Consider the following 71315-nt stretch of genomic DNA (forward strand, 5'->3'; position numbering starts at 1 on the left):
TCTTGTAGCAGATGCGAGCTTCAACTGGAAGCCAGTGGAGTGTGCGGAGGAGCGGGGTGACGTGAGAGAACTTGGGAAGGTTGAACACCAGACGGGCTGCGGCATTCTGGATGAGTTGTAAGGGTTTAATGGCACAGGCAGGGAGCCCAGCCAACAGCGAGTTGCAGTAATCCAGACGGGAGATGACAAGTGCCTGGATTAGGACCTGTGCCGAATTACCAGCACCTGATTCAGTATAAACAAGCACAAGCAGTAGTAAGGAGGATCATTAGGACAGCTAAGAGGGAGTATGTGTGTATGTATGTGTGTGTGTGTGTATATATATATATATACAGTGGGGAAAAACAGTATTTAGTCAGCCACCAATTGTGCAAGTTCTCCCACTTAAAAAGATGAGAGAGGCCTGTAATTTTCATCATAGGTACACGTCAACTATGACAGACAAATTGAGAAAAAGAAATCCAGAAAATCACATTGTAGGATTTTTAATGAATTTATTTGCACATTATGGTGGAAAATAAGTATTTGGTCACCTGCAAACAAGCAAGATTTCTGGCTCTCACAGACCTGTAACTTCTTCTTTAAGAGGCTCCTCTGTCCTCCACTCGTTACCTGTATTAATGGCAACTGTTTGAACTTGTTATCAGTATAAAAGACACCTGTCCACAACCTCAAACAGTCACACTCCAAACTCCACTATGGCCAAGACCAAAGAGCTGTCAAAGGACACCAGAAACAAAATTGTAGACCTGCACCAGGCTGGGAAGACTGAATCTGCAATAGGTAAGCAGCTTGGTTTGAAGAAATCAACTGTGGGAGCAATTATTAGGAAATGGAAGACATACAAGACCACTGATAATCTCCCTCGATCTGGGGCTCCACGCAAGATCTCACCCCGTGGGGTCAAAATGATCACAAGAACGGTGAGCAAAAATCCCAGAACCACACAGGGGGACCTAGTGAATGACCTGCAGAGAGCTGGGACCAAAGTAACAAAGCCTACCATCAGTAACAAACTACGTCGCCAGGGACTCAAATCCTGCAGTGCCAGACGTGTCCCCCTGCTTAAGCCAGTACATGTCCAGGCCCGTCTGAAGTTTGCTAGAGTGCATTTGGATGATCCAGAAGAGGATTGGAAGAATGTCATATGGTCAGATGAAACCAAAATATAACGTTTTGGTAAAAACTCAACTCGTCGTGTTTGGAGGACAAGGAATGCTGAGTTGCATCCAAAGAACACCATACCTACTGTGAAGCATGGGGGTGGAAACATCATGATTTGGGGCTGTTTTCCTGCAAAGGGACCAGGACGACTGATCTGTGTAAAGGAAAGAATGAATGGGGCCATGTATCGTGAGATTTTGAGTGAAAACCTCCTTCCATCAGCAAGGGCATTGAAGATGAAACGTGGCTGGGTCTTTCAGCATGACAATGATCCCAAACACACCACCCCTGCAACGAAGGAGTGGCTTCGTAAGAAGCATTTCAAGGACCTGGAGTGGCCTAGCCAGTCTCCAGATCTCATCCCCATAGAAAATATTTGGAGGGAGTTGAAAGTCTGTGTTGCCCAGCGACAGCCCCAAAACATCACTGCTCTAGAGGAGATCAGCATGGAGGAATGGGCCAAAATACCAGCAACAGTGTGTGAAAACCTTGTGAAGACTTACAGAAAACGTTTGACCTGTGTCATTTCCAACAAAGGGTATATAACAAAGTATTGAGAAACTTTTGTTATTGACCAAATACTTATTTTCCACCATAATTTGCAAATAAATTCATAAAAAATCCTACAATGTGATTTTCTGGATTTTTTTTCTTCTCATTTTGTCTGTATGATGAAAATTACAGGCCTCTCTCATCTTTTTAAGTGGGAGAACTTGCACAATTGGTGGCTGACTAAATACTTTTTCCCCCCACTGTATATATATATATATATATATATATATATATATATATATATATATATATATATATATATATATATATATATATATGTGAAATATACAGTGCCTTGCAAAAGTATTCATCCCCCTTGGCATTTTTCCTATTTTGTTGCATTACAACCTGTAATTTAAATGGATTTTATTTGGATTTCATGTAATGGACATACACAAAATAGTCCAAATTGGTGAAGTGAAATGAAAATAAAAACTTGTTTTAAAAAAAAAATAACGGGAGGATCACGTGACCCTTGAACGAGATGGCCGCATGAACTAGGAGCTCCGCACAAGTAGTTTCCAATTCCTAATCTTACCTCCACTTCAAGTTTAAACTCATTTAGCTTTAGTCAAAAAGTCATGGCGGCTTCAAAAGGCAACACTACAGGTGACATTTTTACCCGGACTCGAGTACTAGCGACGGAAAAAGCCTCCAAGAAGCAGCTAGCTTCAGAAAAAGCTAGCGCCATTAGCCAGGAGAAAGAGGACCCGTCCCCCCCCGAGGCCCAACGAATGCCAACCTCGCACTCTGTCGAAGACATCTTTTCTGAGCTGAGATCCCAACGTACAGAACTCAACACTAAACTAGATGCCATTAACGCTCAGCTCAGTGCGATAGGGGGCAAGGTGACAATCCTGGAAAATGCCTTGCCTGACATAAACAACAAGATAACCATAAACGCGGGGCGCCTGGACGAGGCAGAGGGGCGAATCCTATCCACGGAAAACTTATTGACAGACGCCATGGAAACAATAGCATATGCTAAAAAAAAAATAGAGCAGCTGGAAGAGAAAACAGAGGACCTGGAAAACAGGGGGCGAAGGAATAATTGTGTTCTATTAAATCTGGGCGAAAAAGAAGAGGGAAACATGCCACTGATCCGCTACCTGCAAGACAAACTTCCCGAGTGGCTCCACCTGTCCACCGACAGGCCCATAGAACTCGAGAGAGCTCACCGAGCACTGAGGCCCCCACCAGCAGCCAGACAACCACCGCGCCCAATCACCATACGTTTCCTGAGATTCACCGACAAGGAACGAGTCCTACAGGCGGCGAAAACCAACACCATTACAGTGGGAAACGCCAAACTCACCTTACTCCAGGACCTGTCAGCTGGAATACGCCGAAAGCGCCGAGAGTTTGACGAGGTGAAGAAATGCTCCATTGACCGAGGCATCTTTAGGGGATTCAAATACCCAAACGAGCTCAGGATTCTTCACCAAGGAGCCCTGCGACACTTCAAAACTCCCGAAGAGGCAAAACGTTTTTTGAAAGACAACCCCGGTCAATGAGAAATGGACCATTGACTAAATGCGATTAATGCGATTACTGTTATTACTAAAGGAGGTAAGACAACATATAGCCGATATCCAAAGACCCACCGCCCTGCTAAATTTCATTATAGCCGTCCAATCTATATTTATGTTCCTTTAGCTGAGAGGGATAGGCCCCATATTATAACTTAGGCCTACTGTATGTAGGCTGGGCTATTGATTTTATTTTCTCCCTTTCTTAATGTGGTCTGGACGGGGGCTACGTTGTCAGTTACTCAATGCGGGCGGAGAGGATGAGGCATTTCTTTGGTGGGGAGGGGGAGACGTTGTGCGTTGCTAACTGTTCCCGGTCTTTTTTTTTGTTGGAACACAGAATTGTGACTGAGCGGGGAGGTAATAGATCCAACGGGATATGTCGAGTTGTTTGGGAACTCGGCTGGGGTGTTCAGAGATTGTTATTTTATGTAAACCATTTATTTTCCTTTTATGTGAACGCAGCTGTAACTACGATCCACCTTTACCCAGAGATGACTTGCACTAAAGTTCGATTACTGTTCGATGACGATGACTAGTACCTTAAATCTATTGACATGGAACTGCCACGGTCTAGGCCATGCAATAAAACGGAAAAAGATACTATGTGCTCTAAAAAAGGAAAAAGCAGACATCGCGCTATTGCAAGAGACACACCTCTGTGATGCTGAACATGCCAAACTCCGCAGAGCTTGGGTGGGACAGGTGTATTTCTCATCTTTCAAATCCAACAGTAGAGGTACAGCAATACTTATCCATAAGAATGTTCCATTCATAATTGACAAAAACATATCTGATCCGGAGGGGAGATTTATCTTGATAACTGGGTCACTGTATGGGCAACCAATTACTATCTTAAACATATACGCCCCTAACACAGATACTCCTGCTTTTATGTCGAAAATGATAACTCTGTTCAATGAGCATTGTGTTTCCTTTGGAGTGTTGGCCGGAGATTTTAATTGTACCCTGAACCCAACCCTAGACAAATCATCTCAAATCACCACCACAAATCCTAGATCTGCAAAGATGTTGAACTCTCTTACTAAAGAGATGGGACTGATAGATATCTGGAGAGAGACTAATAGCTCAGCTATGGACTATACATACTACTCTAATGTCCATAACACCTACTCCCGTATAGATTACATTTTTATCCCAAAGAGTTTCATAAATTCAGCCACGTGTACAATCGGACCCATAGCGCTTTCGGATCACGCCTTTGTCCACCTCCGCTTTGACCTCTGCAAAAACATCCCGAGATCAAAGAGCTGGAAATTCAACACCTCCATGCTATCAAACGAAGCATTCCATACATTGGTAACTACATGGATAGACAACTACACACAAGACAACAAAGATTCTCCTGTTTCTCCGGCCACAATGTGGGACGCTGCTAAAGCCACACTAAGAGGTCATCTAATTGCATATGCTTCCTCTAAGAAAAAAGCAATGGAAGCACACAGGCTAGATCTGGAGAGGGAGCTGGAACGCTGTGAAAAAGTACATAAACAATCCCCAGACAGCACCTCCTGGAGTCAACTTAAAGCAGCCAAAGCCAAACTGAATTTGGACTATACTCGGGAGATTAAAAAAAAAGTTTTCTTTTCTAAACAGAAATACCATGAGTATAGCAATAGGCCTAGTAGATTGCTTGCTTATCAATTAAAAAAAGAGCAGTCAGAGCGTACAATTATGGCTATCCGAACAGCAGAGGATGAGGTCACATATGATCCAAAAAAGATCAATTTAACTTTTCATGATTTTTACTGCAAACTATATACCTCTGAGAGAAAACACACGGAGGCAGAACTCCACTCCTTCCTAGAGGGAATCTCGCTACCTAAACTATCAGAGACCGACCAAGAAGATCTCAACTCCCCCTTCACTCCTGAGGAGATCCTGGAGGCAATTACCTCCATGCCACCTAACAAGTCCCCAGGCCCAGATGGATTCCCCAGAGAGTTCTACAAAGCTTTTTGGCCCCAGCTTAGCCCTATTTTCATGCCAATGCTGGAGGATTTTTGCAAAAACGGAGTTCTCCCAGACTCAATGCACACGGCTCGCATTACAGTGTTGCTCAAAAAAGACAAGGATCCCCTATCCTGCTCCTCCTTCCGGCCCATAAGCTTGTTGGATTTCGACTACAAAATAATCACCAAATTGCTCGCCAAAAGACTAAACACTCTTCTTCCCAAAATAATAAAAGCGGACCAGACGGGATTTATTAGAGACAGATACTCTTCTGATAACATTCGCCGTCTTTTTGATATTATTGATCAAGTAAACGCACAGAAGACCCCTGTCCTGCTGGCTTCACTGGATGCTGAGAAGGCGTTCGACAGGATGGAGTGGAGCTTTCTGTTCTCAGTCTTAGAGAAGTTCAACATGGGCCCAAACTTTATTAAATGGATCAAATCACTATACTCTCATCCAAATGCCATGGTGACTACTAACGGACTGAACTCTGACAGATTCCCTTTGGGACGGGGCACAAGACAAGGGTGCTCGCTGTCCCCCCTGCTCTACTTGTTGGGGGCGGAGCCTCTGGCAGAGTTGATAAGGAGCAATCCAAGTATTATGGGTGTTCCTGCAGGCGGCCTGCAGCACAAGATTTCACTTTACGCGGATGATGTCTTGCTCTACATATCCAACCCTGAGAAATCCCTTCCTCCCATCTTAGATACAATTGCTCAGTATGGCACGTTTTCAGGTTATAAGATTAATTTTAACAAATCCACTGTCTGCCCTCTCAATATCATACTCATCAGTTCTATGAAGACACTATGCCCATTCCAATGGAAGACACAGGGGTTTCAATACCTTGGGATATTCATAACACCAGATCTGAATAGGCTTTTCAAAGAGAATTATCTTCCACTCCTGGATCAAATCAAGAACAACCTCCAAACCTGGATCTCCCTCCCAATTAGCTTAGTAGGAAGAATTAATGTAATCCGTATGAACATCCTCCCTAGACTGAACTATTTATTTCAGATGCTCCCATGCTATCTCCCAGCTTCCTTTTTCAAAACAATTAACCAAAGCATCACCAAATTTATATGGGGCAATAAAAAACCTAGGATCAAGCTTTCCACTCTATCGAAACCTGAATCTAAGGGTGGTCTTGCCCTTCCCTCCCTTCAATTGTACTACTGGTCTGCCCAAATCCGCAACATGCTAACATGGATCACAAACAGACAAGAGTCAACGTGGAGCCAGATAGAAGCCCAATCTTGTGGTTCATTGCCACTAAGCTCAACTATATTCATTGATAACTTTAGTGAAGTGGGCAACATAGCCAAAACATTTGTGATTTACAGTACCCTACGAGCGTGGAGGGACTGTAAGAAATACTTGGGCATCTCCTCCCAAATATGTTCTCACTCGCCTATAGTAGGCAACCCAGACTTGCCAAAAGCCCTGAGAGATGCCAACTTTAATCTTTGGCATACTCTAGGAATCAGGACCTTTTCAGACCTATTTCATCAGAAGACCACTACACTGAAATCCTTTCAAGAGCTCTGCAATGAATTCAATGTGCCAAGATCCCATTTTTTTAAATATCTACAAATTAGACATGTCATCTCCTCATTTACTTCCAAGAGGAGGTTTAGAACTCAGTTGAATGAAGTTGAAACCCTTCTTGTCACAGCACCATCCATTAAAGGCAAAATATCCTATATCTATAGACTCCTTTCTGAGAAAGGAGGATCCTCCTTTACTCCCTTGAAAATAATATGGGAAAAGGACCTTGGTCTGACTATCAGTGATGAGTTATGGGCGGAGGTTTGCGACAGGGTATACTGCTCCTCTACTAATGTAAAAATGAAAGAATCTAATTACAAATTTTTGTACAAATTTTATTACACTCCCCTGAGACTCCATAAAACGAAAACAGACATTTCTCCTAATTGTAATAGATGTACCTGTCACGATCGTCTACCAATGAGGAAGCGGACCAAAGCGCAGCGTTGCGAGTGAACATGATTTATTAATTAACGTACTCACGAAAACAAAACAAACAAAGACGATGCGTGAAGTCCAATAAACAGAGACACTGGAACATGGAACAATAACCCACAACTAACACAAGAAAACCTACATCTTAAATATGGCTCCCAATCAGAGATAACGAGCCGACAGCTGACACTCGTTACCTCCGATTGGGAGTCAATGAATACAAACAAGGAAACACAACCACAACCTAGAAATAGACACAACAGAACTCCTCACCTAGAAATAAACGTGACAGACATGCAAACATAAAATTACACCCAAAACCCAACAAACAACATACACCCTGGCTCAAATACACAAGTCCTGGAGCCAGAGTGTGACAGTACCCCCCCCTAAAGGTGCGAACTCCGGGCGCACCAGCATACAGTCTAGGGGAGGGTCTGGGTGGGCGTCTGTCCACGGTGGCGGTTCTGCTTCTGGTCGTGGTCCCCATCCCACCTTAGTCACTCTCCGCTTCCGTCCTCCCTTCCTCATGACCACCCCCCAACTCAACCCCACTGGATTAAGGGGCGGCACCGGACTCAGGGGCGGCACCTGACTACGGGACAGTACCGGACTAAGGGGCAGCACCGGACTAAGGGGCAGCACCGGGATAAGGGGCAGCACCGGGACAAGGGGCAGCACCGGACTACGGGGCAGTACCGGACTAAAGGGCAGTACAGGACTGAGGGGCAGCACCGGGCTAAGGGGCAGTACCGGACTACGGGGCAGCACCGGACTAAAGGGCAGCACCGGGCTAAGAGGCAGTACCGGACTACGGGTCAGCACCAGGCTAAGGGGCGGCACCGGACTCAGGGGCAGCACCGGACTAAGGGGCAGCACCGGGCTGAAGGGCAGTACAGGACTAAGGGGCAGCACCGGGCTAGATGGCGGATCCTGGCTGGCTGGCTCTGGCGGATCCTGGCGGGACGGCTCTGGCGGATCCTGGCGGGACGGCTCTGGCGGATCCTGGCGGGACGGCTCTGGCGGATCCTGGCGGGACGGCTCTGGCGGATCCAGGCTGGACGGCTCTGGCGGATCCTGGCGGGACGGCTCTGGCGGATCCGGGCTGACCGGCTCTGGCGGATCCTGGCTGGACGGCTCTGGCGGATCCTGGCGGGACGGCTCTGGCGGATCCGGGCTGACCGGCTCTGGCGGATCCTGGCTGGCCGGCTCTGGCTGATCCTGGCTGGACGGCTCTGGCGGATCCAGGCTGGACGGCTCTGGCGGATCCTGGCGGGACGGCTCTGGCGGATCCGGGCGGGACGGCTCTGGCGGATCCGGGCTGACCGGCTCTGGCGGATCCTGGCTGGCCGGCTCTGGCTGATCCTGGCTGGCCGGCTCTGGCTGATCCGGCTGCTCATGGCTGGCTGACGGGTCTGGCTGCTCATGGCTGGCTGACGGATCTGGCTGCTCATGGCTGACTGACGGATCTGGCTGCTCATGGCTGGCTGATGGTGCTGGCTGGGAGGCTGGCGGTGGAGGCGGACCCCAGCCTCGGATAGCAGTCATCACCTCCAGCAGGGCGGCTCCCATCTGCAGGATCTGCTCTTTCTGGTTCCGAACCTGAGCTTCCAGTCTAGTATGGGCTGCGTCGGCTCCTGCTGATTCCATAGCAGGTGTCTGATTCTGTCTGGCGGACGGCTCTGCAGGCTCATGGCAGACGGACGGCTTTGCAGGCTCAGTACAGACGGGCGGCTTATGCAGCGCTTGGCAGACGGGCAGTTCAGACGCCCTAGGACAGACGGCAGACTCTGGCCGGCTGGCGACGCACATCGTGGACCTGGTGCGTGGAGTAGGAACAGACCGGCCCGTACCGGGAACACCCACCACTGGCCTTAACTGGGGATCAAGAACGGACCGGACCAGACTGGGAACACACTTCAGTCTCTCATGCCGTGCCACAACAACTTCCCTCCTTCCACTCGCCAATGGCTCCCGTAATCCGAATGCCTTCTCTCCAGCTCTACCTGTGGCAGCCTCCTGCTGCCCAGGCGCCCAAGCCATGTGCCCCCCCCCAAAAAAATTTTGGGGAGTAACCACGGGCTTCCAGCCTCGACTCCGCGCTGCCTCCTCGTACCACCTCCTCTCGGCTGCAGCCGCCTCCAGCTCTTCACGAGGGCGGTGATATTCCTCCATTTGTGGCCAAGGACCCTTTCCAGCCCGTATCTCCTCCCATGTCCATGAATCCGTTGGAGGTAGGTCCTGTTGCCGCTTGTTACGCTGCTTGGTCCTCTTTTGGTGGGTTATTCTGTCACGATCGTCTACCAATGAGGAAGCGGACCAAAGCGCAGCGTTGCGAGTGAACATGATTTATTAATTAACGTACTCACGAAAACAAAACAAACAAAGACGATGCGTGAAGTCCAATAAACAGAGACACTGGAACATGGAACAATAACCCACAACTAACACAAGAAAACCTACATCTTAAATATGGCTCCCAATCAGAGATAACGAGCCGACAGCTGACACTCGTTACCTCCGATTGGGAGTCAATTAATACAAACAAGGAAACACAACCACAACCTAGAAATAGACACAACAGAACTCCTCACCTAGAAATAAACGTGACAGACATGCAAACATAAAATTACACCCAAAACCCAACAAACAACATACACCCTGGCTCAAATACACAAGTCCTGGAGCCAGAGTGTGACAGTACCTCTGAAAGTGGAACCTATATGCATGTATTTTGGAGCTGCAGAGAGATTGCCAGATTTTGGCAATCTATACATACTGCTGCACAGAAAATACTAGATGTACAGTTTGATATGACCCCGTGTCTCTATCTTCTTAATGCCCAGCAGGACTTTGTTCTTGATCCTGACAGAGAAAATTTGCTCATGACCATTACATACTTTGCTAAGAAATGTATTCTTCTATTGTGGGCCTCTAATACTTCTCCTACATTTAAAATGTGGATTGACCAGATTGTTGACTTTCTCCCTCTTGAAAAGCTCACTTATGACCTCCACAAGAGACAGCCCAAGTTTGATAGACTCTGGTGCTGTAAAACCTAAAAACTAATTATTGGCTCGTCATCTCAGCTAAGGCTGGAAATAGCTAATAAGAACCTTGATAGTGCTGCTGCAAGTTCTATAATTTAAATTTTGTTATAATTATTATTTGTGTGTGTATGTATGTATGTATGTATGTATGTATATATATGTATGTATATATATATACATATATAAAACAATTTTTTATTATTATTATTTTTTTTTTTTTAAATTTAATTCACGTCTGTGAATGTGGAATGTGTTTGGTTGGTTGATTGAAAACTTAATAAAACTTTAAATTGAAAAAAAAAAAAAAAAAAACGGAAAAGTGGTGCGTGCATATGTATTCACCCCCTTTGCTATGAAGCCCCTAAATAAGATATGGTGCAAACAATTACCTTCAGAAGTCACATAATTAGTTAAATAAAGTCCACCTGTGTGCAATCTGTGTCACATGATCTGTCACATGATCTCAGTATATATATACACCTGTTCTGAAAGGCCCCAGAGTCAGCAACACCACAAAGCAAGCGGCACCATGAAGACCAAGGAGCTCTCCAAACAGGTCAGGGACAAAGTTGTGGGGAGGTACAGATCAGGGTTGGGTTATAAAACAATATCAGAAACTTTGAACATCCCACGGAGCACCATTAAATCCATTATTAAAAAATTTAAGAATATGGCACCACAACAAACCTGCCAAGAGAGGGCCACCCACCAAAACTCACGGACCAGACAAGGAGGGCATTAATCAGAGAGGCAACAAAGAGACTAAAGATAACCCTGAAGGAGCTGCAAATCTCCACAGCGCAGATTGGAGTATCTGTCCATAGGACCACTTTAAGCCGTACACTCCACAGAGCTGGGCTTTACGGAAGAGTGGCAAGAAAAAAGGCATTGCTTACAGAAAACAATAAGCAAACACGTTTGGTGTTCGCCAAAAGGCATGTGGGAGACTCCCCAAACATATGGAAGAAGGTACTCTGGTCAGATGAGACTAAAATATAGCATTTTGGCCATCAAGGAAAACGCTATGTCTGGCGCAAACCCAACACCTCTCATCACCCCGAGAACACCATCCCCACAGTGAACCATGGTGGTGGCAGCATCATGCTGTGGGAATGTTTTTCATCGGCAGGGACTGGGAAACTGTTCAGAATTGAAGGAATGATGGATGGCGCTAAATACAGGGAAATTCTTGAGGGAAACCTGTTTCAGTCTTCCAGAGATTTGAGACTGGGATGGAGGTTCACCTTCCAGCAGGACAATGATCCAAAGCATACTGCTAAAGCAACACTCGAGTGGTTTAAGGGGAAACATTTTAATGTCTTGGAATGGCCTAGTCAAAGCCCAGACCTCAATCCAATTGAGAATCTGTACACCAGCGGAACCCATCCAACTTGAAGGAGCTGCACGCTCAAGTTAATTTTTTTGTCTTATTTCTTTGTTTCACAAAAAAAAATATTTTGCATCTTCAAAGTGGTAGGCATGTTGTGTAAATCAAATGATACAAACCCCCCAAAAATCCATTAATTCCAGGTTGTAAGGCAACAAAATATGAAAAATGCCAAGGGGGGTGAATACTTTTGCAAGCCACTGTATGGGGGATTGGAAGTGATGCAGACAATTACATTGATGGAAGTTACAATCTATCCGCAATATTAAAGCTGATCTACCCCCTAAGAAAAAAAAAAAAAAAGGGAGTATTGGCACCGGTTCTGTGGAAACATAGGCAGGACCACTCCTGTGGGAGAGGTATGGGGGATGATTAAGAGGATAAGTGGGGTCAGAAGAGATTGGGATCTCCCTGTGCTGAAAGTGGGGAGATTGTTGCAGTGAGAGATATGGAGAAGGCAGAGATGTTAGCCCAGGCATTTGTGAAGGTGCACAGCTCAAATAATCTGACAGAAGAGGGGCAGCGTGGGAGAGAGAGGGTCAGAGGAGAACATCCTGGGGTCCTGGATCAGAGAGAGATGGTGGGGGATACATTGAATGGCCCTTTTATGTTGGCTGAGATGAAGAGAGCATTAGCTAAAGCTGGGGTAACATCTCCTGGGAAGGATGAGATGTGTTACATCATGATGGCTCATCTCAGTGACACTGCAATGGGGAAAGGATTGGGCCATTACAATAAGGTGTGGCAGGAAGGGAAATGTCCTGGAAGTTGGAAGCAGGCTGTAGTGGTGCCAATACGGAAACCTGGGAAAGACCCTACTAGTCCTTCAAGCTATAGGCCGATAGTGTTGACATCTCACGTATGTAAACTTATGGAAAGGATGATAACGCAAAGACTGACTTACTTTCTGGAGAGTAGAGGACTAATGTCACCAGATCAAAATGGGTTCAGGAAAGACTGACTTACTTTCTGGAGAGTAGAGGACTAATGTCACCAGATCAAAATGGGTTCAGGAAAGACTGACTTACTTTCTGGAGAGTAGAGGACTGATGTCACCAGATCAAAGTGGGTTCAGGAAAGGCAGGGGAACGATGGATCCTGTACTGTCCCGTGAGTCAGTCATACAAAAGGTTGGGGAGGAAATATACTTGAAGTATATGGAAGGAATCTATAGAGGGTGGGAGAGTTTAGGTTCCTGGGGGTCTGGTTTGACACTCGAATGACATGGGCGGAACATATTAACAGAGTAGTTGTCAAAGGAAATAAAATATTGAATGTGATGCGTGGCTTGTTAGGAATGGAGTGGGGGGCAGATAGAATGGCGTTGAAAATGATAAATATAGCACTGTTAAATTCATCAATGGATTATAGAAGTATAGCATATGAATCAGCCGCTCAGATATCTTTAAAAAAGCTAGATGTTATCCAGGCCCAAGCCCTAAGAATATGTTGTGGAGCACTCAGGACCTCCCCAGTGGCAGCGATGCAGGGAGAGTTGGGAGAGATGCAGTTAAAACTAAGAAGACAACAGCTAGCCATGACATATTGGGTAAATCTACAAGGACACAAGGGCACACATCCTACAAAAAAGGTGCTCCTAGAGTGCTGGGAACATGAACAAAATCTGAATACAAGCTTTGGGTGGATAGGCAATTGCATGGCGAGAGAGATGGGGTTGTTTGGGAGGGAGTTTAGCCCCTCTGTGGTTCTTCCTGCTATCCCACCTTGGTTTCTCCCTCGACCAGTGATATATCTAGGGTTGCTTGAGAGGGTAAGAGATGTTGAGGAAGGAGTAGATACAATTGTAAGTGAGCATTTAAGAACACAATGCTTTCTTGGATATAATCACAGATGGATCTAAGGACCCTAAAACAGGGAGGACAGTAGCAGCTTTTAGTGTTCCTGAGTTTAAGGTGGCAGTGACGAAACAAGCAATGGATAATTTATCTGTTTACACAATGGAGTTGTTGGCCATTCTATTGGCTGCAGAGTGGGTGGAGGAGGTGTGGCCAGACAGGGTAGTCATCTGCTCTGACTCCTGTGCAGCACTGATGAGCTTAAATTAATGTGTGTCTCAGAGCAGACAGGATGTATTGTATGAGGTTTTGCTGTGCTTGTATAGGGTGAAACAGATGGGGGTATTTGTTATGTGGGAGTAGAGGGGAATGAGGAAGTGGATATTATTGCCAAACAGGCTCCTAAACATCCTAATGTAGAGATGGAATTGTCAATCAGTAAAGCAGAAGCCAAGGGATTAATAAGAACAGTGGTTAAAAATAAGTGTCAAGAGATGTGGAAGAGGGAGAGTAACGGAAGATCCAGGAAAAGGTGGGGGCAGGGAGGTCCTCAGGCCAAGAGAGAAGGGAGGAAAGTGTAGTCACAAGGCTGAGACTGGGACACACAAAGCTAAATAGTACATTGAAATTGGTGGGGAAACATCTGACTGGGAGGTGTGATCATTGTCAGGAGGAGATGGAGACAGTGGAACATGTTCTATTTCAGTGCCAGAAATATGTGAGAGAAGGGAGCGATTGTTATTAGATTTGAGGAGTAATGGGGTTGAAGAGCCAGGATTAAGTGAACTGCTGGGGAAATCTTCAGGGGATGTAGTATTTAATTATGTATTTCGTTTCCTTAAGGAGACGAGATTATTGGGTAGGATTTAGACCAGGGGTGTCAAACGTCCGGCCCGCGGGCCGGATCAGGCCCGCAAACGGGTTTAATCCGGCCCGCGAGATGATTTTGTAAAGTATAAAAATGAGCTGCAATTTTTCAATAAAATAAACTGCTGTTCCAATTGTGTCCACTCGATGGCGCAATAGCAATTGTGTTAAGCAAGCAAACTGTTCATACCGGGGCAGAGCAAATAGGTCAAGCAAGTGCAGCCAGTCCGGATGAGCTACTTTGTTTTGCCCGCGATATTTATTACGGCTTCTACTTTTAACATTATGTGCTTTGGCACCCTCATTGCCCCTATATGTCTCTGTCAAAAAATAGAAAAGTGGACGCAGAGTGCAGAGTGTTCCAAGAAAAATTGTCATCCTTCTATTTATTCACGGAATTGAATGGGAAAGCTGTATGTTTGGTGTGTTCACAGCATGTTGCAGTGCTGAAAGAATATAACCTTCGTCGCCACTATGTGAGTCTTCATGCCGACAAATATGACAACTTTCAAGGACAGCGGAGAAGAGAGAAGGTGAATGAACTGTTGGTGGGTCTGAAGAAACAGCAGTCTGTGTTTACTCACAGCCGAGACATCAGTGACGCTGCAGTGAAAGCTAGCTACCTCATTGCTAATGAAATCGCAGTGGCTTCAAAACCATTTAGTGAGGGTAAATTTGTAAAAACATGCATGATGAAGGCAGCAGAGATTGTGTGCCCTGAAAAGCACCAGGCTTTTGCAAATATCAGCCTGACAAGAAACACAGTTGCAGACAGGATTTCCGATCTTTCAGTGGATTTGGACAGCCAGTTGAAGCAAAAAGTAAAGTCATTTATTGCGTTTTCGGTTGCAATTGATGAAAGCACAGACATTACAGATGTTGCACAACTGGCCATTTTCATCCGCGGAGTTGATGACACATTGACCGTCACCGAGGAGTTCGTGGAGTTGGTGCCGATGACAGATACAACGACAGCAGCTGATATTTTCACTGCACTCGTCGGCGCGCTGGACAGGGTCGGAGTGGACTGGTCCCGCGCTGTCAGCCTGGCTACAGATGGTGCGCCCTCAATTATCGGGAAAAAAGCAGGCGTTGTGACAAAGTTCAGAGAGAAAGTGCAATATGCAAATGGAGGACGTGATTTTTGGACTTTTCACTGTATTTTGCACCAGGAGGCTTTGTGTTGCAAGTCATTAAAGATGGATAACGTCATGAAGGTGGTCATCCAAACTGTTAATTTCATCCGATCCAGAAGCCTGAATCACCGTCAGTTTGACAGCCTTCTCAGAGAGAAAGACCACATCTATGGCCTGCCATACCACACTGAGGTAAGATGGTTAAGCCGAGGTGCTGTGCTGAGGCGTTTCTTTGATTTACGAGAAGAAATTGAACAGTTCATGGAAGAAAAGGGCAAACCAGTGTTAGAATTTCATTCCGCAGAATGGATGCAGGACCTTGCATTTATCGTGGATGTTACAGAGCACCTGAATAACTTGAACAAACAGCTGCAAGGGCGCAACAAAGTTGCCACGCAGTATTATGACAGCATACATTCTTTCAAGTTGAAGCTGTCATTGTGGGAGACGCAACTCGCCGGTGGTGATGCAGCTCACTTCCCCTGTCTGAAAAATGTGTGCGCGACCCAACATGTGGCAGACATGAAGCGGTTCAAAGATAAAATAACGGGACTGTTAAGGGAGTTTGAGCAACGCTTTCAGATTTTTGGTGAACTGGAGAAAGACTTCAACGTTTTTTGTTCGCCATTCACCGTGAATCCCTCTGATCTGCCCGTCAGCATCCAACTTGAAATAATAGACTTGCAGTGTGACTCGGATTTGAAGGGCAAATTTGCCGCAGCTGGCTTGGACACATTTTATCAGAATCTCTTGCCAGGTTACCCCAACTTGACAGCCCTGCAAAACTGTTGTGCATGTTTGGAACCACATATCTTTGTGAGCAAGTTCTCTGTAATGAGCATAAATAAAACAAAGCTGCGCTCAAGGCTCACGCACAAGCACTTGAATCACATCCTGAAGTTGGCTGCCACTCAGGATGTGACGCCTGATATTGATGCGCTGGTGAAAGCTAAAAGATGCCAGGTATCAGGAGTCAAATAAACTATGCAACCCCACTTAAAGTGCTGCATGAGACACCCTGATATAGTTCTGTGATCTGTGATATACTTCTGTGAATCACTGAGGCATTGTGTGTTTGTGTGTTGTTTGTCCTCAGAATTTCAAATAACTTGAGGTGTTTTATGATTAATAGTGATGTTGTGCTTTTGGACACACTGTCCTCAGGCTCCAGCTTTATGTTTATATGTTTTTATGTTGATGTGCTATTGTTTTTAATTGATTTTATTTTATTTGTATATTTAACCTATTCTTGACTCTGTGGTTCTTGCACTTGTTTGGGGAACAGGATTTCATTATTTGTATCTACATTTCTGCCTGAGAAATGACACCCTGATATAGTTCTGTGATCTGTGAAACAGTTATGTGAATCACTGAGGCATTGTGTGTTTGTGTGTTCTTTAGAATTTTCAAATAAACTTCAGGTGTTTTATGATTAATAGTGATGTTGTGCTTGTACTATTTTGGACACACTGTCCTCAGGCTCCAGCTTGATGTTTTATGTTGATAGTATTAAAACAAAGAAAGCAATCTGAAGTTGTTGTTTTTAAGTTATATATACCATGATTTTACCGGTCCGGCCCACTTGGGAATAGATTTTCCTCCATGTGGCCCCTGAGCTAAAATGAGTTTGACACCCCTGATTTAGACTTTCCCTGTCTCTGGTGCACACTCCAGTCCAGTTGGTGGCGGTAATGCACCTTAAAGTTGGTTGCCAACCGCCATATAAAATCCACAGAAGAAGAAGAAGATGACTACCAAAGAAGAAGAAGAAGAAGAAGAAGAAGAAGAAGAAGAAGAAGAAGAAGAAGAAGAAGAAGAAGAAGAAGAAGAAGAAGAAGAAGAAGAAGAAGAAGAAGAAGAAGAAGAAGAAGAAGAAGAAGAAGAAATTGACGTCAACGCCAAGGCTGGACGAACATGGCGGCTGTCATGAGATTTGTCAACAGAAACCGTTTTGGTTCTAGAATGGGTCATCAATGTTTATCCTTGAGTTGTCCAGCAGCAGTGGCAAAATCGGTAAGTCCATGTGTTTTTCTTTTTCAATGTATCCTCAATGCAGTGGCTTGCTTTTTTGACTAGCTACATTTGATTGCGAATGAGTGCACTTTAAACAGAAGTGCCTGTTAGCTTACGTTTGCTATCTAGCTACTACAGTACCAGTATCTTTGATACTAAGTTAGCTAGCTATTTTTGTTAGAATTGATCCTAAAAGCCGCTTATAAAATGTGTGTGATACTATATTTTGGTATAACGAGCAAAGACATAGCCATAATGCGATATGGTTTGCCTTAATCTGAGCGTGTGTGGTTCTTGTAGTTACGTGCACTGTCTCAACGCTCTGTTGACAGTTTCAGGTTGGTGCATCTGCAGGGAAACCTCTCCCAGAGAGGGTAAAGATAGTGGAGGTGGGACCCAGGGATGGCCTGCAAAATGAGAAGGTAATATTCCACTTTATTAGGATTTGATACTTTTAATCAGTCCACCAGTGAATTACATATTTTTGGTGGTCCATTGCATTGAGCGGGTGGGCGTGTCACTCAAACTCATGAGGAAAAAGTTAGTCCTTCCAGTTATGGGGAACTGGGTCAAAAGCCACCGGTTGCAGATGTTATTGTCATAACTCATGTCTCTCTCCTGTTGGCCCTGTCAGACTGTCGTCCCTTCTGAAGTTAAGATTCACCTGATTGACATGCTCTCAGAGGCGGGTCTTTCTGTCATCGAAGCCACAAGCTTTGTCTCCCCAAAATGGGTTCCACAGGTGAGCTTACTAGAGTGATTTGGGACCATGATTTGGGGAATTTTTATGAAATTGAATGCCATAGAAGGGTCCTTTGGAAGGATTGTTGACATATATTTGACATTCGTATCTTAATTGAGAAATAATTAATTGAAGCCTCCTTTAAGACTCCATAATGTTTCATCTGTATGTGCTACAAAGGAAAAAGGTGTATCATATGAAGCTTTACCACTTGCTCTGTAATATGAGTAGTATTTTGATTTCAATAACAAATTTCTTACATTCATATATGAATATTGAAAAAGATAAACATAATTATAGAAAATATAAAAATGTATATTGTTATATATCGATATATTGTTGAACTAGTTCCAGAGTGGGATCTCGTCTAGTTTTAGAGTTATGGCCCATTTTTATACAGAGAAATTGGCATAGTAGGCAATCACAGCCCTCCTTTTACTTTTATTATTTATTTTGAATTACCCTTATTTTACCAGGTAAATTGACTGATAACTCATTCTCATTTACAGCAATGACCTGGGGAATAGTTACAGGGGAGAGGAGGGGGGATGAATAAGCCAATTGGAAGCTGGTGGTGATTAGGTGGCCATGGTATGAATGCCAGATTGGGAATTTAGCCAGGACACCAGGGTTAACACCCCTACTCTTACGATAAGTGCAATGGGATCTTTCGTGACCACATAGTCAGGACACCCGTTTTAATGTCCCATCTGAAAGACTGCACCCTACCCAATCACTGCCCTGGGGCATTGGGATATTTTTTGGGGGACCAGAGGAAAGAGTGCCTCCTACTGGCTCTCCAACACCACCACTTCCAGGAGCTTCTGGTCTAAGCAGGACCAACCCAGTTTAGCTTCAGAGGCAAGCCAGCAGTGGGATGCAGGGTGGTATACTACTGGATTGTATCATTGCACATCCTGCAAATCACCAGCAGAGGGTGACCAATTTTAATCCAGTTTCACATTCACTCTGTTGGTAACGCTTACAAATTGGATCATAACTCAAACTAGCAGAGATCCTACTTTGGAGCTTTGATATGCCCGTACAGTAAATTATGTTCAACAATTTATTGAAAAATTAGACAAATCAAATGTTTGATATTTTCAATATTCATGTTTATGTTTTTCAATATTGATACATTGTAAGAAAATTATTGAAATCAAATACTGCTCATATTACAGAGCAAGCGGTAAAGCTTCATTTGACACCCATTTTTCCTTTATAGCATATACAGATTAAACATTATTAAACTCTTGCTGTTCAGGAGACTCTCAGGTATGTTGTGGTGGACTGTCATTACAATTGCTTCACAGGAATCTGGTAAAATGAAGTTTGAAGTGTGCCTAACCACTGGATCGGTCTAAATGCACTGTCGGCACGCAGTGAAAGCTACTAACCACTTTTCGAGCTACAGTGCCTTCAGAAAGTGTTCATACCCCTTGACACAACATTTTGTTGTGTTACAGCTTGAATTCAAAATTAATTAAATGTATTTTTTCTCTTACACATCTACACACAATACCCCATAATGACAAAGTGAAAACATGTTTTCAAATTTATTGAAAATGAAATATCAAATTTACGTTGTGAAGGAAAGTTTTATGTTTGTGCTTTTCTAATAACCAATTTGACAGGGTTCATGCAAGTGACTGATTGATCGTGCCTGGGAGGAATCAGTATAAACAATTTGGCAGTACGCCCAGAACATTGTTTTGAGAACGGAAAGGGATATCTCAGTTTCAAGGTCTCAGCTTGAAGAAGAAGCCTCATGAGGTATTGGTCGGTCACATGCATGAACCAAAAGTTAATGATGAATTAATAATGAATAATGTAAATCATGCATATATAACTTGTCTGTGTAAGCAGTATTTAAGATAACTAACGGTACTGCCCCGAGGGAGCTCCTGACAGACGTGTACTACTTGGTGCGTTGAATTTGTTGGAACCTCTCCAGCTTGCTGATAATAAAGAATGATTCATTTAATATTGAATTCAGGTGTTCCTGGTGTTAATTTCCACGACAATGTATTCACACCCCTTTTACTATGACACTCCAAATTGAGTTCAGGTGCATCCAATTTCCTTTGATCGTCCTTGAGAGGTCACTACAACTTGGAGTCCACCTGTGGCCATTTCAATTGTTAGGACATGATTTAGAAAGAAACACCTGTCTATATAAGATCCCGCTGTTGACAGTGCATGTCAGAGCAGAAACTATACCATGAAGTCTGTAGATCTCCAAGATAGAATTTTGATGAGGCATATATCTGGGGAAGTTTATAGTGTTGAAGGTTTCCAAGAGCACAGTGGTCTCCATCATTAGGAAATTGAAAAAATATAGAACTACTCCGACTGCCTAGAGCTTGCCATCCGAACAAACTGAGCAACCGGGCAAGAAGGACCTTGGTCAGGGAGGTGACCAAGAACCCAATGACCACTCTGACAAAACTACAGAGTTCTTTGGCTGAGATGGGAGAACCTGCCAGAAGGACAAGTCTCTACAGCACTTCAACAATCTGGGCTTTATGGGAGAGTGGCCAGATGGAAGCCACTCCTGAGATAAAAGCACATGACAGCATGCCTGGAGTTTGCAAAAAGGCATGTGAAAGACTGTGAGAATAATGTGAAATATTCTGTGGTCTGATGAGACAAAAGTTTTACTCTTTGGCCTGAATGCAAAGCGCTATGTCTGGAGAAAACCAGGCACAGCTCATCACCTGTCTAACACCATCCCTGCCATGAAGCATGGTGGTGGCAGCATCATGCTATGGGAATGCTTTTCAGTGGCAGGGACTGGGAGGCTTGCAAGGATAGACGGAACAATGAATGGAGCCAAATACAGGCAAATCCTTGATGAGAACCTGCTTTAGAGTGCAAACGACGTTAGAATGGGGTGAAGATTTACGTTTCAACAGGACAATGACCCCAAGCATACAGCCAAAGCAATGCTGGAATGGCTTCAGAACAACAATGTGAGTCCTTGAGTGGCCCAGCCAAAGCCCAGACTTGAATCCCATGGAAAGACTTGAAGATTGTTGTTCACCGGTGCTTCCCATCTAACTTAACAGAGCTTGAGAAAATCTGCAAGGAAGAATGGGAGAAAATCCCTAAATCCAGATGTGCAAAGCTAATACAGACATAGCCAAAATGACTCAAATCTGTAATCGCCGCCAAAGGTGCTTCTACAATGTATTGACTCGGGTGTGAATACTTATGTAAATTAGATATTTCATTTTCAGTAAATTTGCAAACATTTTGAAAAACATGTTTTCACTTTGTCATTATGGAGTATTGTGTGTAGAAATCGATTTGATCAATTTTGAATTCAGGCTGTAACACAACAAAATGTGGAATAAGTCAAGGGGTATGAATACATTCTGAAGGCACTGTAACTAGTGCACACCAATCATATCCTGGTGTCGACAGCAGATAAGTTAGCAATATTATGCAAATAACTTAGCTAGCTAACATGAGCCAAGCTCACGTTTAAATTGCATGAAAGCCAGTGAGGGCCATGGCAAAAACCTGAGATTCTTCTCTAAAAAATGATTGTGTAAATGGTTAATTAATTGAACAGTGCACAGCCTGTTGATGGAGTATTTTTCTAATACTAAATTATACTTTTGTTACATTGTTCGCTAACTCAGCTGGTTAGCTAGCGCTGTCTCATTGACCACCATATGTTGCTAACGCTAGCTAGCCACTTAATATAACTTGTTTTCTCAAAATTTATGTTTAGCCAAGTTAGCAATGTTATGAATACAACTCCCATCTGCTGTTAGTTCCAAAAGTGGTTATAGCTTTGATTACATGCTTACAGTGAATTCAGAGCCATTCAGTGGTTCGCTATACTACAAACATAATGTTACCAGGTTCCCGTGAAGCAATTGTAATGACAGTCCACTACAACATACCCTAAGAGTTTCCTGATTAGCAAGGGGTAGTCTGATTAGCAAGTGGCCTGAGGGAACACACTAAATGTATTGGGTAAAGTGTTATGAAATGTAATGTCATGTAATATTTAACATTGTAAATAACTGCCTTAATGTTGCTGGACCCCAGGAAGAGCTAATGGGGATCCTTAATAAATACAAAATAGTCTGTTTTAATTTCATTGTGTATTAGAAACACAGTTTGAGAGGGGATTTTGCAAGTGGATGAATTGGGCTTCCTGGGAAAATGTTGTCCAAAATTGCAACAATAACCAAGGGTGGCAGGGGCTTAACGAAGGCTCAATTGCATAGTTTGTGATGTGTCCTCAGAGACGGGAGAGGAAGCGAGACATCACTCCCTCATTTCTTCGAGTTCATATACAGTCAGTGAACTAAGCAGACCAGTCGCAGCTGCTAATGCATCGGTGTCTATGGGAGAGCTACCCCATTAAGCAGACCGGAACTTACAATTTTTAAAAATGGTAAACGGATTGAATGGTACATCTTCATTTATCCATCATCTTTGGTGTCTTTTCCCCCCTGATGGGCAGATGGCAGACCAGGTGGAGGTAATGATGGGGATCCACAGAAGGCCAGGTGTGTCCTACCCTGTTCTGACCCCCAACCTCAAGGGATTCCTGGCAGCTGTAAGTTCCTACCTGGGCTCCATGCCACTCTGCTTATGTCACCTCAATATCATATCTATACACAAATAACTTAAAAACCAAGAAGTTGGAGTAACTCATGTTTTGTGAATTCCATCAAGCCTCATCATACACTGTTGTAGAAGCAGTGTCCTATTTTTATACTGTAGGTATCGAGCAAGTATTTTGCTGTTTATTTTCCCAGGTGAAGGCAGGAGCAGCAGAGGTGGCCATATTTGGTGCCGCCTCGGAGCTGTTCAGTAAGAAGAACATAAACTGCTCTGTGGATGAGAGCCTGCAGCGCTTTGAGGAGGTTACCAAAGCAGCCAAAGAGGCCGGCGTGCCAGTCAGAGGGTAAGACGTACTGACTGACGGATGGACAAAGAAGCTGAGGTAGAATATGAGGAGCAATGATTGTTGATGGAGACAATCTGTGAAATGCTGTAGGGTTGTTCACATTTCTCTTAAGACGTCAGGTTGTTTCACTCCAGGGTATGTCTCACCTCCTTGCTCTGTTCCCTCAGGTATGTGTCATGTGTGCTGGGATGCCCATATGAGGGCAAGGTGTCACCAGACAAAGTGGCTCAGGTGAGTTCCTCTGACTCAGACCATGCCCAGTATTCTTTCACTGAGAACTGTCTTATCTTCCCTTATAAATGTCATTATACTGCAAATAGATTTTATTGAACATTGTCATAGAGCTATAAACCTGCTTGAGAATTTCACTTGTGACTCTTTAATGCAGGTAGCCAAGCGTCTGTACTCCATGGGTTGCTATGAGATATCTCTGGGCGACACCATAGGCGTGGGCACACCGGGTGGCATGACTGAGATGCTGGAGGCGGTGAGCAGGGAGGTGCCCGTCAACGCTCTGGCAGTCCACTGCCATGACACCTACGGTCAGGCCCTGGCCAACATCCTCATCGCCCTGCAGGTACTGTTTAGACCCAGTTGGCATTAGATAGAACATCGTAGCCCGCTCGCCTCGGGGGAAAACAACCCGTTGTTACCCCATTGGCTCACAGCAAAAACGTGACATTTTTCAAACGCAATTTTCTTGTTGTCTGCTTGTTTTCGTCAATTACAAAACTACATTTAAGAAAGGTACAACATGTCTATGAAGATTACATTTCAACATTGCCTGCTTTAGAGTGTTCTCACTTCTTCGAAAAATGTGACGGCGCCAGTAGCCACGCGAGCGAGCTTGCTACCGACAAGAACATTAAGCTAGCCAAGACCAACAACACAAACAAACGGACTATACAGCTACAAGAGTGAGTGGAGTTATAAAGGACTATACTAAACAAGTTAAATGACTTAACTGTGATTAAAAGTTTTCTACACACATAGCTACGCGTAGCCTACTTGGACACCGGGTCCCCACATTTCCCACTCTCCCACCCCGAATAGCCTGAAGCCACAGGGCTCTTCTCGCAGGCTCTATTTCCCTACGTGGGAGCACTGCAAACCGTAGGTTGGGATACCTGGTTACATGTACTGTACATTAAACAACATACAACAAAAAATAGGGGTATGTTTTCCCCAATTTGCAGGCGTTGTCGAGAGGAATTCCTTCTTATGACGTGAATATCGACTCGGAGCATAGACCTGAAGCTGAGTGCAATATAGAGGACTCCTCTGATTGCTGTATGAATAGTAGTGGAATTCTACTGGCCTGCATTTGATGAAGATGCTGTTTGATTTTGCAGATGGGCATCAGTGTTGTGGACTCGTCAGTGGCCGGCCTGGGCGGGTGTCCATATGCACAGGGGGCCTCTGGGAATGTGGCCACAGAAGATGTGGTGTACATGCTGCATGGACTTGGCATTCAGACGGTGACCGCTTACCTCTCTTTTTACCAGTCTCCCACTTTCACTTCCTCCCTCAGTTCAATGGAATCTGGCAAACTGTTACGAGATAGTGTCCTACTTCCTCTGTATTGAAAGCATAATTGTCATCAGTGTTTACTAGAAACAGTGTTTGATCTGTAGGAGTCCCAGTTATCTTTTTAAACTGGTCAGTGCACATGTGAGAGTTCCCTGTTTGTGTGTGACTGTCCTCCCTCTCCCTCTGTCTCAGGGAGTGGACCTGCCAAAGCTGATGGATGCTGGAGCTTTTATCTGTCGTTCCCTGAACAGAAAGACCAGCTCTAAAGTGGCCCAGGCCACCTGCAAACTCTGAACCTGACTCCACAAAGGCCTAGAAGAGGGATGTCATGAGTGATGCCTACAGATAAGGCTAAAAGGCATTACTAAGGCAACACACACAACTGTGCCACCAAGGTGTAATATACTTTGATTAAGCTGTAGATAAAAACAGTTGTAAGAACTGTGTGTGTGTTCCGTTATTTGATATAAGTCAAGTACCTCTCTTATAAATGAAGAAATCGAAATCGTTGGAAAGCCTTGCTCAAGTGGTGCCTTATCATTCTGATCATGTCCTCCATAAACCCGGTGCCTTGTCCGCTACCTTTGTGTGTTACATGATTATTGCAAATACACTAGTCATGAATGGAAATGTTATTCAAAATAAAGTATGCTGTTTTAATATAATTTAAATCAACAAAGTTAAATGAAGGGATTGCCTGACTTGTACTTCCATTGGTTGGTGTACAAACAGCCTTGTCCTTATTTGTCAATCCTTATGTTTAGCCAGTGTATTGCAGTAGGTATCCTAAACAGATCTTGATGTTTGCAGAGTGGAATAGAAAATACATCTATTGATAAGACTCAACAAATTGACCATCTTGTTTTCTATTATGGGACAGGGATTAGTCATTCTGTTGTCATGTTTCTTTCCATTTAACAAAACTTCCAACTATCCTTACTTGAAAACCACTTGGGATTTGCAAACCTACCATATTAGGACAATAAAGTCTGCCATTCCTGCAGTTTGAGTGGAATTTTAATGTTTTTCTTTTTCTGTTTAATTCTTGGTTTTGGTGTGTCTCATTTTGAATGTAAATATTTATTGTAAAAGGTTGCACTTCTGAATTGAAGCCATTAGAAAAGTTTGTCTAAAATCTAAGGAAGCACATTTTTTTTGTTGCTGTATTTTCAAAAAAGTAATACTAACCCTTTAATGAATGTGTTATGCATATTTAATCAAACAGGTTATATAACCTAGTGCATTTACACAGCCAATGTCTGTGACACAGCTACATAAGTGTAGCCAAAATGTCTACCAGCACAATACTACCCATCCCACTAGGACAAAGAAATGAATCACCTAGGGATCTGGTGATTATATAACAGTAGACTAGTTGAGGAATCGACATTCATTCATAGGCACTACAAAACCAATCAAAGGTGGTACCATTGAGATATTTGTAAACCATTGGATTTGTGTATGTCCCTAATGGTTGAGTGATATAGTCAGAGGTTGTGATTTCGCAATTCTACTGGAAAACAAGTGATACAGAACAAACAGGCAATGTTTGTCTTCCACTCCTTGACCTAATGCAGAGAAACCTGAATGACAAGCTGGACCTGCTATGCAGAGATTCCTTTAGCTTGCTAACACAGTCCCAGAGAATTTCAACAAATGTTTCTGTGCCACAATTAGGAAATAGGCAGAGAGTAAAACAATAATCGTCTAGATCTGACTCGGTCATTTGTCATTTGAATGTTTGTTGTTCCATTTTTGTCATTGTTATCATTGATTGGGAGAATGCAGAACAGGAAACGGTAAAGTAGATGTTGTCTTTAGCTGGCAGGGATGGGCCAATGAGTTGATGACTTGAACGTAAACGTCAGAGAAATTCCAATTGAAAATTAACCCTAAAACAATATTTTGTGTTAGAAACATCCTTTCACTGACTGTACATGTGTAGGCCTACAGCAATACGACATCCTGTATTACATGGTTATAACAGGATGTCTTTGCGCTGGACTGCTGGCTGTGGTCCTGTATGTCACATGTGTCTGTTTTAATGTCCAGACTAGAGATGTTCTGATCTAGTCAGTCAGGGTCACCTGGGGCTAAGTCCCAGGAATGAGGCCAAAAGTCTAATAATACAGAATACTGAGTTACAAGTACTTGTCTAGAATCTAGATAAAATAAGTCAACAGAAATGACATAACTACTGTAACATGAATGAGACCAAAGTAAATTAGATGTAAACATTTTATTTATCAAAATAATGTAGAAAATGGAAGTTTGAAGCGTATTGTGAAGGTTCTGCTCCTGACAGTGTGAGACTATCAGGTATCCACACCACTGTTCCATGAGGAACACTAAGGCTGAGATTTTATCCAACCCTGTTCTTCTTTGCTTTCGTGTGCTCCAGCTTTCCAAGATGCCAGGGTTTACTTGCATATGTGGACTTGATCAATGAAACAGCGGCATTCCTTGTCCCTCATTTAAATCAACATAGACCTTGGATGAGGAAAGTTTGTTTACAAGCATGTAAAAACACAGGCAATCTGTTGTAGCTTTGCAACATAAACCTGAGTGGAACCATGCTAATGTAGTCTTGCAATAGAGTAAGTAAAAAATAAAAATAAAAAGCCATAATAATGATAGAGGAGCTTCTATTAGAATAAATGCTGTAAATAAAACAAAATACATTATTAATTATGTTGGTGCGCCAAGTAGTGGTAAGCCATTGTCCATTTTAGACTAATCTTGCATCAACACTGTAAAGTCCAAAGCAAAGAGATTTGTTATCATTCTGTTGTCCTCATATTGAAGTCATAAATCAGAGTAAACAAATTTATTTGAGGCTAGTGACAACAAAGCGCAGTAATTAGTAATTTAGTAGTCAGTTTCTAGAGAGTGTTGTGGGTGAATACCTCAGCTAGTTGTGTTTTGAATACCTGCTTGTCACTCTGACAGAATAGTTCCCTATGAGCATTTCACTCCTCGCCCTCCCACATCTTAAGCCTTTCGCATGCTTCCCAGTCACAACAGTTTGCGCATGTATTATGATGACATTTTGTGACATTTTTTTTCCGCTTTGGTGTTCGGCAGATAATGTTTTGGGCTGTTCGCTCACACACAATTTTTTCTTGAGGCAAGTCGGCGATTGGTCAACAGTAGGGGTGGGAACTATGGACGGGATTCTTCAATTAAGTATTTGCTGTCATTCAACGAGAGAGACGAGAGAACACAGTAGCAGCTAGGCCCTACTGTCTGCAGTGCACTAGTAGTTTTCATGCACATTTTTTCACTTGAGAAGCACTGCACCAAAAGTCTTAGCTAGATATAAAATTGCGTGACAGACATCCTCAGCAAAAATTTAAAAATTTATTACAGATTTCTTGATTTATCTTAGATTAATTCTGACTATTTTGAGGATGTGTTACTGGCTATGTTGTGGCTACGGTGGCTCAACAGGGACAAACAACAGTAATGTTGCCACTTTTTTATTGGTTTTCAAGCGAAGGTCTTTAGGGAGTATGCAAACACAGGCGCTCGCTTCGCCTAGCCGAGTTCTGCTATGAACAAACCGAATCTAGTATGCGGGCGAAAACAAAGTGTGCGACGAACTGGAAAAGCATTGTCACATGTTACAGGAGACAATTATAGATGTAAAAAAAATATTCAGTCTGGCAGTGGGAGTTGAATTGTATAAAATGGGGTGTGGCTCACGACAGGGTTGTCTAGCCCCAGGGTCATGGAATATCAGTACAAAGCGTTGCTCCATGGCAGTATAGGGCAGTAAGTGGCGCAGTGGTCTAAGGCACTGCATCGCAGTGCTAGCTGTGCCACTAGAGATCCTGGTTCGAATCCAGGCTCTGTCGTACCCTCCCCTACCCATGGTCGTCCAGGGTAGGGGAGGGAATGGCCGGCAGGGATGTAGCTCAGTTGGTAGAGCAAGTTTGCAACGCCAGGGTTGTGGGTTCGATTCCCACGGGGGGCCAGTATGAAAAATTTAATAAAAATAATGTATGCACTCACTACCTATAAGTCGCTCTGGATAAGAGCGTCTGCTAAATGACTAAAATGTAATAGGGCAGTAAAAACGTGTCTCTCATACAGTCTTAAAGGAAGACAAGCATGAGCAGGCTTGATCAATAAGGTGAGTCCTGGCTTCATAGGCATACATGTTGTGGTTGAATCTTGGGATAGTTCGGGCATCCTATGCTGCAGAGGACAGGTTAGGGGCAGACGCACGCATGTGAGCTGGTAATGGGGCATGAAGGTGGCCTGGAAACTGGGACTTTAAGGGTTGTTTCTCCAGCTGAGAAAAGTGCAGAGTGCAGTCGCTGCCGGAATTCTCCTTGCTGTACCGTTCATGCAGGGCCATGGTGCGCTTTTTTCTCTTCCTATTTTTGGCTATGTGAGCGACGCGCTTGGAGACAAGGTAGATGATCTCACAGATGTTGAGCACGATGCAGAGGGCCGAGGCGCCCACCATGAAGTAGGTGAAAACTTTCTTCTCTGTGGGGTGGCCGATGTAGCAGTCCACCTGATTGGGGCAGGGGCTGACCTCACACTTGACCAGCCGGGGCAGGTAGAAGCTGTCATAGATTTTGTGGAGGATGTAGAGGAAGGAGATCTCGATGCCCGTCTTGACGAAGAGGCTGAGCATGTAGGTCCACCAGAGGCCGCCGAGCCTTTTCCCTGTGTTCTCGTACAGCTTGTCCTTGTTGCCGTGCTTGGCGTACTTCCGCTCGCGTTCATTGCGATACGCCACATGCATCATCACCATGAAGGAGGGGCAAGTGACAAAGATGAGCTGCAGGGCCCACAGGCGGATGTGGGAGATGGGGAAGTAGTGGTCGTAGCAGACGTTGGCACAGCCAGGCTGCTTGGTGTTGCAGTCAAAGTCCTTCTGCTCATCGCCCCACACACGCTCCGCCGCCACCACGTACACCATCACCCTGAACACAAACACCACAGAGAGCCAGATACGACCAAATGCCGTGGAGTACTTATTCACCCCACTCAGGAGGGCTTGGAAGGTCTTCCAATCCATGGTTGGGGCTGGATGTTGACAGTCTCTTTTTCAGAACTTGCCTTCTTTTGTTAAATGACTATGGATCACTGGAGCAACCTGAGTAGATAAAGGAGAAGATGGGTGAGGGAAGGCATCAATGTAACCTGGATCATGGTGTGAATTAATTGCACAATGCCCTTTCTTGGAAGTGTTCAAAATTGTATGATGCAATCCACACAAACAAGAGGAGCTTTTCAGCTTGTTGGGTGTAGGCCTACGTTTATGTGTAGGCCTCGATCTACTGCATTTTATAGCAACCAGAAGTACAATATCTCTTATTTGAGAAATTAGGTTTTCTACATTGACTGCCATTTTGTTTCCCTTTTTCAATAGATTTTTCATCAGTTTACTTCCACATTTCCCACATATTCATTTTCATAGTCAACTTTGTCAACAAAGGTCGCTTTAGAATAGTTTTTTTCTCCTTGTAATATTCACCTCTTAATATCTAAGGTTTACACAACCTTAATATAAGGTAAATGAAGCAATTAATACATTTAAACTGATGACAGTAGATGAGAATTGGGCCAGTTGGGCATGCAAATTAAGGCATATGCTACTATAGTAGGCCTTGAAATGACTCACTTTACCACACACTGACTAGGCTATAACAGTTGGGTTGTCTGTGATATATTGAATAAGCATAATTTCCCAAATAAATCAGTTTTACTGTGTGGCTGTACAGGGAAGGACATCAATGCTCATCATGTTTATTTGTTATTTTTTCCCCTCATTGTTTATGTCTGCTTATGCATTTTGGTATAAAGCCAATGTGAACTGTTCAAAGATTATCCCTAAGAAAATACTTTTTACGCATAGGCCTACCTGCTCTTCTTATTGCGCATATTCAGGTAACCTATAAACTTTATGATATGTCGGAACAGAGTAAATCTCAGACTGTTTTCATAACAGAGTAAATGGAATAGGCTATCAGGTTACGCCAAAACTTTAGGCTACAATTCAACATCAGCAGAGTAAGACAATAAAAATACATTTTTACACCACGCTCACTTCAACTCATCCACACACTAAAAGTAAGGAACAGATACATTCATAAAAATAGATCGCCAACTTTTCACTTACTTAACAAATGTCAATCCATTGTTTGTGCTTCACTTCATAATCAGTTTGCTTCTGTTTTCTGTAGTTTTCTTTTGGGTTAATTCGTTTTACACATACATTAGCCCCGCTCAACAGGTAGAATGCTGTTGTCATGATTGATGCGTCTTTGGCGTTTGTCTGTGGGTGGGGTTTAAAAACGAAACTTGTAACCTACCAATTGAGGCCCAGATGTTTTTTTTTCCTGGATTAGGCCTACACCACACTGTAAAACATTTCCTGTAAAATGTACAGTAATTGACTGGTAGCAATTGACCAGTAAGTAACTGTAATTGATTTTACAGTACAGCTACTGTAATATTTTTTACATTTTACATTTTAGTCATTTAGCAGACGCTCTTATCCAGAGCGACTTACAGGAGCAATTAGGGTTAAGTGCCTTGCTCAAGGGCACATTTACGTCATTTAGCAGACGCTCTTATCCAGAGTGACTTACAAATTGGTGCATTCACCCTATAGCCAGTGGGATAACCACTTTACACTTTTTTTTTCTTTTTTTTTTAATACATTTTAATACATTTTATGGTACCAAAAATTGTAATGTCATCTAATTTACAGTACCAAGTATGTTACTGTAATCTAATTTACAGTACCAATTACAATTACAGCATATTACTGTAATTACCCACTGACATGTTACCAAATGTTTTTTGCAAGTTATCATTTTTATATTTTAATTTACATTTTGGTCATTTAACGGGCACTCTTGTCCTTAGCAACTTACAGTTGGTGCATTCAACCAAGATTTATAGAATAAAAAAATATCATAGTCATAGCAAGTAAAACATTTCTGTAACTGTTACTGAAAATGTTGTTGTAGTCAAGGATATACTGGTCTCCAAAATAATCTCTGGATAGTGCCAATACATTACTGAGATATTCATGGTAACTGGATGCCAGCTTCCTGTAAATTACTATAATGTCAAAGCAATGAAAGATAGTACAATACTGTAAAAGTGACTAGTAAATGGTAAGAAAGTTATTTTTTACCGGACTTTACTGTAATTACAAGGGATTGGCGCAAGCAGGTTGGCTGATAGGCATTTGTATATTACAGCATATTAATAAATACTTAAAATACTGGGCGGCAGGTGGCTTGGTGGGTTGCGCCAGTAACCGAAAGGTCGCTGGTTCTAATCCCCGAGCCGACTAGGTTGAAAAAATCTGTGGCTTGGTGGGTAAGAGCGTTGTGCCAGTAACCGAAAGGTCGCTGGTTCTAATCCCCGAGCCGACTAGGTTGAAAAAATCTGTCGATGTGCCCTTAAGCAAGGCACTTAACCCTAATTGCTCATGTAAGTCGCTCTGGATAAGAGCGTCTGCTAAATGACAAAAAAAAATATATATATATATATAATGTACAAAATCTCACTTGCAGTTCTAGAGACCTAAACATAGGCTTCCAAACTGGCTGTGATTGCAGGGCAAAACAGATATGGTTAAATAGTAAACCATTAAAGGTTTAACAACCGCTACCACTTTGATCTGTCCGCTATATACATCTACTTGGTAGTAGTACCACATATCACTTAAATCAGTACAGGACTAACGGGTGCAACAACTATAGCCTCTTCGAAGACACACCTCAAAATATGTTAATGAGCCAGCAATTCTTTCCCCTCCCAGAATATTTTTCCATAATTTACAGTAGTATGCATTAAATATACTGCAACAACTATTCAGCAATTGCTAATAGTGAATATGTAAACTGAACAAAAATATAAACGCAACATGTAAAGTGTTGGTCCCATGTTTCATGAGCTGAAATAAAATATCCTAGAAGTTTTCCACATGCACAAAAAGCTTATTTCTCTCAAATTTTGTGCACAAATTTGTTTACATCCCTATTGGTGAGCATTTCTCCTTTGCCAAGATAATCCATTCACCTGACAGGTGTGGCATATCAAGAAGCTAATTAAACAGCATGATCATTACACAGGTGCACCTTGTGCTGGGGACAATAAAATGTGCAGTTGTCACACAACACAATGCCACAAATGTTTCAAGTTGAGGGAGCGTGCAATTGGCATGCTGACTGCAGGAATGTACACCAGAGCAGTTACCAGATAATTGAATGTTCATTTGTTCATTTCTCTACCATAAGCCGCCTCCAATTAAGTTTTAGAGAATTTGGCAGTACATCCAACCGGCCTCACAACTGCAGACCACGTGTAACCACGCCAGCCCAGGACCTCCACATCCAGTTTCTTCACCTGCAGGATCATCTTATACCAGCCACCCGGACAGCTGATGAAACTATGGCTTTGCACAACCGAATAATTTCTGCACGAACTGTCAGAAACCATCTCAGGGAAGCTCATCTGTGTGCTCATCATCCTCACCAGGGTCTTGACCTAACTGCAGTTCAGCGTCATAACCGACTTCAGTGGCAAAATGCTCACCTTCGATGGCCACTGGCACGCTGGAGAAGTATGCTCTTCACGGATGAATCCCGGTTTCAACTATACCGTGCAGATGGCAGACAGCGTGTATGGGGGCGAGCGTCGTGTGGGCGAGCAGTTTGCTGATGTCAACGTTGTGAACAGAGTGCCCCATGGTGGCAGTGGGGTTATGGTATGGGCAGGCATAAGCTACGGACAACGAACACAATTGTATTTTATCGATGGCAATTTGAATGCACAGAGATACCGTGATGAGATCCTGAGGCCCATTGTCGTGCCATTCATCTGCCTCCATCACCTCATGTTTCAGCATGATAATGCACAGCCCCATGTAGCAAGGATCTGTACACAATTCCCGAAAACTGAAAATGTCCCAGTTCTTCCATGGCCTGCACACTCACAAGACATGTCCCTCATTAAGCATATTTGGGATGCTCTGGATCGACGTGTTCGACAGCGTGTTCCAATTCCTACCAATATCCAGCAACTTCGCACAGCCATTGAAGAGGAGTGGGACAACATTCCACAGGCCACAATCAACAGAGTGATCAACTCTATGCAAAGGAGATGTGTCGCGCTGCATGAGGCAAATGGTGGTCACACCAGATACTGACTGGTTTTCTGATCTAGGCCTCTACCTATTTTTTTAAAGGTGTCTGTGACCAGGATATGCATATCCGTATTTCCAGTCATGTGAAATCCATAGATTAGGACCTAATGAATTAATTTGAATTGACTGATTTCTTTATATGAACTGTAACTCATCAAAATTCTTTGAAATTGTTGCATAACCGGTGCCCCCGCACATTGACTCTGTGCCAGTACCCCCTGTATATTGCCTCGCTATTGTTATTTTACTATTTTTATTTTACTGCTGCTCTTTAACTATTTTTTATTTTGTTTATTTTTAGGTATTCTTTCTTAAAACGGCATTGTTGGTTAAGGGCTTGTAAGTAAGCATTTCACTGTAAGTTATTACCTGTTGTATTCAGCGCATGTGAAAAATAAGATTGTATTTTATTTTATGTTGCGTTTATATTTTTGTTCAGTGTAATTATATATACAGTGGGGAAAAAAAGTATTTAGTCAGCCACCAATTGTGCAAGTTCCCCCACTTAAAAAGATGAGAGAGGCCTGTAATTTTCATCATAGGTACACGTCAACTATGACAGACAAAATGAGAGAAAAAAAATCCTGAAAATCACATTGTAGGATTTTTTATGAATTTATTTGCAAATTATGATGGAAAATAAGTATTTGGTCAATAACAAAAGTTTCTCAATACTTTGTTATATACCCTTTGTTGGCAATGACACAGGTCAAACGTTTTCTGTAAGTCTTCACAAGGTTTTCACACACTGTTGCTGGTATTTTGGCCCATTCCTCCATGCAGATCTCCTCTAGAGCAGTGATGTTTTGGGGCTGTCACTGGGCAACACGGACTTTCAACTCCCTCCAAAGATTTTCTATGGGGTTGAGATCTGGAGACTGGCTAGGCCACTCCAGGACCTTGAAATGCTTCTTACGAAGCCACTCCTTCGTTGCCCGGGCGGTGTGTTTGGGATCATTGTCATGCTGAAAGACCCAGCCACGTTTCATCTTCAATGCCCTTGCTGATGGAAGGAGGTTTTCACTCAAAATCTCACGATACATGGCCCCATTCATTCTTTCCTTTACACAGATCAGTCGTCCTGGTCCCTTTGCAGAAAAACAGCCCCAAAGCATGATGTTTCCACCCCCATGCTTCACAGTAGGTATGGTGTTCTTTGGATGCAACTCAGCATTCTTTGTCCTCCAAACACGACGAGTTGAGTTTTTACCAAAAAGTTATATTTTGGTTTCATCTGACCATATGACATTCTCCCAATCCTCTTCTGGATCATCCAAATGCACTCTAGCAAACTTCAGACGGGCCTGGACATGTACTGGCTTAAGCAGGGGGACACGTCTGGCACTGCAGGATTTGAGTCCCTGGCGGCGTAGTCTGTTACTGATGGTAGGCTTTGTTACTTTGGTCCCAGCTCTCTGCAGGTCATTCACTAGGTCCCCCCGTGTGGTTCTGGGATTTTTGCTCACCGTTCTTGTGATCATTTTGACCCCACGGGGTGAGATCTTGCGTGGAGCCCCAGATCGAGGGAGATTATCAGTGGTCTTGTATGTCTTCCATTTCCTAATAATTGCTCCCACAGTTGATTTCTTCAAACCAAGCTGCTTACCTATTGCAGATTCAGTCTTCCCAGCCTGGTGCAGGTCTACAATTTTGTTTCTGGTGTCCTTTGACAGCTCTTTGGTCTTGGCCTCTTTTTGTCTGTCATAGTTGACGTGTACCTATGATGAAAATTACAGGCCTCTCTCATCTTTTTAAGTGGGAGAACTTGCACAATTGGTGGCTGACTAAATACTTTTTTCCCCCACTGTATATATATATATATATATTACAGCATACCAACTGATATTTGGTGTTTTATATCACTTGCACTTTAGGCCTTAACAAAGGCTTATAAACGGACAGTGACAAAACAGATCAAAAGGACATGGCTAGCCACTCAACCATTAAAGGTCATTTTATTAGGTTGTACATACTGTAACTCAATACAAACTCAAATATATATATATATAAAAAGGAATAATAAACAATTAAATCAATAAGTCAATAAATCAAAGCAAAACGAGGCAAATCAAATCAAAAGGCAAATCAAATGCCATCAAGATCAACATAAAAATAAATTTGGAAAAAGGGGGGTCCGTGTCTGTGGTTGATCATTTTGTTGTAGATGTGGATGAGGGCCTCTAGTGGGTCATTGGTGTTGTTGGGTTGTTCTTGGCTGTCAATGGGTCTTGACCTGCCTCCACACTGACCGCCTGGTGGCCCCTGTACTGGGTGATGGGATGAAGGGTGATAGAAGGGGTGAAGGTGGTTCAGAGGGTCCTGGGGGTCTGGACTGAGGCTGGCTGGTTGGCTGCTGTGTGGGATCAGGGTTGGTAAAGAGTGGAGGGGAGGTAGGGACTAGTATGGGGAAAGGTTTTGGAGGGGGAGACGGTTCCTCTGAGGGGGTGGGGGAGGGGGTGATGTTATCTGGTCTCTTGCTGGTGTGTTGTTTAGTCTTCCTTTTCTGTTTTTTTGTCTGTCGTTTGGATTTTGTGTGTTCTGGCCATTGTGGTTCTTCTTCTTGACTGTTAGAGGAGTACAGAAATTGTGAGGGGGGAGCTGGAACCGTCTCCCCTCTGGCCTGGGTTTTAAGGGGGGTAGAGGTGACCAGGAAGGGGGAGCTGGTGGAGGGACCGGCAGCGGTGGGGTTCGTTTCTGGGGCAACTTGGGTGGTGGTGGGGGACATTTCTGGAGCGTCTTGGGTGGGGGCAGGGGAGGGGGTCGTTTCTGGGACATCTTGGGTGGTAGGTTGGACGGTGCCTATGGAATGGTCTGGTTCTGGTTGTGGTTCTGGGTCTTTGTTGTTGTCTGGGGGTGGGGGGTTGTTGGGGTTGGTGTGGTTGGTAGGGGGTTGATGGAGTTGGTGTTGTCAGTGGGGTTGGTGGGGTTGGTGTTGTGGGCGTTGGCCCTTGCCCTGCCGGAGTAGGAATTGGGGAAGGTTTTAAAGAAGTGGCCCCCTTTCCCGCACAGGTTGCAGGGCCATTGACCCTTACCCTCCTAGCTGCTGACTTGAGGGCGGCAAAACGGTGTAACCAAACTTCTACAGTACATTAGGAAATTATTCAGACCCGTTGACTTTTTCTACATTTTGTTACGTTACAGCCTTATTCTAAAATGGATTAAAATAATTTCCCTCATTAATCTACACACAATACCCCATTATGACAAAGCGAAAACAGGTTTTTAGAAATGTTTGCACGTTTATTAAAAATAAAAAACAGAAAAATCGTATTTACATAAGTATTCAGACCGTTTGCTATGAGACTCGAAATTGAGCTCAGGTGCATCCTGTTTCCACTGACCATCCTTGAGATGTTTCTACAACTTGATTGGAGTCCACCTGTGGTAAATCCAAATTGATTGGACATGATTTGGAAAGCCACACACTTGTCTATATAAGGTCCCACAGTTGACAGTGCATATCAGAGCAAAAACCAAGCCATGAGGTAGAAGGACTTGTCGGTAGAGCTCCGAGACAAGATTGTGTCGAGGCACAGATCAGGGGAAGGGTACCAAAAAGTTTCTGCAGCATTGAAGGTCCCCAAGAACACAGTGGCCTCCATCATTCTTAAATGGAAGAAGTTTGGAACCACCAAGACTCTTCCTAGAGCTGGTCGCCCGGCCAAACTGAGCAATCGGGGGAGAAAGGCCTTGGTCAGGGAGGTGGCCAAGAACCCGATGGTCACTCTGACAGAGCTCCAGACTTCCTCTGTGGAGATGAGAGAACCTTCCAGAAGGACAACCATCTCTGCAGCACTCCACCGATCAGGCCTTTATGGCAGAGTGGCCAGGGATGTTTTTCAGCGGCAGGGACTGAGAGACTAGTCTCGGAGAGATCCTTGATGAAAACCTCCTCCAGAGCGCTCAGGACCTCAACAGGACAACGACCCTAAGCACACAGCCAAGACAACGCAGGAGTGGCTTCAGGACAAGTCTCTGAATGTCCTTGAGTGGCCCAGCCAAGCCCGGACTTGAACCCAAACGAACGTCTCTGAAGAGACCTGAAAATAGCTGTGCAGCGACGCTCCCCACCCATCCTGACAGAGCTTGAGAGGATCTGCAGAGAAGAATGGGAGAAACTCCCCAAATACAGTTGTGCCAAGCTTGTGGCATCATACCAAGTCCAAGACTTGAGGCTGTAATCACTGCCAAAGGTGCTTCAACAAAGTACTGAATAAAGGGTCTGAATACTTATGTAAATGTGATATTTCCGTTTTTTATTTTTAATACGTTTGCAAAAAAAGTATAAAAACCTGTTTTGCTTTGATTTGGAGAAGAAGGGTGTTGGTTCTGGTCTTGGTGTTGTCTGGTCTGGTCATTGGTCTGCTCCGGTCCTGCAGGGGGAGGAAGGATAAACCTCAGAATGAGCAGACACACCTGGAAGTCCTTGACCCCGTAGGTCAATGGAGGCACTCCCCTGTGGTCTGCTCGCTCCAGGCATAGGTTGGTGTCTTTGGTCCTTCCTCCGCGCCTCTGGTTCTGGTGGTGATGCTGTCTGGTCTCATCTCTCCTTCTGTTGGTCTGCTCCGGGTGGTTGGCGGTCTGCTGGTCCTGGTCTGGTCGGTGGTGGCCTGAGGACAGCAGATGGAGAAAAAAAAGGCAGGGGAGGAGGGCTGCAGGCCAAGGGTAGAGGGAGTAAGGCTTGCCTCGTTAGCACTCTACTCGCTTCAAGGCCTGGTGGGGTGGGGTTCGTGGAGTCAGGTCAGGTCAGGCCACAGTCAGCCTTCCCTCTTCCCCCGGTTCCGGCCTTATCCGCTGGACCAGAAAGGCAGTGCCAGCCGCAGTCAAGCCACTGTTACCGTTGCTGCCTCCTGGTCCATCTAATGAAAAGGATAGAAGAGAGCGGGTACAGAGAAGGACACAACCCCAGTAAATCATCACCACGCAGGGTTGTGCGTAACGAAGAAAAACCAGAGTCATATCTCAACTATTAAAAGGTTTGAGACTTGCTGCCACTCTGTTCTGTCTCCTATATACATGTAATTGTTAGGGAACCACTACCACATATTATTTACATTTGTACAGCATTCTCACTAACGGGTGCAACAAATAAAGCCTCTTACAAGACACACCTCAAAATATGTTAATGTCAGAAACAACAATACCATGCACCCACTAGTGGTCAAAAATGTGGTGCTGTATTCTGAATAATAGTAAATTACTGGCAGCAATTGGCCAGTAAGTTACTGTAAGTTTTCAGGACAAGGTTTTTAGAATTCCTAAAGTACAGTATATTACTGTATTCTGTGGGTGTAGAGCATTCTCACATGGATGCAACAAATATAGCCTATTACAAGGCACGCCTTCAAATATGTTAATGAGTCAGAGACTTTCCCTGCCCAACATTTTCCCACAATGCACCATAATTAATTCTGTATTTTAATGTGCATTCTACAGTGTTTTACTGTTGAAATTGCAGAAAAGTCTTACAGTGTGCTGTAAAACACATTTACAGTATTTTACAGTGCATTCTACAGTATTTTACTGTTGAAATTACAGAAACGTCTTACAGTGCACTCTTCACTCTTTTGTGATCGGTCAGATGCGTCCAGACTCACCAGTTCAATAGATGTCATGTCTGCTTCTTGACAGTGTAGTACGGGGACTAACGTGGTTTGGTAACTTTGGTTCAGCTTGGACTTTGATGCGGTGAAGTTGTCCTGTCCCCTTAGCAGAAAAACACCCCCAAAGCATAATGTTTCCACCTCCATGTTTGACGGTGGGGATGGTGTTCTTGGGGTCATAGGCAGCATTCCTCCTCCTCCAAACACGGCGAGTTGAGTTGATGCCAAAGAGCTCGATAAGTAATTAATTATCAACACTATCCAGTTTTTAATTCCAATGTAAAACACAAATAAATACACCTATATATACAGTTCCAGGCAAAAGTTTGGACACACCTACTAATTCAAGGGTTTTTCTTTATTTTTACTATTTTCTTCATTGTAGAATAATAGTGAAGACATCAAAACTATGAAATAACACATATGGAATCATGTAGTAACCAAAAAAGTGTTAAACAAATCAAAATATATTTTAGATTTTAGATTCTTCAAAGTAGCCACCCTTTGCCTTGATGACAGCTTTGCACACTCTTGGCATTCTGGTTAGTTTAACACTTTTTTGGTTACTACATGATTCCATGTGTTATTTTATGGTTTTGATGTCTTCACTATTATTCTACAATGTAGAAAATAGTCAAAATAAAGAAAAACCCTAGAATGAGTGGGTGTGTCCAAACTTTTGACTTGTACTGTATATACTACTTACACATGTTAAGTTCCATACACAATAAATAGGTATTACCATATTATTGAAAGGCCATCTCCTTTCCATTAACTAAACTCAGGACAAATGGAGATAAGGAAATAGCAGATTGTTTGAGAATGTTTTGTTTGTGTGTTGATGTTAATTTCCATCTCCTGTTGCTATGCACAGTTCTTTCTTCCAGTTGAAACTTGTTCCAGAATGCTTCCAGCCCTCCACTAACATAAGAGACCTTCACACCCAGAGGTGAATGCGAATTTTTGTTCAGCTGCTGTTCCTCACACCTGATTGGTGGAAAGCATCAAAGGCTTACCTAGTGCTAGGAAGTGGTGGAAAAAGTAACCAACTGTCATACTTGAGTAAAAGTAAAAACACCTGAATAGAAAATGACTCAAGTAAAAGTAAAAGTCACCCAGTAAAATACTACTTGAGTGAAAGTCTAAACGTATTTGGTTTAAAATATACTTAAGTATCAAAAGTAAAAGTAAAAGTATAAATCATTTCAAATTCCTTATATTAAACAAACCAGATGGCACCATTTTCTTGTTTTTTAAATGTATGGAAAGCCAGGGGCACACTCCAACATTCAGACATCATTTACAAACGAAGCATGTGTGTTTAGTGAGTCCGCCAGTTCAGAGGCAGTAGGGATAACCAGGGATGTTCTGTTGATAAGTACGTGAATTGGACTATTTTCCTGTCCTGCTAAGCATTCAAAATGTAACGAGTACTTTTGGGTGTCAAGGAAAATGTATGGAGTAAAAAGTACATTATTTCCTTTAGGAATGTAGTGAAGTAAAAGTAAAAGTAGTCAAAAATATAAATAGTAAAGTACAGATACCGCAAAAAACAACTTAAGTAGTACTTTAACATATTTTTACTTAAGTACTTTACACCACTGGTGCTAGGCAACTCTCTATTGTTGGATGAAGACGTGGGGCAGCGAAAGAGGTGAGGCAGTGGGTGAGAGGGAGGGGGCACTTTCAAATCAGCAAGATAATTAATCCTTTCAGCTTTTTCAATAAAGGCACAGCAATTCCTTATCATATTACCTGTTTTTTTAAGTTACCTGACTTTTCATTGTGTTTCTCTACCCTCTTTTCATTGAACACTTTTTATTTTTACTTCTGTTTGTTGCATTGACATGCAGAGACCTTCCTTTGCAACACAATATTAGGAATATGTTCCTAATGTTTGGTATTCTCAGTGTATGTGGATTTGGCTATTTCAGCCACACCCTTTGCTGACAGGTGTATAAAATCGAGCACACAGCCATGCAATATCCATAGACAAACATTGGCAGTAAATGGCCTTACTGAAGAGCTCAGTGACTTTCAACAAGGCCTCCTTTCCAACAAGTCAGTTTATCAAATTTCTGCCCTGCTAGAGCTGCCCCGGTCAACTGTAAGTGCTATTATTGTGAAGTGGAAACGTCTAGGAGCAACAACAGCTCAGCCGCAAAGTGGTAGGCCACACAAGTGCCACAGAAGCTCACAGAACGGGACCGCCGAGTGCTGAAGTGTGTAACAATCATCTGTCCTCGGTTGCAACACTCACTACTGATTTCCAAACTGCCTCTGGAAGCAATGTCAGCACAATAACTGTTCATCGTGAGCTTCATGAAATGGATTTCCATGGCCGAGCAGCCTAAGATCACCATGTGCAATGCCAAGCATCAGATGGAGTGGTGTAATGCTCACCACCTTTGGACTCTGGAGCAGTGGAAATGTGTTCTCTGGAGTGATGAATCACGCTGCACCATCTGGCAGTCCGACGGACGAATCAGGGTTTGACGGATGCCAGGAGAACTCTACCTGCCCCAATGCATAGTGCCAACTGTAAAGTTTGGTGGAGGAGAAATAATGGTCTGGGGCTGTTTTTCATGGTTCGGACTAGGCCCCTTAGTTCCAGTGAAGGGTAATCTTAACGCTACAGCATACAATGACATTCTACACGATTCTGTGCTTCCAACTTTGTGGCAACAGTTTGGGGAAGGCCTTTTCCTGTTTCAGCATGACAATGCCCTCATGCACAAAGAGAGGTCCATACAGAAATGGTTTGTCGAGATCAGTGTGGAAGAACTTAACTGGCCTGCACAGAGCCCTGACCTCAACCCAGGTGTCCACATACTTTTGGTCATGTAGTGCATATATATACTACCTACACATGTTAAGTTACATACACATGTTTTGTTTGTGTGTTGGTGTTAATTTCCATCTCCTGTTTCTATGCACAGTCCTTTCTTCCAGTTGAAACTTGTTCCAGAATGCTTCCAGCCCTCCACTAACATAAGAGACCGCCACACCCAGAGGTGAATACGAGTTTTTGTTCGGCTGCTGTTTCTCACACCTGATTGGTGGAAAGCATCAAAGGCTTAACTGGTGCTAGGTAACTTTATATTGTTGGATGGAGAGGTGGGGCAGCGAAAGGGGTGAGGCAGTGGGTGAGAGAGGGGGGGGGGGGGCACTTTCAAATCAGCAAGAGAATTCATCCATTCAGCTTTTTCAATAAAGGCACAGCAATTCCTTATCATATTGCCTGTTTCTTTTAAGTTACCTGACTTTTCATCGAGTTTCTCTACCCTCTTTTCATTGAACAAATGTTATTTTTACTTTTGTTTGTTGCATTGACATGCAGAGACCTTTCCTTGTGGTCTCCTTATTCCCATTGAGAGGCCAGGGGTGGACTGAACTAGAAGGTTTTTGCTTACTATGGAGATCATCCCAAATCCAAATCTCCAAGGAAATGGACTGTGGCTCATTATGAGCAAACTTTGGAGATAAGCTTTCATATAAGATGTTCACAATGTATTTTACTGGATGTAGCTCAGTGGGCCCCGTGTAGCTCAGTTGGTAGAGCATGACGCTTGCAACGCCAGGGTGGTGGGTTCGATTCCCAAAGGGGGCCAGTATGAAAAATAAAAAGTATGAAAATGTTTGCACTCACTAACTGTAAGTCGCTCTGGATAAGAGCGTCTGCTAAATGACTAAAATGTAAATGTAATGTTCCCAGGACAAAGATTATCAGTATCTTTTCAGATGGCCATGAGAACATCTTCGTTGGGAGAATATTTGTCGGCAAAAAAACCTCCCAGATGTGTGGTGAATGGAAAAGAACATCATATGTCTGCTTCTGATAATTCCCCATACATGTCAGAACATATCAGCTCTGTGTGGAGGATTGCCTCTATTCAGCACTATCATGTTACTGTATGTCCCCACACGACACAACAACAAAGGCAAAAAGGCTTATGTAATATGAATGTAGAGTTCCTACATGTACATTCAACTTGATCGTGTGTGACAAGTATGTATTTGAGCATCCATGTTCTCAAACACACCTGAGCTATTGACATATTTTATATTTCATACAGGCTGATACGTACTAATGCTGCAGGATTATAACACACTGGGATCACAAGTATGTATCCATGTGAACTTTCAATGACATCAAACACATTCTTGATTTCATATAGAACCTCTCTCAACTAGTGTTTACTGTTCATCCGCTTTGCCCACGCATCAGAGGTCTCAGCTCAGTGAATGATCAATCTCCCCCACATTCCTGCCCTTGAGCTGTTTTCTATTTTTCTGTCTTGTGTTCTCATCCACCAAGGAGAAGTATTCTACCTCTATTCACATTCCACAGGCGATTCCCAATGACTCATCAATGCAATCATTTAGTTGCTCAATCAAAGGCTGCGTTTACACAGGCAGCCCAATTCTGATATTCTGCCAAATTATTGTCAAAAGAGCTGATCTGTTTGGTCAAATGACCAATTAGTGAAACAAATATCAGAATTGGGCTGTCTGTGTAAACACAGCCAATATGACACTAAGGCTCAATGTAACTACATAGACAAAGGAGGTGACTTCTGTCCAGCTTTTGAGAATGAAACATGATTGTAATGGTTCACCACTAGCCTAAAAGTCATCATCAGGTATTGTAAGAGAAGATCCTCCAAGATCACACTTCAGGAATCTTTACAATGGTCATAGGCCTCTTATAAGACACGTCAACATCTGCCCTGGCAACACTTGTTGTAATTTATAAACTAGGTCTAGGAGACAGAGAGGGGTGGAAAGTTCCTTTTTGGCTCCAGTTTAATGAGAACTGAATCAGGCAGTTTGCCGGGCGCACCTGATGGAATGCAGCCCATGACTCAACCGCTGTGCAGCGCATGTCTCCACACGCTGAGAGAATAGAACAGGAAAACTACTACAATGTTCTGTGTCTGTACACTGCTCTATAAGATAGTGAAAACAGCAGGGGCAAGTACTAACAGAGCAGATGAGGAGTTGGGGCAGAACTAACAGAGAATCCTGTTCAGTCTTGCTGCTGCAAAGGTGTGTTCTTTTCTTTGTCTACGCAGTAAAATACCCACAAGTCCTGATTCAAGAGGCTGAATAGAGAGAAAGGATACAGACAGATTACATTCACTGTGTCAACAGACAAGGTCCGTCCTTGATTCCTGGTTGATTATTACAGAAGATAAAAACATACACTTCATTGAACAACTTAAATCCCCCTTTCTGGAATACAAAGTGAGAGTAACTTGTTTGATTTCACCTCACAGCCCTGTGTTCACCTTTATTACACATATCAAGCCTTTTCTTCTCTCATGTCCATGTAAACAGAGGAGTCATCAACTCAGAACCTGTTCCAGAGACTGACAGGTCAAATTCCTCCACTGGGTGGGTCTACAGTTCTGGCTGACGTGTTAAACTAGGGACCCCACATCTGTCCAACATTTTAAATACACTTAAGTATCAAAAGTAAATGTAATTGCTAAAATATACTTAATTTCAAAATAAAAGTATAAATAATTTCAAATTCCTTATATTAAGCAAACCAGACGGCACCATTTTTTAAATGTTTATTTATTTACAGATAGCCAGGGGCACACTCCAACACTCAGACATAATTTATAAAGGAAACGTGTGTTTAGTGAGTCGGCCGGCTCAGAGGCAGTCGGGATGACCAGGGATGTTCTTTTGATAAGTGTGTGAATTGGACAATTTTTCTGTCCTGCTAAGCATTCAAAAAGTACTTTTGGGTGTCAGGGAAAATGTATGGAGTAAAAAGTACATTATTTTCTTTAGGACTGTAGTGAAGTAAAATTAAAAGTAGTCAAAAATATAAATATTAAAGTACAGATACCCAAAAAAACGACTTAAGTAGTACTTTAAAGTATGTTTTACTCTTTTTTTAAAAAGTACTTTACACCACTGACAAATGGACAGGTCCTCTTATACAATGAGATTGCTGTTCATATGTTCTGGTCTCCATATAGAATGAGTTTCATGAATAACTGTTGTGACCAATGCCCTGGTGATGATATGAGACTAATACCAGCACCCAGAGCCAAATCTTCCAAGGCTGTCTGTCACAAGAGAGTAAAATGGGACTGATAATGCACCATTCGGAAATTCGGAAAATCCGAAATAAAGTATCTTTCATACCATGCCCAGGGACTTTATTCATGGTCTTGATCCTTATCTAAGAATATTTTAACAAAGAAAAGCCTAATTTGAATACTGTCTGTAACTAATGAACACAGGCGCTCCCATAGAGAAATGTACTGTATAGGAGCATTACTCTCAGCACCAAGCAATGAGCATGCATTTTTGTATGTTATAGATATTGTGTATGGTGTAATTTCTCCAGCTTTTGTGTTACATGTGCACTTCAGTCAGTTATCAAAATTATTTGAAAAATACATAAATTGCATTGTATAAATATACAAATAAAAAAGTGAAATAGATAAACTGCAACTGTACTTATGTAAATGTGTAAATAGACCTACACTACCAGTCAGAAGTTTGGACACAGCTACTCATTCAAGGGTTTTTAGAATAGTGATGACATCAAAACTATGAAATAACACATATGGAATCACGCAGTGCCCAAAAAAGTGTTAAACAAATAAAAATATATTTTATATTTGAGATTCTTCAAATAGCCACCCTTTGCCTTGATGACAGCTTTGCACACTCTTGGCATTCTCTCAACCAGCTTCATGAGGTAGTCACCTGGAATGCATTTCAATTAACAGATGTGCCTTGTTAAAAGTTAATTTGTGGAATTTCTTTCCTTCTTAATGCGTTTGAGCCAATCAGTTGTGTTGTGACAAGGTAGGAGGGGTATACTGAAGATAGCCCTATTTGGTAAAAGACCAAGTCCATATTATGGCAAGAACAGCTCAAATAAGCAGAGAAACGACTGTCCATCATTACTTTAAGACATGAAGGTCAGTCAATACGGAACATTTCAAGAACTTTGAAAGTTTCCTCAAGTGCAGTCGCAAAAACCATCAAGCGCTATGATGAAACTGGCTCTCATGAGGACCGCCACAGGAATGGAAGACCCAGAGTTACCTCTGCTGCAGAGGATAAGTTCATTATAGTTACCAGCCTCAGAGATTGCAGCCCAAATAAATGCTTCACAGAGTTCAAGTAACAGACACATTTCAACATCAACTGTTCAGAGGGGACTGTGTGAAACAGCCCTTCACGGTCAAATTGCTGCAAAGAAACCACTACTAAAGGACACCAATAAGAAGAAGAGACCTGCTTGGGCCAAGAAACACGAGCAATGGACATTAGACCAGTGGAAATTTGTCCTTTGGTCTGGAGTCCAAATTTGAGATTTTTGGTTCCAACCGCTGTGTCTTTGTGAGATGTGTGTGGGTGAACGGATGATCTCCGCATGTGTATTTCCCACCGTAAAGCATGGAGGAGGAGGTGTTATCGTGTGGGGGTGCTTTGCTGGTGACAGTGTCTGTGATTTATTTAGAATTCAAGGCACACTTAACCAGCATGGCTACCCCAGCATTCTGCAGCGATACGCCATCCCATCTGGTTTGGGCTTAGTTGGACTATCATTTGTTTTTCACCAGGACAATGACCCAACACACCTCCAGGCTGTGTAAGGGCTATTTTACCAAGAAGGAGAGTGATGGAGTGCTGCATCAGATGACCTGGCCTCCACAATCCCCCGACCTCAACCCAATTGAGATGGTTTGGGATGAGTCGGACGGCGGAGTGAAGGAAAAAAAGCCAACAGCATATGTGGGAACTCCTTCAAGACTGTTGGAAAAGCATTCCATGTGAAGCTGGTTGAGAGAATGCCAAGAGTGTGCAAAGCTGTCATCTAGGCAAAGGGTGGCTATTGAAGAATCTCAAATATAAAATATATTTTGATTTGTTTAACAATTTTTTGGTTACTACATGATTCCATTTGTGTTATTTCATAGTTTTGATGTCTTCACTATTATTCTACAATGTAGAAAATAGTAAAAATAAAGAAAAACCCTTGAATGAGTAGGTGTGTCCAAACTTTTGATTGGTATATATAGACTACACTGTTTACATCCATGTAATATACATTCTGTGATATATCATCAACAGCTATGTTTACTGAAACACACTCAAATCAACACTCTCTACTGGCTTTGTGCAGAGTGCATTTATTTTATAATCTATCATACACATGAACACAGAAATGAATCGTCAAATAAATGTATTTGGCTAAGGTGTATGTAAACTTCCAACTTCAACTGTAAAAGTAATCAAAAGTATCTGTAATCTTATTACAATATATTTTAGTAATCCGGTTACATGTGACTGATTACATGTAATCAGTTACTCCCCAACCCTGACTATAAGATGGGGCTGAGCCATCCTTGCTGGGCAACTTTAGTGAGTTGGACTCCATTTGATTCTTGCCACCGATCACCAGCGAGGTAGCCATGGCCACCTGGCGTGACTGGATGGTGGATTTGCGTGATTGGTGTATGCGGGTGAAGCACTCTTTACATCGTTTCCCCACCAGGTACAGGATCTCAAAGAAGGATAGCAGGATACAGGCCAGGCTGGTGACCACCATGAAGATGGTGAAGATACGTTTCTCTGTGGGGCGAGAGATGAAGCAGTCCACCTTGTTGGGACAGGGCTTCTGCTCACACTTGATGAGGGAGGGGAAATCATAGCCCTCGTAGATATGGTAGATTAAATAAACAAAGGTGGCGTCCACGGCTATCTTGAAGACCAGGGTCAGGACGTAGGTCCACCACAGCCCACCACGCTTCTTGCCGGTGTTCTTGTAAAGTTTCCGACAGCCCTCGCCATATTTGAGCGTATGTTTGCGCTCACGTTCATCTCTGTAGGCCACGTGCATCACCACCATGAGGGAGGGACAGGTGACAAAGATGAGCTGCAGGGCCCATAGGCGGATGTGGGACACAGGGAAAAAGTGGTCAAAACAGACGTTATGGCAGCCAGGCTGGGCTGTATTGCACTGGAAGTCCTTCTGCTCGTCACCCCACACCTTCTCTGCCGCCACGACAAACACCATGACCCTGAAGAGGAAGACAATGGACAACCACACACGGCCGAACGCTGTGGAGTACTTGTTCACCCCACTGAGGAGGCCCTGGAGGAATGCCCAGTTCATTGTGAAGCTGACTTACAATCTACCTCTCTGATGGAAGTTAAGATAGAGGATGGTGTGAGAAACCTGTTGGTTGAGATCTCAAGTCAAATTCTGGAGTGTTCCTTACTTTCAGCCATCTATAGAAAAAGAGAGAGGGGGTAGGGGGAAGAGAAGGCCTTTGAGTATGAGTGAACAAAAACACAACTGGTGTTTTTGTTTTCCCCCAATTATTTATATATACACACATAATTGGTTTTCCCCTGTGTAAAATTCCCAACAAATAGCCCTAACTGGGAGCTATGTTCACACTTTCCATCTTTTTTCAAAATAAGATTGAATAATGAATAATAATGTGAATGTATGAAGGATGACAAAAGCCCCCATATCCTAAAAGCACAAGACAGGATTCCTATTTAGTAGCAAGTTAACTATTGCAAAATAGCAAGTTAACTGTTCAGAGTAGGTCTAAACATCAACCGTCACATGTTCTTATCGTTTTTAACACGGACAGGCTATGCTGCAACTACAGTACTTTATTCCCCAATTGTTTATTCTAGTGAGTGCACTGAATAATAGAGAAAGAACAGAGAAAACATTTCCCAAATGCAGTCTCTTCAACCAACGGAAAATAACCCAAACGTTCTTTATCGTAATCTTTAGCTAATCTAATAACCTTAAACTAATACTATTGATACACAGGTGGATATGTAAACAAATCATGTACTTACACTTCAAAATGTATTTGACGAAAGAACCATAAACTCAGTCGGGGAAGTTGCAGTCCGTATAGGAACGGAGAAACACCCTTTAACCACCAATGAATGTCTCTGAAGATTTCTCAAGAGTGTAGGTGGAGTAGTCACAAAGCGATGTTGTCGTGCAACATTCAACTTGTTCAGGTGGGGCTAGCGAACCATGCAGATGAGCGGTTTCACGGGCCATTTAAATGTACACGAACAAAAATATAAACGTGCATTAATTTAAAATATTTTACTGAGTTACAGTTCATATAAGGAAATCAGTCAATTGAAATAAATTCCTTAGGCCCTAATCTATGGATTTCACGACTGGGAATACAGATATGCATCTGTTGGTCAAAGATACACTACATTACCAAAAGTATGTGGACACCTGCTCGTCGAAAATCTCATTCCAAAATCATGGGCAATAATATGGAGTTGGTCCCCCTTTGCTGCTATAACAGCCTCCACTCTTCTGGAAAGGCTTTCCACTAGATGTTGGAACATTGCTGCGGGGACTTGCTTCCATTCAGCCACAAGAGCATTAGTGAAATCTGGCACTGATGTTGGGCGATTAGGCCTGGCTCGCAGTCGGAGTTCCAATTCATCCCAAAGGCGTTCCAATTCATCCCAAAAGTGTTAGATCGGGTTGAGGTCACCGATCTCAACCAACCATTTCTGTATGGACTTAACTTTGTGCAGGGGGGCATTGTCATGCTGAAACAGGAAAGGGCCTTCCCCAAACTGTTGCCACAAAGTTGAAAGCACAGAATCCTCTAGAACAAGGGTACTCAACTCTTACCCTACGAGGTCCGGAGCCTGCTGGTTTTCTGTTCTACCTGATAATTAATTGCACACACACATGGTGTCCCTGGTGTAAATCAGTCCCTGATTAGAGGGGAACAATGACAAAATGCAGTGGAACTGTCTTTGAGGTCCAGAGTTTAGTTTGAGGGGTCTAGAAGGTCCTTGTATGCTGTAGCGTTAAGATTTCCCTTCACTGGAACTAAGGGGCCTAGCCTAAATCATGAAAAACAGCCCCAGACCATTATTCCTCCTCCACCAAACTTTACAGGTGGCACTATACATTCGGGCAGGTAGCGTTCTTCTGGCATCTGCCAAACCCAGATTCGTCTGTCGGACTGCCAGATGGTGAAGCTTAATTCATCACTCCAGAGAACGTGTTTCCACTGCTCCTGAGTCCAATGGCGGCGAGCTTTACACCACTCCAGCGCATGGTGATTTTAGGCTTGTGTGCGGCTGCTCGGCCATGGAAACCCATTTCATGAAGCTCACGACGAACAGTTCTTGTGCTGACGTTTCTTCCAGAGGCAGTTCGGAACTCTGTAGTTAGTGAAAAACCTCCTTCACATAGAGTTGATCAGGTTGTTGATTGTGGCCTGTGGAATATTTTCATACTCTTCTTCAATGGCTATGCGAAGTTGCTCGATATTGGCGGGAACTGGAACATGCTGTCGTGCATATCGAACCAGAGCATCCCAAACATACTCAATGGGTGACATGTCTGGTGAGTATGCAGGCCATGGAAGAACTGGGACATTTTTAGCTTCCAGGAATTTTGTACAGATCCTTGCGACATGGGGCCGTGCATTATCATGCTGAAAAATGAGGTGATGGTGGCGGATGAATTGTACGACAATGGGCCTCAGGATCTCGTCATGGTATCTCTGTGCATTCAAATTGCCATCGATAAAATGCAATTGTGTTCTTGTCCTTGGTTTATGCCTGCCCATACCATAACCCCACCGCCACCATGGGGCACTCTGTTCACAACGTTGACATCAGCAAACTGCTCGCCCACACAACGCCATACATGTGTTCTGCTATCTGCCAGAAACAGTTGAAACTGGGATTCATCCGTGAAGAGCATACTTCTCCAGCGTGCCAGTGGCCATCAAAGGTGAGCATTTGCCCACTGAAGTCGGATACGATGCCGAACCGCAGTCAGGTCAAGACCTTGGTGAGGACTACGAGCACGCAGATGAGCTTCCCCGAGACGGTATTTGATAGTTTGTGCAGAGATTCTTCAGTTGTGCAAACCCAGAGCTTTATCAGCTGTCCGGGTGGCTGGTCTCAGACAATCCCGCAGGTGAAGAAGCTGTATGTGGGGGTCCTGGACTGGTTACACGTGGTCTGCGGTTGTGAGGCTGGTTGGACGTACTGCCAAATTCTCTAAAACGACATTGGAGGTGTCTTATGGTAGAGAAATGAACATTCAATTATCTGGCAACAGCTCTGGTGGACATTCATGCAGTCAGCATTCCAATTGCACGCTCCCTCAAAACTTGAGACTTCGATGGCATTGTGTAACAATACTGCACATTTTAGAGTGGCCGATTATTGTCCCCAACACAAGGTGCACCTTTGTAATGATCATGCTGTTTTATCAGCTTGTTGATATGCCACACTTGTCAGGTGGTTGGATTATCTTGGCAAAGGAGAAATGTTCACTAATAGGGATGTAAACAAATATGTGCACAAAAAGAGAGAAATAAGCTTTTTGTGTATATGGAAAATATCTGGGATCTTTTATTTCAGCTAATGAAACACTTTACATGTTGCGTTTATTTTTGTTCAGTATCATTCAGACTGGAGCTGCGGATCATAGGCTTTTATTTCAGACATTTTATAAAAAATAGCGGGGGAAATACACAACGACCAAAACATTTTTGAACGTTTTTAAGAAAAAACATTCAAATCTAAAAACAGGTACATTTTATAGTGAGAAGACGTAAGTATTTCACAATACTGTACCCAACAACAAAAACGTTTAATTTTAAATCCGGAAAATATGAAATTGACACAGCAGCTGTTCGTGTTCATTATAAAAGTGTTTGTAATATTTACATCACAGAGCGGGTGGGACCAACAGGAACAATCCTTGTACAGCAGATGAGTCATGGGCATCTGCAGTACATTATACAAAATGAGCACTTTTTACAATTCTGCAGTCTGACACTGCTCATCTTTCTCACACATTCACAGTCACACACAACAGTCACTCTCCTATGCTTCAATTCAAACATACTCTCCACAGTCTGAAATGATCACTTTTTGCTTGGGCTTGCCTTCTTTTGTTCCTTGTGCCTGTGGGGACAGAGTTAACATGACATGAGTCTTGGTACACAACTTCTTCACAGTCTGTAACCCCCTATAGGATCATTCTTCCCCTTCACCACCTCCATGCATGTCCCTCCCCTCCGCTTACCTCCATGGCTTTGACCACCTCCATGCCCTCCATCAACTCTCCAAACACCACATGTTTGTTATCCAGCCAATCCGTTTTGTCACAGGTGATGAAGAACTGAGAGCCGTTGCTGTTTGCTCCAGAGTTAGCCATGGAGAGCTGACCTGACACACAAGAGAGGGGAGCATTAGGAAGCCATCCTTGTGTGATCAGAAACCATACTCAATCAAATCCGCATATGGCAATGCCTCGTGCACTTTCTCACCACTCTACACATTCATTCACAGACAAACTGCTATTTAGACCTGGACAGGCACGTGTCTCACCTGCAGCAGTGTGTTTGAGGACAAAGTTCTCATCGTCAAACTTGCGCCCGTAGATGGACTTGCCCCCAGTGCCATTGTGGTTGGTGAAGTCTCCTCCCTGACACATGAACTGTGGGATGACGCGGTGGAAACTGCTGCCTTTGAAGCCAAAGCCCTTCTCATGTGTGCACAAGCAGCGGAAGTTCTCTATAGGAGATATCAGGGCGAGAGGGTTGTAGATTTTAGGGGATGCTGCTTCTATTTAACAGGCATAGAGAGACTTAATTGGCTGCATGTTTCCAGCTTTACATATGATCTCTGCTTTGATACGTTCTGATACCTAGTCACTTTACCCTGCCTTCATGTACAGTGCCTTCAGAATGTATTCATACTCCTTGACCTATTCCACAATGTTGTTACAGCATGCATATAAAATGTATATTATTTATTTTTTTCTCACCTATCTACACACGATACCCCATAATGACAAAGTGAAAATGTGCTTTTAGAATTTTTGCAAATAGAAATATCTAATTGAAACAAGTATTCACACCCCTGAGTCAATACTTTGTAAAGGCACCTTCGGCAGCGCTTACAGCTGTGAGTCTTTCTGGTTAAGTCTCTAAGAGCTTTCCACACCTGGATTTTACAATATTTGCCCATTATTCTTTTCAAAATTATTCCAGCTCTGTGAAATTGGTTGTTGACAATTGCTATACAACCATTTTCAGGTCTGGCCATAGATTTTCAAGTAGATTTAAGTCAAAACTGTAACTCAACCACTCAGGAACATTCACCGTCTTCTTAGTAAGCAACTCCAGTGTAGATTTGGCCTTGTGTTTTAGGTTATTGTCCTGCTGAAAGGTGAATTCACCTCCCAATGTCTGGTGGAAAGCAGACTGAACCAGGTTTTCCTCTAGGATTTTGCCTGTTGTCGGTACCCCCTGTATATAGCCTCGTTGTTTATTCCCACTGGGAATGTGATGAAAAATATATACATACATACACACACCACACAGTTGAAGTCGTAAGTTTACATACACCTTAGCCAAATACATTTAAACTCAAATTTCACAATTGCTGACATTTAATCCTAGTAAAAATACCCTGTCTTAGGTCAGTTAGGATCACCACTATTTTAAGAATGTTTAATGTCAGAATAATAGTTGAGAGAATTATTCATTTCAGCTTTTATTTTTCATCACATTCCCAGTGGGTCAGAAGTTTACATACACTCAATTAGTATTTGGTAGCATTGCCTTTAAATTGTTTAACTTGGGTCAAACGTTTTGGGTAGCCTTCCAGAAGCTTCCCACAATAACTTGGGTGAATTTAGGCCCATTCCTCCTGACAGAGCTGGTGTAACTGAGTCAGGTTTGTAGGCCTCCTTGCTCGCACACGCTTTTTCAGTTCTGCCCACACATTTTCTATAGGATTGAGGTCAGGGCTTTGTGATGGCCACTCCAATACCTTGACTTTGTTGTCCTTAAGCCATTTTGCCACAACTTTGGAAGTAGGCTTGGGGGTCCATTGTCCATTTGGAAGACCCATTTGAAACAAAGCTTTAACTTCCTGACTGATGTCTTGAGATGTTGCTTCAATATATCCACCACATTTTCCTTCCTCATGATGGTGTTCTTCGGCTTGCAAGTCCCCCCTTTTTCCTCCAAACATAACGATGGTCATTATGGACAAACAGTTCTATTTTTGTTTCATCAGACCAGAGGACATTTCTCCAAAAAGTACGATCTTTGTCCCCATGTGCAGTTGCAAACCGTAGTCTGCCTTTTTTTATGGCGGTTTTGGAGCAGTGGCTTCTTCCTTGCTGAGCGGCCTTTCAGGTTATGTCAATATAGAACTCGTTTTAATGTGGATATAGATACTTTTGTACCTGTTCCCTCCAGCATCTTCACAAGGTCCTTTGCTGTTGTTCTGGGATTTATTTGCACTTTTCGCACCAAAGTACGTTCATCTCTAGGAGACAGAACGCGTCTCCTTCCTGAGCGGTATGACGGCTGCGTGGTCCCATGGTGTTTATACTTGCGTACTATTTTTTGTACAGATGAACGTGGTACCTTCAGGTGTTTGGAAATTGCTCCCAAGGATGAACCAGACTTGTGGAGGTCTACAATTTATTTTCTGAGGTCTTGGCTGATTTCTTTTGATTTTCCCATGATGTGAAGCAAAGAGGCACTGAGTTTGAAGGTAGGCTTTGAAATACATCCACAGGTACACCTCCAATTGACAAAAATTATGTCAATCAGAAGCTTCTAAAGCCATGACATCATTTTCTGGAATTTTCCAAGCTGTTTAAAGGCACAGTCAACTTAGTGTATGTAAACTTCTGACCCACTGGAATTGTGATACAGTGAATTATAAGTGAAATAATCTGTCTGTAAACAATTGTTGGAAAAATTACTTGTGTCATGCACAAAGTAGATGTCCTAACCGACTTGCCAAAACTATAGTTTGTTACCAAGAAATTTGTGGAGTGGTTGAAAAACCAGTTAATGACTCCAACCTAAGTGTATGTAAACATCCGACTTCAACTGTGTGTGTGTGTGTGTGTGCGCGCGTATATATATATATATTTTACGTTTTTTAAAAACTTTTGTTTATTTAGTCAATATTTTCTTAACCAACAATGCAGTTAAGAAAAATAAGAGTTAAGGGCTTGTAAGTAAGCATTTCACAGTAAGGTCTACTACACCTGTTGTATTCGGCGCATGTGACAAATAAAATTTGATTTGAATATCCCTAAAGAATCCCTAAAGTTTAATGACTAAGTGTTCTATTCTCAGAAACGTCCCTGGTACTTTATAACAAGGAGGAGCATGGATACCTGCTGTCATAGGAACAATGTCTGCTCGGAGCAGGAAGCGCAGTCTCCCTGCTGGCTTGTTGCCAATCTTGATGTCCATGTAAACCTGGGGGTTCGTTCTGCCCTTCTTGGCTGGGGGCTCGCCCTGCAATCAATGATAATATATTATTGTGTCAGGCTTTTACAATATAATATGATACTATGCAATATACTACAGTGTACTACACTCATAGAGACAGGCAGGAACACATACACACACACAGTCAACTTACATCTGCTGTTGTTGATTTGGCTGATTCTCCAGTGGACTCCGTAACCTCAGCCTCTTCAGCAGTCGTTCCTGAGAACTTCTTCAGCCAATCATCATCCGACCAAACTGTGCGGAAATGGCATACAGTTAGCGGTTTTACCACATCTAAAAGCCATGGGACAGTTTAAAGTCTTTATAGAGTGACTAATGCATATCATTCACCTGGACGAGAAGAGCCCTCTTTGATCCTCATAGGTTTGGCGATGTTGACCCGGATGGTTCTTCCAAACAACTCTGACTCATTCTGTCAATAAAACAGAGGGAAAACATGCATCAATGAGAGTTGTCCAATACCACAGCTTTGAAACATGTGAGTCACTGTCTCAGAGTACAGACTACCAAAACAGGGGATAATGCAAAGGACTGTTAGTTAAACCAAACTGACTTTAGTGGGAAGCAAACACTCACCATGTTATCAATAGCAGCAGCAGCATCCTGTGGAAGATGAAGAGTGGGATGAAAGACAATCACAGCAAACCAGTACAACACAATCACCATGGTGACCAATGACCACCCACCATAACCCCTAGATTAGGGTGTTAGGTGAGTCGACAAACAATGGACGCAATTCTAGAATTCTACAAAACACAGCAGTGATCAAATCGATTTTCACTAAATGTCAATAATGTGGTTATCCTTAATACATAATAAATAATCTGAAAACATGAATGTGGAAGTTGTTTACCATGTCTAAAAATCACAATACTGTACGTCATGATATTTACGTGATATGACCCTAAATGTAAAGTAAGTGCCGTGCTTAGAACGTTCAATTCTATGGGACAGCCTATTTTTAATGAAACCCGCGAAATCGATGTGTTCATATTTGCTTTTTGCGATGGGTATTCCTCACTCTACCAGAGTTAGATCTATGTGACATTGTATTGCCAACAAGTATGGGAAAGTCCTGAGGGTGTTTTACGGTCATCAGACGTCCTTGGACTGAAAAATAAAGTAACTATTTTTCCTTCGCTTCTGTCATTCAGATGTTTTCAGAGACACTAAAAAAACATAGCATGTTACAAAGTAGTGCTTTGTAGCTAAATGTTGGTGTATGGGTTGTCATGGATTGGTCCAAACTCACATGGTGCCACCTGTTTTCATGACGGAATGCTAGCTAGCTGTTTGAGGGTGTTTGTTGGCTTGATGTCGCTTGCTGAGGTAACGCTCTGGGCGAGAGGCAGTGGCTGTATTGTGCCAACGGCAAATTTTGTGATTGATGGTTATATTATTTCATGTGTAAACTACCAGAATTCAGTGGCTACAGCCCTACAATCGATAAAAACATAGCTAAATATCAGAGAATTGAAAATGTGTCCCATATATCTTGCTGTGCAGGTGGCTAGCAGGCAGCTCACTGTCTCAGGCTAATTATTTGCCGATAACGGTGCAGTTCATCCTCCCATCACTAGAGAAACTCATCAACACCAAACATAACATTATATTGTAACCCAACTCAGGTGTAGGCCTACCTTAGAAGTAAGCTGTGTTATTTGACTAGTGTATCCTTCTTTGTTACAGTGCAGACTTGGTGAGAAGTGTGTGTGTGTCTGTGTTTGGCTGTGTCTGGTGAGTGTGTGCTGGTGGGGATGCTATGTAAGTGTGTGGGGATGCTGAAGGGGATGATGTGTGAGTGCATGCATGGGTGGTACCATACTCCATAGTGTAAACATTATTAATTGTTAAAGCATACCGCAATCCATGCTGAACCTGAGCCGGTGGAATACCCTCACATTGGTAACTAGCTAGCATCTCCAACATAATATTGTATACTTGCATTTAGGTTTTGATTAAACATACCTCTGCCAATTCAAATTCAATGAAGGCGAATCCTCTGTGCTTCTCTGCAAAGTAAAACAATAACATGAGACATTAACGTCTGCTCTAAACTTCAGGGTTTCATCTCCAGACAGTAGCAGTTTGCTCTGGCTAAGTAGCCAGGAAGGATAGATTAGTTTATTTTAACTGATTCAACTTATCGTTTATGTCAAACTCTGAATGGTAAAGGTATTTATTCTGACCTGTTTCATAGTCTATTGGAATCTGAATGTCTGTGACATCCCCGAACGGAATGAATGCTGCGTGCAGCACTTTTTCGTCCACCTCCTCTGTTAGACCACCTGTCAACACAGCAGGTACAAACAATCAAGTTAGTTTCTTATTGAATCAGCTCATAGTAAACTGTCTTTCAAGCTTTTAAAACTAAAGGTGTTCATATAATAACATGAATGGGGCTTTACAACAACCAATAAATTGATAAACGTTAGCTAACTTGCTAACGTTACACACACACTTGCTGCCTGCAACTAGCTAATTTTATCTAGCCAGCGTATTCACAGACTGGTCCACTTTAAACGTAAATAATGTGTAGCTTAATTGACACGCGACTACTAACACATGTTTATTTCAACTACACAGTAACTATGTATAAAAGCTTTTGCAAAGCGTAGCCAACTCACCAACATAAAGCACTCGTTTGGTCGACGCCATCTTGAACCCTTAACCCTTGAACCCAGCAAGGCTCGTGATTGGTTCATTGCAACCAAAGCCCGCCTCTCTGGTGATCCGCTTTTGAGCTCTGGCGCCACCTGTCTTTCCCATTTAAAAATTATCGCTCAATCTTAACCAGTGGGAGTCTCCAAAAGCTGAAATCGTACAGCTCATCAACTCAAAATACAGTCGTGGTCAAAAGTTTTGAGAATGACACAAATATTAATTTTCACAAAGTCTGCTGCCTCAGTTTTTATGATGGCAATTTGCATATACTCCAGAATGTTATGAAGAGTGATCAGATGAACTGCAATTAATTGCAAAGTCCCTCTTTGCCATGAAAATGAACTTAATCCCCCAAAAACATTTCCACTGCATTTCAGCCCTGCCACAAAAGGACCAGCTGACATCATGTCAGTGATTCTCTCGTTAACACAGGTGAGAGTGTTGACGAGGACAAGGCTGGAGATCATGCTGATTGAGTTAGAATAACAGACTGGAAGCTTTAAAAGGAGGGTGGTGCTTGAAATCATTGTTCTTCCTCTGTTAACCATGGTTACCTGCAAGGAAACACATGCCGTCATCATTGCTTTGCACAAAAAGGGCTTCACAGGCAAGGATATTGCTGCTAGGAAGATTGCACCTAAATCAACCATTTATCAGATCATCAAGGAGAGAGGTTCAATTGTTGTGAAGAAGGCTTCAGGGCGCCCAAGAAAGTCGAGCAAGCGCCAGGACCGTCTCCTAAAGTTGATTCAGCTGCAGGATCGGGGCACCACCAGTGCAGAGCTTGCTCAAGAATGGCAGCAGGCAGGTGTGAGTGCATCTGCACGCACGGTGAGGTGAAGACTTGATATGTTCCTTTCCTGAGGATGGCTCACCCCTCACAGTTCTGGGTGACTTTAACCTCCCTACGTCTGCCTTTGACTCATTTCTCTCTGCCTCCTTTCCACTCCTTTCCTCTTTTGACCTCCCCCTCTCACCGCCCCCCCCTACTCACAAGGCAGGCAATACGCTTGACCTCATCTTAACTAGATGCTGTTCTTCTACTAATCTCACTGCAACTCCCCTTTGTATCCTTCGCTCTCGCTCTCCTCCAACACTACTCACTCTGCCCCTACTCAGATGGTAATGCCGTCGCAACCTTCGCTACTCTCTCCTCTTCCATCCTATCATCTCTTCCCTCTGCTAAATCCTTCTCCCTCCGATCTCCTGATTCTGCCTCCTCAACCCTCCTCTCCTCCCTTTCTGCATCTTTTGACTCTCTATGTCCCCTATCCTCCCGGCCTGCTCGGTCCTCCCCTCCTGCTCCGTGGCTTGACGACTCATTGCGAGCTCACAGAACAGGGCTCCGGGCAGCCGAGCGGAAATGGAGGAAAACTAGACTCCCTGCGGACCTGTCATCTTTTCACTCCCTCCTCTCTACATTTTCTTCCTCTGTTTCTGCTGCTAAAGCCACTTTCTACCACACTAAATTTCAAGCCTCTGCCTCTAACCCTAGGAAGCTCTTTGCCACCTTCTCCTCCCTGCTGAATCCTCCTCCCTCTCTGTGGATGACTTCGTCAACCATTTTTAAAAGAAGGTTTACGACATCCGATCCTCATTTACTAAGTCAAATGACACCGCTGGTCCTGCTCACACTGCCCTACCCTATGCTTTGACTTCTTTCTCCCCTCTCTCTCCAGATGAAATCTTGCAACTTGTGACGGCCGGCCGCCCAACAACCTGCCTGCTTGACCCTATCCCCTCCTCTCTTCTCCAGACCATTTCCGGAGACCTTCTCCCTTACCTCACCTCGCTCATCAACTCATCCTTGACCGCTGGCTATGTCCCTTCCGTCTTCAAGAGAGCGAGAGTTGCACCCCTCCTCAAAGAACCTACACTCGATCCCTCCGATGTCAACAACTACAGACCAGTATCCCTTCTTTCTTTTCTCTCCAAAACTGTTGAGCGTGCCGTCTCTAGCCAACTCTCCTGCTATCACTCTCAGAATGACCTTCTTGATCCAAACCAGTCAGGTTTCAAGACTGGTCATTCAACTGAGACTGCTCTTCTCTGTGTCACGGAGGCTCTCCGCACTGCTAAAGCTAACTCTCTCTCCTCTGCTCTTATCCTTTTAGACCTATCCGCTGCCTTTGATACTGTGAACCATCAGATCCTCCTCTCCACCCTCTCCGAGTTGGGCATCTCCGGCGCTGCTCACTCTTGGATTGTGTCCTACCTGACAGGTCGCTCCTACCAGGTGGCGTGGCGAGAATCTGTCTCCGCACCACGTGCTCTCACCACTGGTGTCCCCCAGGGCTCAGTTCTAGGCCCTCTCCTATTCTCTCTATACACTAAGTCACTTGGCTGTGTCATATCCTCACATGGTCTCTCCTATCATTGCTATGCAGATGACACACAATTAATTTTCTCCTTTCCCCCTTCTGATAACCAGGTGGCGAATCGTATCTCTGCATGTCTGGCAGACATATCAGTGTGGATGTCGGATCACCACCTCAAGCTGAACCTCGGCAAGACGGAGCTGCTCTTCCTCCCGTGGAAGGACTGCCCACTCAATGATCTCGCATCACGGTTGACAACTCCATTGTGTCCTCCTCCCAGAGTGCCAAGAACCTTGACGTGACCCTGGACAACACCCTGTCGTTCTCCGCTAACATCAAAGCAGTGACCCGATCCTGCAGGTTCATGCTCTACAACATTCGCAGAGTATGACCCTACCTTACACAGAAAGTGGCACAGGTCCTAATCCAGGCGCTTGTCATCTCCCGTCTGGATTACTGCAACTCGCTGTTGGCTGGGCTCCCTGCCTGTGCCATTAAACCCCTACAACTTATCCAGAATGCTGCAGCCCGTCTGGTCAACCTTCCCAAGTTCTCTCATGTCACCCCGCTCCTCCGCACACTCCACTGGCTTCCAGTTGAAGCTCACATTTACTACAAGACCATGGTGCTTGCCTACGGAGCTGTGAGGGGAATGGCACCTCCTTACCTTCAGGCTCTGATCAGACCCTACACCCAAACGAGGGCACTACGTTCATCCACCTCTGACCTGCTAGCCCCCCTACCTCTACGGAAGCACAGTTCCCGCTCAGCCCAGTAAAAGCTATTCACTGCTCTGGCACCCCAATGGTGGAACAAGCTCCCCCACGACGACAGGACAGCAGAGTCACTGACCACCATCCGGAGACACTGGAAACCCTACCTCTAAGGAATACCTGGAATAGTATAACAGTAATCCTTCTACACCCCTCCCCCTCCCCCCCATTTAAAAAAAATTGGAGAAAAGGGGGTGGTTCTCCCACTGGCTATCCTAAGTTGAATGCACCAATTTGTAAGTCGCTCTGGATAAGTGTGTCTGCTAAATGACTTAAATGTAAAAATACTTTTGGAGGATGGCCTGGTGTCAAGAAGGGCAGCGAGGAAGCCACTTCTCTCTAGGAAAAACATCAGGGACAGACTGATATTCTGCAAAAGGTACAGGGATTGGACTGCTGAGGACTGGGGTAAAGTCATTTTCTCTGATGAATCCCCTTTCCGATTGTTTGGGGCAAACCTGGAAAAAAGCTTGTCCGGAGAAGACAAGTTGAGCGCTACCATCAGTCCTGTGTCATGCCAACAGTAAAGCATCCTGAGACCATTCATGTGTGGGGTTGCTTCTCAGCCAAGGGAGTGGGCTCACTCACAATTTTGCCTAAGAACACAGCCATGAATAAAGAATGGTACCAACACATCCTCAGAGAGCAACTTCTCCCAACCATCCAAGAACAGTTTGGTTACGAACAATGCCTTTTCCAGCATGATGGAGCACCTTGCCATAAGGCAAAAGTGATAACTAAGTGGCTCGGGGAACAAAACATCGACATTTTGGGTCCATGGCCAGGAAACTCCCCAGACCTTAATCCCATTGAGAACTTGTGGTCAATCCTCAAGAGACGGGTGGACAAACAAAAACCCGCAAATTCTGACAAACTCCAAGCATTGATTATGCAAGAATGGGCTGCCATCAGTCAGGATGTGGCTCAGAAGTTCATTGGCAGCATGCCAGGGCAGATTGAAGAGGTCTTGAAAAAGAAGGGTCAACACTGCAAATATTGACTCTTTGCATAAACGTAATGTAATTGTCAATAAAAGCCTTTGACACTTATGGAATGCTTGTAATTATACTTCAGTATACCATAGTAACATCTGACAAAAATATCTAAAAACACTGAAGCAGCAAACTTTGAAGACCAATACTTTTTAATTATTTAATTATTTAATTAATTAATATGCCATTTAGCAGACGCTTTTATCCAAAGCGACTTACAGTCATGCGTGCATACATTTTTTTGTGTATGGGTGGTCCCGGGGATCGAACCCACTACCTTGGCGTTACAAGCACCGTGCTCTACCAGCTGAGCTACAGAGGAATACTTGTGTCATTCTCAAAACGTTTGACCACAACTGTACAGTATAGTATAAAAAAAAAAAAAAAATGTATCACTGTTGCTGGCTAGTTGGTATAATAGTGGTCTTAGTTCTCAATTCCCCAATGGTCCTCAGTGTCATTCATTTAACGTTATTAAATGAGCTTTTTGGTTTTGTGAAATGAATGAATAATTTGATCAAGACGCCCTGGACTAGCTTATCCGGTTCAAACAATCATTTGTTAACCCAGGGCTAAGCTTTAGCCCTGGGGTAATGTGCAGTGTGAACACGCCTACTATGGGGCTATGACAGTATGCAAACTATAGTGGAAAAGAAAAACAAACGTGGTAAATTTGATATATTCATCCCTTTATTGAGAATACCATATACCACACCACCCATGATAACATGATGGGATGGAGGAATACAATTGTTCAAATCATAAAACAAAACATTAAAACAAAGACTAAGAGCAAAACTAATTTTCCTCAGAGAAAAGGGGTCTGTCCTGGCCACAAAATAAAGGGCCTTATTTAGTTGGAAGTTTTGCTTTTGGTAAAGTTTAAAATTATTACAGAACTACACAAATGAAGTACTGTAATCTTCTTTTAAACGTTCAAGAGTATATCTTTTTTGTAAATCTTTTTTTAACCTTGTTTTTATTTCTTTTTGCATAGGATTTTATAGAGATGACCCAGGCATTTGAAGCCAATGTAGTGATCTCTCCCCATCTTTTTCTCAGTTGTTTGTGTCCTGGGGGAGGGGGGAAACACAAAAAGCATTGGATAAGAAATATGAACCCACTACAATTGAACCAGTCAAAAGCAATAGATTAAGTTCCATTAGCAAATCTATACACCATTAATGTATGTTGCCAAAAGGTTTGAGTAGACACCATTATCAGTGCTGGGGCAAAATCTCATGCTTCGGCGATATCATGGCTCACATTTTCTCATCTATTAACAATACTAATTTAACAAACAGTTAGTAAGCGCTCTTACACATCAGGAAGTAGCGTCAGCAGCGGTTGAAGTGATGACTCCAACTTTCTGTGTGGCATCCTTCTTTGCCTGGTGGGCCTGGAGCACGGCAACAGCCTCCTCCACCTGCACAAACACACAGAAATAGGAAAAATAAATCAGAGCCTTAGACAAAACTATATGACCCTAGATCACTTTTTATGATCTTATCCTGATATTATCCTGTTGCTGGTACCTTGGAGCGCAGGGATTCGTGGGACTCCAGCATGTGCAGCAGCTCAGAGTTGTCGATCTCAAGCAACATCCCAGTGATCTTCCCTGCCAAGCTGGGGTGCATGGCCTGGATCAGGGGGAACAGGCGCTCCCCTGAGAGAGAGAGAACGAGAGACAGGGAGGGTTAAGAATGGTTCTTATGGTTTCAAATGTTACTGTATAATTGCACCTTATTGCAATGATGTTCAAAACTCTAGATTCTAGAATTTGGCAGTGAACTTCCAAGGACCAATATCACACACCACCAATCTGTTCCAGCACTCACCCAGCATCTGCTTCTGCTCCTGAGGAGGTGCAGAAGCTAGCATGGAGGATGTGAGAGGCTCCTGACCCTGCACATGTACAGCTGGCTGAGCCTGAGAGGAGAAAGACAGGCAACAAAGGGGTTAAAACGACAGAGTGATGGAACAGAAAAATAGTGGAAGGGAAAATAGAGATTTGAGGGAGGAGAAGAGATGAGGGAGGAGGCAGTTTTAACTATGCCAAAGATGGAGGTTGGTGAGATTTACCTGCTGTAAGGCAATGGGCTGCACACCCTGGGGGTTAGTGTTGCGTATGCTGGTGGCGTACTTGTAGGGTGGCATGGCACGAGGGGCAGGGCCTCCCATGGAGGGACGAGGACCCATGGCCTGGCCAACACCTCCTAATGGTAGGGATGACACATAAGGACATATGATGGGCCAAGTATATTAAGTTTGATGAGGTAATCCCCTGTAGCTCAGTTGGTAGAGCATGGCGCTTGCAACGCCAGGGTTGTGGGTTCGTTTCCCACGGGGGGCCAGTATGAAAAATTTATGCACTCACTAACTAAGTCGCTCTGGATAAGAGCGTCTTCTAAATGACTAAAATGTAAATGTAAAATTTCCATAATGTAAATGATAATCAGTTACTATCAGATATACTGAGGGCATCCAGTCTTACCAACTCTCTGAGCTCCAGCAGGCCCCATGCCTCGTGGGCCCTGGGCACTGGTGTTGGGAGCCAGGTGTCTCAGGTTGGCACGTGGACCAGGCTGGCGCAGAGAGTTGGGCAACCCCTGGAACCCACCTAGAAGGGGGGGGGGGGGCAGGGTTATTATTGGACAGCAGTTCAAGTCACCATAATATGTCACTAGGACATATAGTACTTGAATAAACATAGCCTGGATATATAGCCCATGATAAATTGAGTCATTATGTATGATGTCATCTCTAACCCTCACCTTGGCCTCTGCCACCCTGCTGCTGCCAGCGGGGGTTGGGCCTCATCTGGGTCAACTGATTGGGTGCATAGTAGGTGGTCCTGTTTTGGCCCTGGGAGAGACACACACAGTTAATGACAGACGTGTAACCATGTGTGCAATAATGTTGCACAACATTAAAGTTCTACATCCAACTCTACATAAACAACAAATGACTCACTTGTTACAGTGCCAAACATCTTACTGGCATTTGCACAGCAGTATTTATTATATCCACCGACAGAACCCTGACATGGCTGTTGTGAAGGGTATTTCCAGTAAAGCCCACATAACTTTCTCTCAAACCCATTTTAACCCTCTCTCCCTCCCTCACTAACTTGTGGCACTGCAGGCATGAAGTATCCGCTGGCGGGCTGGAACTGGTTGATGATGGCGTTGGCAGGCATGGCCCTCATGCCAGTGATGCGCTGCATGTACTGGTTAGTGAGGTGGGCCTTGCGCTCTTCTTTGCGCTGAGCCAAGGCCACGTAGAGGGGCTTGGAGCCCACGATGCGCCCGTTCATCTCAGTCACAGCCTTGGTGGCTTCCTCAGGAGAAGAGAAGCAGACAAAGCCAAAGCCCTTGGACCGTCCCTCCTCCAGCATGACCTACAGCGAGAGAAGTCAGCCGTGTTATATCTGGATAACACACTCCAAATACACAACTGAAAAGGGTAATGGTGGTGCACTGTTTTGGCTTCTGCTGCAATCTCACTTTGGCACTGGTGATGGACCCGAATTGGGTGAATTCCTTGCGCAGTTTCTCGTCGTCAATGGTGTCGTCCAAGTTCTTAATGTACAGGTTAACGCCCTGAAACCAGAAAAGCACTGCCATGACCCACACACACATACTCAGCCTGGCTTGTTTCCTTAATGGATGGGTACTATGAAACAAGATGTCAGGTTGATTGATGGCATTTGGTTGTAATCAGTGTTCTATTGGACATAGTGGTGCCAGAGGAGGACATGCTGGTTGACCTGGTAACGGCTGATCCTCTCCTGTTTCAGCATCTCAAACTTCCTCTTCAGCTCCCCCTGCCGTTCCATCTTCTTCTGAGCGCGTCCCACAAATACTGTTTTTCCATTGAACTCTTGGCCGTTCATCTCCTCACATGCCTGAATAGAGATGTATTTGTTACAGCCAGTCTATATGCTGTAAACCCATACGTTAACAGAATGTGATTATTAGTGTGATTGTCTCAGTCTTTTTCCACCAACCATGAAAGCCTGCTGACTGTTGTTATGAGGGTATAATAGTACCTTGTTAGCGTCCTCGTGTTTCTCGTAACTGACAAAGCCAAAGCCTCGGGATTTGCCACTGGGGTCGGTCATAACCTTCACGCTGAGAATTCTACCTGCAGGGAAGAAAAGAGAAGAAATGGGACTCAGCTATACGAGTTTTGACAAATGCAATTGCATGTCTAGTTTCCTTGGATGGATTGCAAGACAAATATGTGAAAAACAAAAATGGCTCCACTAATGAGCAAACTCATACTGCATGTTTCAGTCACAGCTTACCGTATTGGTCAAACATTTCCTTTAGCTTGTCATCGTTCATGTCATCTCCAAAGTTCTTGATGTAGACATTGGTGAACTCCTTTGCTTTGGCCCCAAGTTCTGCCTCCCTCTCCTTCCGAGACTTGAAACGTCCAACGAACCTAAACACCGCCAGAGAGCAACGACACAACTCTTGTAAAACAGTCCTGAGCAGGAGGGAGAAAGGGACTGTGATCCATCTCTTATGTTTTTCATCTGAGATTCATGTTCAGGCTTCAAGCAGGTTTTCACAGCACTGACATTGAGGATTCCCAGACTATTAAATGGAAAGAAGCACTTTGTATAAGACAGCAGCACAGTGAGTCAGTCAAGGACCTCTCAGGAACAACAAACAAACTTATTTTTGCACTGTTTATGGCACCACAATCAGGCAAACTGAGCATTCATGCTATACACCCAGAACACACCACACACACAATGACGTTTCCTGGTCCAAGACTTGAGGGATGGAGGGACAGAGGTCCATAAAGAGGAAAGTTGAGGACCAAACGGAGGTTGATAGATCATCTTCCTCTACTCAGACTGTACCTTGCTATGCAGACCTCTCCCAATCTGGCTCCAGTATTGCATTCCTGCATTCGCTCCATCACTAAAACACACAAGCGTGGTTACACACACACACACGACAGGCAGGTGGACGGGTGGACAAACGTACAGACAGACGGATGCTCAGCTGACACATGGAGTGAGGTAACCACAGAGTTGTTGTGTAGGTTTAAAAAGGCACATTTCCCAGTAAGCACTGCAAAAACATTCACTGTTAGTTGTGTAATTCAAGCAAACCACACAGAAAGACAGGGTGTATGGGGACTGAGTGTGGGGAAGAGGCTCGTTATATGCATCTACAGCAGGGATGGGCAACTTTGATGGGGAAGGGGGCCACAAAAAAAGATGGGCCTGCGGGACGCCAGTTGCCCATCCCTGATCTACAGGTTGCTGTTCCTCTGCACACCTCACCTTTTGCCGTGTTACAGTATAGGCCAACAGATGAGCTACTACTTCAGACTCCAACCATGTACAATCCTCATCAATATCCTAGCTGCCCTTGATTGCTCTAAACTGTCAACTTTCTACACAATGATAACTGCAGTTCAGCCCCTTCCCCACACCTCCCCACCCTCTCCTAGTTGATCAGACACTCACACCTTGCGGTCGTTCAGAAGCATGCCGTTCATCTTTTCAATGGCGCGGTCGGCTGCGTCCTGCGTCTCAAAGTGCACAAACGCATATCCTTTGGATCCATTCTCATCACACACAACCTGTTTGAGAGACAAGTTGATGCGTTTTTTTAAAAAGTACACAGTATATACACTACCGTTCAAAAGTGTAGGGTCACTTAGAAATGTCCTTGTTTTCGAAAGAAAAGTTAGTGTATATATACACACACACACGTCTATGGCCATACAGATGTCTATGGTCAGAAACACTGCCATCTTACTTTGCAAGACAGAATGTTCCCAAAGGCAGAGAAGGTGTCATAGAGGGCCTTGTTGTCGATGGTCTTGTCCAGGTTCTTGATGAACACGTTGCCCACCCCAGACTTCCTGAGGGAGGGGTCTCTCTGTGACCACATGATTCTGATTGGCTTCCCTTTCACCACATCAAAGTTCATGGTGTCCAGGGCTCTCTCGGCTAGAGGGCAGGGGGGAGAGGTTAGAGTCAGGGTGTTAACTTACAACATGGAGCCTAAAAACATATCAGTCAATGTGTACTGCACACAACCAAACACCATGTTGTTTATGCTATATAGTGCTCACTTCAAATCATGCACACCGCACCATATGTACGCCTCCCAATAATTCACACTACGACATTGTGTTGTGTTGGATAGGACCAGGACTTATTCCTGGTCATGTCATGTGATCAGGAAAAACTATTGGCCCTAGTTTATGGCACACTTAACTAAGAAACCATGCTACTATTGGACTGTCCTAACTGCTACGCCATGTGGCTATGGAGTCTGACCGCTGCCTGCCACCACACTGAGCAGCTGTTAGTGGGGTGGGGGGGGGGGGGGTGGGGGGTAGCTCCAGTTGGCTAGGCAGGAGCACATGGCGCTCACACAGACAAATGGGACCAGAAGTGCCTTACAAGCCACACGTTTATTCAACCTCTCATAATGAATAGATACAATGGCACACATATAGTGCATGTACAGATATAATTCAAATGAGGCAAATGGCTCTTGAAAACTTTACATTATCTTATAGGTTCTCTAATAAATACCAGCCATTATTATTTATCATGGTCCGTACTACATATGCCAGTGTGCTGTAACTTTGATTTATGTTTCCAGATCTGCCTATTGTGATTTCTGCTGTGCCAGTTCTCATTTTCCTGCCCCCTCGCTCATGTCCATCTGGGTACACATGCCAACCAGAGAGCTCCCCTTTGTTCCTGTCACTCCACAGCAACACACACCCGGGCTTTAGAGCTAAAAATGTCTGGTAAACAAAACGGAGCTCCCTTGCGTCTGCTGGCATCAGCAGTTTGCTGTGCAATTGTACTTCACACAAACCAGCTCAGAGAAGGTGTGTGACGGTCACCCTGTCTGTCTAGTTCTGGAACGTTCCCATGGCCATGCTTGATGAAAGAACATGAGCACCATGTGGAGCTGAGATTGCTCAATGGATGAATAGCAGAGATAAACATATGATTAAATGAAATAAGAGGTAAAGTGAATGTAACACAAAAAACAAGTGAACTTCACAGGTCAGTGTGATGATATTATACTGTAAATGTATTTTGTCATACAACTAAAAACTGGATAGTTTATTCTAGGCGAGGCTGGTAGCCATCCAAATTGATTCTGTCAAACATTACCCTTATATGAAGACTTTAAAACATTTGAGATATTATAGGCAGGCAACATTTGAACTGCCTGAGAGAGGGACTATATTTAGAGAGGGGTCCTGAGAGGTATGTGCTCAATTGGTAGAGCATGGCGCTTGTAACGCCAGGGTAGTGGGTTCGATCCCCGGGATCACCCATACGTAAAAATGTATGCACACATGACTGTAAGTCACTTTGGATAAAAGCGTCTGCTAAATGGCTTATTATTATATTATTGATCATTCTCTCCTATTGATGGAGGGAGACACATTCAACAAGAATGTTCAGATGAGCAACCCCAGGTCTTGCAACTATTTACAAATGCAGCTGTGACATGCTGACACCCAAGTGGAGATGGTCAGCCAACGCTACTTTAGTCACATGAAGGAATACTACTCTCCTCAAATATGTGGTTGCAATTGCAGGCCTAAATCTGTGGTAGTTGTACTACACTTTTACATCCTGACAGGTTATATTGATTGTGTTATGTGATAAAAATACAACTTCCAGGTTATATTGTGACCATGGAGTTCTCTAGCTACACTGGCTCAGACTGAGTCAGATACGTGGTGGCAGGTGTGTAATGAAAACCGAAGAAGCCCACACTGTTTAACCAACAGCTCAAGCTCAATCATGTCAGGTCACACCCCCTAACAATTACATTATTCTACTGCACATAACTCTACTTAGGACAATTAAAAGAGTGATTGTTGAATCGAGTGGTAAATCAAAGTGTGCAATTACATGTTATAGTTCAGATTTCTTACAATAGGAGCAGGGGCTTAGATACAAATGTTGGAAATTCCCTGCAAGCATGGACATTGTAAGCCACTACAACCTGAGCAAAACATTACAGATCCACATGTAGAGGAGAGAACGTGGAGATGTTGTGTATGACACTGCCCTTCAACAATTACTCAAGAAATCCAACCATAAAAAATATGCTGAATCCACAAGAAAAGTTTCAGCAGAAATGTATTTGCAGAAGCAATCTATTCAGACTTATTATCTTCAGATCAGAGGACACACATGCATGACATCACATTATCCCCAGAAAGCAGGGAAATGCAAGTGTTAGGTCGTGTTCCCCTGCTTAGACGTTTCTGACGCCTGGATACGTATTTCAGGTATCAGAAAACCACGTTTCAGCACTCTGGTGCCCGACTGCACAGTCCATAACGTGGTACACAATCATTGGTTGGTGATTGCAACCTCTAATCATGGGAAATGCAGCCTTATTGTTCAGCTGTGCCTTTTCTTCCTCTGTGTGTAAGGCAGCACGGAAGGTATTGGGAATTAATTTCACTACAGAACGGTTCCCTGATGGCCCTTTAAATAGGAGCAGAAATGGGTCACTTTGGGTTAGGCAGTGTGGAGCAGTACCCTGGAGCAGAACTGCAGCCACCCATTCAAAGGTAGAGGCAGAACACAGACAGTAGCCTGGCTACAACATATCCAAAGCAGGAGTCTTGTACATGGCAAAGCAGGAGTCCTGGAGCATATCCTGGTCAATTCTCAAACAATGACACATGGAAGTGGGCCACTGTCGCTATATGGGTCAAGAGATATTCCAAACGTTGTACTTCT

The 71315-nt window shown here is 43.6% G+C and overlaps 5 protein-coding genes across 5 annotated transcripts in view; 1 reads left to right on the top strand and 4 right to left on the bottom strand.

Moving 5' to 3' along the window:
* Positions 1 to 17171: 17171 nt before the first annotated feature.
* Positions 17172 to 25665, top strand: LOC311102382 (hydroxymethylglutaryl-CoA lyase, mitochondrial-like). The gene is made up of 9 exons (XM_084143704.1): positions 17172 to 17457; positions 17790 to 17879; positions 18092 to 18199; positions 22683 to 22778; positions 22981 to 23129; positions 23300 to 23363; positions 23521 to 23709; positions 24485 to 24610; positions 24855 to 25665. Exons 1-9 carry the CDS (start codon positions 17359 to 17361, stop codon positions 24954 to 24956), a joined length of 1023 nt encoding a protein of 340 aa, XP_083999830.1. The 5' UTR covers positions 17172 to 17358; the 3' UTR covers positions 24957 to 25665.
* Positions 25666 to 26888: 1223 nt separating this feature from the next.
* On the bottom strand, positions 26889 to 30937 carry LOC311102383 (gap junction beta-3 protein-like). The gene is made up of 2 exons (XM_084143705.1): positions 30802 to 30937; positions 26889 to 29775 (listed from the first exon to the last, which is right to left on the bottom strand). The coding sequence occupies exon 2, from the start codon at positions 29695 to 29697 to the stop codon at positions 28858 to 28860; it is 840 nt and encodes a 279-aa protein (XP_083999831.1). The 5' UTR covers positions 29698 to 29775; positions 30802 to 30937; the 3' UTR covers positions 26889 to 28857.
* A 16660-nt stretch (positions 30938 to 47597) lies between these two features.
* On the bottom strand, positions 47598 to 49557 carry LOC311102920 (gap junction beta-4 protein-like). Its single transcript, XM_084144407.1, has 2 exons — positions 49314 to 49557; positions 47598 to 48722 (listed from the first exon to the last, which is right to left on the bottom strand). The coding sequence occupies exon 2, from the start codon at positions 48604 to 48606 to the stop codon at positions 47782 to 47784; it is 825 nt and encodes a 274-aa protein (XP_084000533.1). The 5' UTR covers positions 48607 to 48722; positions 49314 to 49557; the 3' UTR covers positions 47598 to 47781.
* Positions 49558 to 51942: 2385 nt separating this feature from the next.
* Positions 51943 to 58485, bottom strand: LOC311103039 (peptidyl-prolyl cis-trans isomerase E). Its single transcript, XM_084144531.1, has 10 exons — positions 58429 to 58485; positions 57991 to 58089; positions 57770 to 57813; positions 56378 to 56404; positions 56132 to 56213; positions 55932 to 56035; positions 55681 to 55804; positions 52860 to 53045; positions 52555 to 52697; positions 51943 to 52433 (listed from the first exon to the last, which is right to left on the bottom strand). Exons 1-10 carry the CDS (start codon positions 58457 to 58459, stop codon positions 52365 to 52367), a joined length of 909 nt encoding a protein of 302 aa, XP_084000657.1. The 5' UTR covers positions 58460 to 58485; the 3' UTR covers positions 51943 to 52364.
* A 4731-nt stretch (positions 58486 to 63216) lies between these two features.
* The window catches only part of LOC311102869 (polyadenylate-binding protein 4-like), an 8870-nt gene continuing 771 nt past the window's right edge, over positions 63217 to 71315 (bottom strand). Inside the window, exons 2-15 of the mRNA XM_084144320.1 lie at positions 68335 to 68528; positions 68040 to 68155; positions 66858 to 66997; positions 66600 to 66694; positions 66318 to 66455; positions 66055 to 66150; positions 65679 to 65948; positions 65323 to 65413; positions 65043 to 65168; positions 64631 to 64764; positions 64387 to 64477; positions 64084 to 64214; positions 63870 to 63974; positions 63217 to 63621 (exon numbers count right to left, since the gene is read on the bottom strand). Coding sequence (XP_084000446.1) covers positions 63873 to 63974; positions 64084 to 64214; positions 64387 to 64477; positions 64631 to 64764; positions 65043 to 65168; positions 65323 to 65413; positions 65679 to 65948; positions 66055 to 66150; positions 66318 to 66455; positions 66600 to 66694; positions 66858 to 66997; positions 68040 to 68155; positions 68335 to 68528 — 1724 coding nt within the window. The 3' untranslated portion in view covers positions 63217 to 63621; positions 63870 to 63872. The remainder of the gene's footprint in view (positions 63622 to 63869; positions 63975 to 64083; positions 64215 to 64386; positions 64478 to 64630; positions 64765 to 65042; positions 65169 to 65322; positions 65414 to 65678; positions 65949 to 66054; positions 66151 to 66317; positions 66456 to 66599; positions 66695 to 66857; positions 66998 to 68039; positions 68156 to 68334; positions 68529 to 71315) is intronic.

This window comes from Coregonus lavaretus, assembly GCF_964263955.1.
Source record: "Coregonus lavaretus genome assembly, chromosome: 27".
Lineage (NCBI taxonomy): Eukaryota > Metazoa > Chordata > Actinopteri > Salmoniformes > Salmonidae > Coregonus > Coregonus lavaretus.

Excerpts from the sequence above, each read along its gene's own strand:
- LOC311102382 (XM_084143704.1), top strand. The coding sequence starts at position 17,359 with ATGGCGGCTGTCATGAGATTTGTCAACAGAAACCGTTTTGGTTCTAGA. Across the intron at positions 22,779-22,980 it reads TCAAGGGATTCCTGGCAGCT|GTGAAGGCAGGAGCAGCAGA; the intron begins GTAAGTTCCTAC and ends TTATTTTCCCAG. Across the intron at positions 23,130-23,299 it reads GCCGGCGTGCCAGTCAGAGG|GTATGTGTCATGTGTGCTGG; the intron begins GTAAGACGTACT and ends CTGTTCCCTCAG.
- LOC311102383 (XM_084143705.1), bottom strand. The coding sequence starts at position 29,697 with ATGGATTGGAAGACCTTCCAAGCCCTCCTGAGTGGGGTGAATAAGTAC.
- LOC311102920 (XM_084144407.1), bottom strand. The coding sequence starts at position 48,606 with ATGAACTGGGCATTCCTCCAGGGCCTCCTCAGTGGGGTGAACAAGTAC.
- LOC311103039 (XM_084144531.1), bottom strand. The coding sequence starts at position 58,459 with ATGGCGTCGACCAAACGAGTGCTTTATGTTG. Across the intron at positions 58,090-58,428 it reads CAAACGAGTGCTTTATGTTG|GTGGTCTAACAGAGGAGGTG; the intron begins GTGAGTTGGCTA and ends CTGTGTTGACAG. Across the intron at positions 52,434-52,554 it reads AGGTGGTCAAAGCCATGGAG|GCACAAGGAACAAAAGAAGG; the intron begins GTAAGCGGAGGG and ends CTGTCCCCACAG.